Below are 69,116 nucleotides of genomic sequence, written 5' to 3' on the forward strand. Positions count from 1 at the left end.
CCAACAAAGAACATCGCTCGTGGAGGATAATCACCTTTATCAAGGCAGGAGTGCGGCAGCTATAGATGACCTACTCGCTTCAGCAGCTGACTGGCAACTGAGAGTGAATCTTAAAACAGTTATGGTTCCCTGAGCACATTACCCTGGCATCTCTACGCCCAGAGACATAATCATCTCCTCAGACAGCATCAAACAAGCGATCATGGTTTAACCTCCATGCAAATGGAAGAAGCACAAGAATGGAACTGTGCTAAGTACCAGGAGCTATCAGAGCAGTGCAGGAGCCAGATCTGGAGACTCTACTAGGAGCTTATCGAGTTGTGATATTGGGACTTTGGAGGCAGGTCACTCTACATGTTCCCATAATAACTGGAAATAGTGAGACAGAAAATACCCAATGACTCCAGGATACTTTATTGATGATGCAACCCAGAGCATCCACACATGATGTATTTAGCAACAAATAATTATATATCAAAGGCAGACCTTTTTATATAGTAAAATGTGACCTGTCACTGTTGCTGATGTGTGCATCAAAAGCAACCCTAAAACCCTAGGGCCCTCTTGAAATTTCCTACCCAATCCCATTTTTTGGATTTCCCTGTAACTAACTAAATGAATAAATAAATAAATAGATGAATCCAGAGACAGGAACCAGCCAAATTTTAAAAAATTCTGAAAACAGGTAAAACAACACAGGTACGTTTATGTGTGCATGCGTACATGCCTGTGGCATCCAGGTGATGACCAGAGGGACTGGCAGGTCAGCTGAGCACCAAGGAGCCTCTGTGGGATGCTGTGGATAAAGAAGATGTCAGTCAGGTAAAAAATAATCAATTAATCTTATCTCTTTTTGTCTGTGAGTTGTTGCTATCAGTATCAGAGCCAGAGGATATAGTTGGTAAACACATGTTTCTGCGAAGAAAAACTCATTCTTGCAGCTTTGACCACAGTTTTACCTGTAAAAATAAGCATGTACACCTGGATGTTGTTTTCTTTCATAATGCATTCGAAAGCCAAATGTTAGGGGATGTTAATGGGTTTTTTGATCAATGTAAAAAGGGCTTTATTTATCTCGTCCAAGCATTTCTTGTCACATGATTATTATCTGTTTACTAAACACTTGAAAGCTCACTAAAACCATGTGGCATAATGCACCATGAATTAAGTTTACATATAAATTCTTAAACAGGGAAGAAACATGACCATGATATCATACACATCACACATCTTTTTAACAGAAATCTAATAATTTCCAATAACTTTCAGTTGGTGGGCTTGTAAAGTTTTGGATTTGCATATTATTTAATCTGAAGATACAGGGTTCCATATTTCAACAGGATTAGATTGAAACAATGCTATGTGCATCTGTTGATTCTAACAATGAATAAGTAGTATAATTCAAAATCTAATGCACATTCAGAAGAGTTAAATGTTGTATTTTGTAATTGTATTCAATTTTATTGTGAGAGTGCTGTAAAGCTTCCTCTACTTTCAAACTTAACTACTTCAGCATACTTTCAGCTGGAGACACCATTCAAACTTTAAAATGTTCACAAGAAATTCAGCTATTACTGAATGATGCAGCTTTTGGTGTTTCTAACGTTTATGGTTTTTAGAATAATAAGATTTTTGTGCAAATTATTCTCCCTTTAAAAGTAATGGTAAATCCTTTCAAATCATTCAAAGAGCTCTTTCAAACTTAACTACTTCAGCATACTTTCAGCTAGAGACACGGTTCAAACTTTAAAATGTTCACAAGACATTCAACTATTACTGAATGATGCCGCTTTTTCAAATATTCAGCCAATTTTGAACTATCACAGTTTAAAAATTGAGTAAAATCCTTGATGATTTCTGAGTTTACAATGCATTCCAATGACATGGAATGTTCATGTGTTCAGTGGAGGCTCCAACTACTAGGGTGGAAGAATACAAATAGATTCTTCAGAAAAAAAGTTTTTAACCTGTCACTGTTTCCAAAAATATAAGTAAGTAGTTTAGAAGTAAGTTTAGTATTAAAACATATGTAAATTTGTCCTCTTTCAGTCAATGTGACTTTCATAGCCTTCGGGACTTCACTTTTAGAATAAGAAGTGTCTGAATCACAGCAGTACCTTCCAACTGCCAGTCCTTTTTGCATGTTTCTTCTCTTTTCTATACTTTTCTGCCTTCATCTAGCTCCAGGTCCTTTCAAAAATACATTTCAGGCCTTTTCAAACTTGAAAAATGACTTTCTACTAAATTTTCACATTTTTCTGCAGCGTTTCCCTTCTTTTTTAATTTATTCACTTTTTGTTTAGCATTTTTCTTCTCTTTTCTGTACTTTTCTGCTTTCATGCAGCTCCAGCTTATGTCAAAAATACATTTCAGCTCCAGGTCCTTTCAAAATTACCTTGCAGACCTTTTGAGAGTTGAGTCAATAATTTTCTATTAAATTTTCCCTATTTGCAGCTTTTTTAGCATGGTCAGCTATCCCCATTCAGCTCATCAGCATTCTCACTGCTGTTTCGCAGGAACAACTATTTCTATTTTCTAATATTTTTTTATCTCTTTGCAATATTAAAAATTTAGCTGCTTTGGTGCAAATTTTACTCAGATTTGATGCAAATGCAGTTAGAAGTTTTGGAGATTCTATGGCCATGCTATGCCTCAATCACAGGCAAATAGATGGTTTCCTGAAGTCTGAACTACTACAGCTACTCTTTCGAGCCCACAGCACAGACACGGACTATTGAAGCAACATTTTAGCCCAAGGACTATGTTAAGTCCAGTAAATTTTGATGACCCTATGATGTAGATTATTTTGATCTATGGTGTTAAATACAGTAGCCAGCTAACCTGTTAATCAGATATGTTGAATGTAAGATATCGTATCATGGTCCAAGCTACCTAAATAGTGATGCTGTTTCATCTACCGCCTGATAAATGGTTTTCTGTGACCATACAAATTTTTATTCAACATCAGGTGTAAAATGTTTTTTAGACCATTCCATTTCTTCGGCTATCTATCTATATATCTGTGCACTACATTGCATTAGTGTATGCCACGTACACCATTTAATGTGTGGAGGAATGGTTCCAAAATTACTGAACTAAAAGTCCCAATGGAAAGTTTCTGCAAATTTACCAGAAAATCTATTAGGAATTTTCTGACAATCCCTATCAATAGCTCAACAAGATACTTGGGTTAGCACATGAGGCAGGCATCCTCCCTCTGTTCACCTTCAATTTCACAAAACTCTCTGTCCTTCCTCAGTTCTCTCTCACTACTTTACCTTCCAAGCCTCCACGCAATTGTGCCAGCGCTGCCTCTCTCCAAGCTGTGCCTTGTGAGGGATGAGGGATCTGGAGAAGGCAGTTGGGGGCATGGAGGACTCTGAGCTATTCTTACCTGGTGCCAGCATGGTGAAGAGTGCCAAGTGGGCACACAGAATGGGATCCCCAAACCCTCCATTGTCCCAGGAGGATTTCAGGCTTAGGTAAGCACCACCTAACTATCACACCATGCCCAAAGTATGCAACCCCAAGATTAGGTATTCCACTCCAAGCTATTAGATGCTTTGTATCGAGTTATGATTCAGAAATATACTTTATACATTAGTAAAATATGACATTTAAGTATAAACTTGTAATTTAGTGTTTATTGTTGAACCTCTGTTTTACTTGGATGTCAGAAAAATTCTCTCAAAATTAGGCTCAGAGTCACTGGATACAATTAACACAAAACATTTATTTCTTGCAAGAAAGAGACAAGTCTGCACAACCTGTCAGGAAGCTGGCTCAGAGTTGTCTGACTAACAAAATGGTACTATTGCTATTTATATTGTTTATGTTTGCTGGCCACACAATGATATGGGAAAGGAACATTCAATGTTATGGGAAAAGGCATTACGAGCCATTTAATGTTATGGGAAGACGAGTTCAGACAGTCAAAACAATTTTGCTTGCTACATAGTATTATGAGAACCAAAAGACAGGAGGAGGCCTCCCCCCATCACAGAAACTCTTATTCTTGCAGCTTTTCTCATAGTATAACTATATAATTTTTCTAACATTGGATGTTATATTAAAAATCCAAAATGAATGCCAGCTGACAGTCACATGAACAATATGTAATATCCCTAAAATTCATGGCAAGGAAATTCAAGTTTTAGACATCTCGTACTGTACTTTCAGTTAAACACTGCTCATTTAATTGCTGAGATGCTAACCTCTTAAAAGGAGCATGAAGTGTAAAAAAAGAAAGGTTTTACACAAACCCAAAAGTATACAAATACATCTAGAAAAGTATTGAACATCAATAAAATCTGCAAAACCTGACTGATCCAAATATCTCAAAAATTTGAACAGTTCTGAAAGGCACTTTTTGGACAAAATAAAAACGCAGATCAAACTGTGTCAGAATGATGCAAAGAAAAGAGCATGGGGCAAGGACAGGAATGGCTCATGTGATAGAAAGTAAATGCAACCAGATGATTTCAGAAATGTACAGATGTCTGCTCAGAATCAAAATGTGGCAGAGCTGATTAGATGCTGCTTTACAGTACTGCTATAGGGCTGTCACCTATTTATTTATTTATCCTTTTTTAAGTTTGACCATTCATTCCAATGTGGGAAAACTTTGAACATTAGTAAAAATACTGTCCGCAAGTGCTTGAGACCACATAGACTTACTGTAATGTTAGAAGTAGTTTGCCTTGTGATCCAGCAGAGGACACTCTAGTATCAGCTTAACCTAATACATGCCCTTGTAACCTCTCATTGAAACAAGCTGTGCTAAGAGAAAAATCTTGACACCAAATAATCTGTAGATATGGTGTTCGCAAATATTTTGGATTTTACACCTAAACATAAATGGTATAATAATGAATAAAGATCAGGCAGATTGTTGACATCAGACAGAGCAGCTGTCTTACTCTACATCAACAAAGCTTCAGATTAACGTGCTAGTTTGCAACCCAAGTGTCAAAATGGAAGCATTATATATCAGCGAGTCTTGAGATTTATATGTAAAGATATGCAACCCATCGGTAGTGGTATATGACAAGGGTTTTAGTAAGATAATGGAACTGAAGCCATTATGTTCCAGGTACAAAAGGTCAGTCAACACAATCAATATGGAGATTAACTCTGTGTGTTCCTTCCCATTCCACCTGCTTGCATTTCCCATACATCAGGTAAAACTTCTGCGTACTTTTCTAAATAGCAGCAATCTTTTTATTTTCAGGAAAATATCTATTGGGAGATGTTTTAAATGTTATATTTGTGCTACATCTCATTCACACCGGGTTACCATATCCTTTCCAGTTTGACCTAGATGTAAATCACAGATTTGCTATCAGCAAACTTAGCATCACAGTATGCAATTGATGAAGTCAGCCTGTTGTGATTTAGACTGGCTGTGGGCCAACATCAAATTTGAAAATATTCCATCTAATGATGAAAAAATTATGAAATGATCCTATCCTTATGCATTTTTGTGTGTATTTATCTTATATTTGTGCTGAGTTTAACAGTGAGAATGTGCTGCCGTCCAGGAGTGTCCTCTGCCTTAAGTTTCAATGTTTGGAACGCCATGTCTAGGCATCCTGAAGATGAATACACATGCATACACCATAAATCAATCAATCTATTCACAGAGAAGGGTGCACATAACCTTATTAATTCACAGTAGTAATCACTCATTATTAATGATCTCTGTTTGCAGATATGTCTAACTCAATCAACCCTCCAAGTGTTTATTTCCTTTTTTTTTCTCTCATGATGTCCTTCCAACCAAACCAGCAAAGGCTGATGGCCACCCTCGCTGAATCTGGTACTGTTAGAGAGATCTTCCTTTTAAAGGGAATTTTAGTAGATTTAAAAGCAGCCCTGTGCTGTGTGACATTAATAGTGTTTTCCATAACGTGGTATGGTACTTTTGTTTTGTCTTTGCCATTTTTTGTTTTCCATTTGAGATAATACCATTTGACCAATACTTTTGGTACTACCTCAGCAGATGTTCCAAGTAAGCCAAACCAATTCTATACAGTTACATGGAAAGACTGTAGGCTGTTGATTAGTAAGAAAGAATCCACACCTGTGGGCGTATATCTTTGCAGCAGCACACGCCAGCAAACTTCTTTGTCCTACATATACGAATGCATTTGCAAGTTTGGCATGCAATTTATAATATAAATCCCATATATACGTATAATTTGTGTACATGAATCACATAGTGTGTGCATGACTAATAAGTGCACAAGTACATTTATTAAAGGTGAGTATGGATTTACAGAGTTATTAACCTTTATTTATACAGGTAAAATCCGATTGAGACCCAGGGTCTCATTTGCAAGAGAGACCTGTTACAGATCAATCTTTTTTCTCTGCTGACTGAAGTTGATTTCTGTAGCATTCAAGTGTATGGTCACTTCCAAAACTTTCAAGTCCCTCTGAATTGAAAGCCTGTTGTAGACTCATTCAGCACAATAAATTCTCTCTACTCTTCCCTTGTTTTGATTAAAAGTGCCTGCTAAATCAATGTAATGTCATAAACTCATACACAGAAAAATTGTCTCGTCTCTGTGTCGCCACGGCTTTATGTGCACAGAAATGATAAACGATTGATCGTGCCTATATTGGGACACTGTCTCCAGTGGAAAACAAAGCATGGAAGAGCTGTGCTGAGTTTAACAGTATTGTACAGTGCCTTTTAATGGAAAAAAGCCTTAAGCTCATGGCAAGAGTTAGCTTTTGAAGCCTTATCTAGGTGAACTTTACATTAACTAAGGAATTCTTGAAAATATTACAATCTCAGTTACCCTGCAAGAAAGTGCATTTACTTTCCCTCATTTGATGGTGAGGTGCACTAATTTCCACTATGACCATTTGGTCATTTAAGAAACACACCTCCATCTGACGAATCTTTAGGATGCTAAATCTAAAGCTGCAACAGGTTTTATGACAGTAAAAGTGCCCAACCCTCATTTCTATTATCAAACTTTTATTGAAATAAAAATTATGCTATAATCACAATATGAACAGAATTAAGGAAGGCAAGAATATTTTTGTTGAGACTATAATTAACCATGCGTGGAATTTCCTGAAAGACATTTTGACAAGACCCATGACAAATGAGTGGAATAAACTTAAGTTGACATTACTCCGCCACTGTGTTTACAGAAATAAAGTAGCACTACATCAGCGAGGCTTAGGCGGTTGTAGTGGTGGGCTTCAAGCTCTCAGAAAACTATGTATCTCAAGATGACATTAGCCCAACTTAAAATGTTCAAGCCTGAGTCATCCTGTAAATCACACTCGCTCCTTCAAAAGCCATTGAGACCAAGGACACCACACTGATAAAGGTGCCTACTGGCTCACACATTTACAATCAAAGACCTGGAGAAGGGCAACAACTCTTAAATGTCATATGTAAACTTGTGTATATACATGCATAGTCATGCAAATTCAACACATGCACACTCATACTTATGCTAAATGCTAGCATTGCTTAAGTAGCTTGGGTAGATATCTGCACTACAAGCCAACAACATGCTCAAATAATTTAGTGGCAGTTTAGAACTAAGGTTACTTTTACAGCCTTAATTGGACATTTTTTAAATTTAATTTATTTTAATTTAATATACATTTTTGCATTTCTCTGAATGTCACAATGTTCAGTTATAGTCTCTTATTAGAAATAGCAGCTGGGATTAAAAATTATTATTCAGTAAACAGTACTCTTCTGCAGTTCCAAGACTGATTGTAATATTATAGCTTTTTATAGTTGTTCACAACAATATATATTGGTAGTTTTGATTGCTATTATATGCATAAAGATCATTCACTATACTATAAAGAAAAAAAACAAAACAACAATGCATCAACAAATGTTTTCACGCATAAATTAAAGCTAAATATATATATATATATATATATATAAGTCGAGAGCAGCCTTGCCTGCAGTAATTAACTACGGTGCCGTTTTCCCAAGATCACGAGTTGATTATTCCTTTAATTAGATAACAGAGTAATTTTCTTGAAAAAAATAAATAAATAAAACTCAACCTTTGTTTTTTTTAAGATCACAGACATGTTTACTAGACAAACTTTGCTTTCTCAACAACACGGGGTGATTAAGGCAAGATTGAAAATCAAGCATGGCCTCTCTTGGTTAACCTAAAAAAAATGATTTTAATTACAGAAAATTACTGTATTTTTATGTCTCAGTTATTTTCTGTTATTTTACAGTAGTTTTCAGGCACCTCAGCTGTATGCAATACATTATTGTATGTACATTATTGCCATTATTATAATTATTTGGTGACCGTAGTATTAACTGCAAAATCTTCTCTGCACAGTTTTAAACATGAGGTGCCAGTAACTCAGGGAGTGGTGGTCTGCTGATTGGAAGGTCGATAGTTTAATTCCCAGTTTCCCCGGACTACATATTGACGTGTTCTGAGTAGCCTATAATATATATAAAGACAAAGAATTGATGTATTAGTTGTCAGGTCTCGTAAACACTCTTTGTTTTTTTGTACCTTGTCTTGTCACTTCCTGTTTTATTTTGAAGTATTAACAATTCCTCTCGTTTCAGATAACTTGCCCTTCCTTCCGTGTCATGTGTCTACCTTGATCACCCTAAATGTTTTCACCTGCTTCCCTTGGATCCTCATGTGTATTTAGGCTGCGTCTTCCCTTGTCTCGTTGTTAAATTGTTGTTTAAATTCTTGTTAAATTTGTCTTTCTAAGCGTTCTCACTCTAGCCTCCACAGCGACCACAGTCTTGAGTAACCCGAAGATCTTGTTTATCTTTCAGAGTGATTTTCTGTTGTACTTTTTCCATACTCATAGATTTAATCCAAGTGATTTTTTGTTTATATTTTACATGCTCGTAGTATGTACGTTAGTGGAGTGTTTTTTTGTATCCTTAAAGTTTATAGCAACTCCATTAGGAGGAGTCTCTTTCTGTTTTTGTTTTATTACATTTCTATAGTGCCTCCAACGGTTCGTAGAGTGGTAAGTTTAAATTGTAAAATTTATATAGCTTTTGTTTTTGTCCTCCTAGTGTGGAGAGAATTTTCATTTGATAAGTTTTATAGTCACACTCTCCTCTCCATAGATATTGAGGAGAGTGTGTTAGGAATTTATAGCCCATTGCTTTGCTATGCAAAAGAGGATATCCGTGATTATTGTATAGATAAAACACTATTATCGAAACGACCCTGTATCTGCTTCCTGTGCTTTCACGGTCTGTGACATTAGTGTTTTGAACCACATTAAAAAAGTGCTATATAAAAAGTCCATTTACCATTTTAAACTTTAAAAATAAATTGTTTGAAGTGTGAATTCCTGCATGTTTTCTGCTTTTGGACGCTTCACATTTCTTCACTTTACACCTGAGCAAGAAGCACCATGGTTCATAAATGGCTTTCAAAGTTCTGATGACATTCTAAGTAACATTAAAAACATCTCCCCTTAGCTGATAGACATGAAAACAATTTGTTGATGATGCTTTAGCATTCAAGGAGAATAGTAACAAGCAAGCCAACTTTCAGTTGCACGAATAATGTAGATGAAATCACTCATTTGAGTATGTGAAGCATAAATTACTCACAATCAATAAACTTTTTAGGTCTGGTTTAGGTTCTCAATGAGGACCATCTGTAGTGAAAAAGCATCAGATGCGTTTGCCAAACTGCACATGTTTGGTCATGCATGTGATGCTTTTTCTCTTATTCTGTATCTATGTGTTAAAAAAGTAATTCAGGAATGGTGAGATCAACACATAAGTTTTGCTTGCATTTTGTAAAATCAAAATCACATACAAAATGACTGAATGCCAAAGGTGAAATGGAGGACAATGTTGCACACAACCAAAACAGTTTGCACTGATGTTACTTATGTTAAATATAGAGAACTAAAGTGAAAAGCCATATAATCACAAGACTGGTTTACTTTTTTTACAGTGATTGTAACTAAAGAATTCCCTGTACTATGTGTGATTGCATTTATATCATAGGTTAGTGATATAATTAATTAGCTGACCTAATAATGCAACAAAAACATGGATGAGGTAAAAGATCTATGTAACTGTGCAGCCCTGGGCCCAACAGAGCTCTACTGTTAATAGAGTTGTTATAGCTGGCCTCTAAAGATTAATAACACTGTGTGACAGAGTGATAACATGCTGACAGAAAGACACAACGCCTTTTAAGTGAACATGAAGTCCCAGCTGTGTCTGTAACAAGCTTCTGAGTTTCTATGGCCATGTTTTGGGGCAACCTAGAGATGGTGGATGACCTACTTGACCTAATTTTACATTATTTAAAGTATTTTTGGCACGGGTTTGCCATTCCAAGCCTATTAAGATATCCACATTCTGAAATGAAAAATAGAGACACACAAAGAGCGGGCGAGAAACTTAATTACCTAGCCCAATCACCAGACAGAATTACAGCTGAAACCCCTGTTGGCTATTAGTATGGCCCATACCAATTAAAGGGGAACTCCGGTATTTTTAAACCTAGACCTTATTTCTGGCATGAAATAAGTTCATCAACAGCTTGGCGAAAGTCGGCATCCTTCGTAAGCTATTTAGAAAACTCGCGATCGGCGGATATCCATAAAACGGAGTGAACAGGGCAGCCTCTAAATAAGGCATTATCTGTCTTTATTTCACCAATACTTTAGGAAGAATGAATGAACGAACGTGTACTTTTGCTCTGTTAGCTCATAGGTCATTAAGAACCATCTGTTAATGTGGAACTGTTGTTGTTGTAGGCTCTCTAATCAATTTAGACTGCAGGAAAAAGAGAGAAAAAAAGGGGACTGTTCCACATCACCATTTGAATGAATGAATGCATGAATGAATGAATGAATCAATTAATTTATTTATTTATTTATCTCAGACAATTACCACAAAAGTGATTGGTAAACAGTATTTACAAAACGAACAATCCCAAACAACATATACATGTTCACCAGTTGTTCTGACTCCTGTCAGTGTCTTAATAATGTTTAGTGCCTCTAGTGGCATGGCAGAGTTTTGCGCCTGGAAAGGTCTGACTTCAGAAGTGATGCATAACACATGCAGATTGTGCTTCACCACAGAGTGGTTGTTGTTTAAGCCTTGGAGTAGATTCATCAGTAAGTATAGTTGCTGTTAGCTCATTTAAGTTGTTCAAAGAGCATTAAAGTTAAAACCTTTTATTTTAGTTTGTGAAATAGTGGTTGGTGAAACAATGCTAATGCTAAAAGGTTTGTAGCTAGGTTTGTAGCTAGTAGCATAGGCAGATTCAATTCAGGCCTCATTCATATTACATGTTATGTTTATGTGTGAAACATTATTGCCATTTACTGTGTTTACGCTGTTACTTACCTGTAAGAGCATACTGTAAAGATGTGTGTATGCCTCATGTAATATTGTGTTGTACTTACCTGGTTTATGAGTTGAAAGAAAGAAGAAAGTGTGACCAGAGTTGTTGCATATATTTTATTTAATTGTAACATTTTGTGTATTTTCATTGTGTTGGAGTTTTACAAAAATAAAATAAGGTTTCAGTAAATCGCTCTCAACGTGGAATCACGCCTACTGGGTCTTTCTTGTTAGCTATCTGTGTACAAATACAGCTCACGTATTATCCAGGGCAGAATACCAATATTAGCTCATCATCGCATTATATATTCATATATAAATTTGAAAATAAATATGAACTAATAATATAAACAAAATTTCCAATTGAAAAAACTTGTAAGTATATATACCTTCAGATATGACATTAATTAATGCAAATTGTCTGAAAAGGGGTATGAAGAAGCAAAACTTATTTATTCGTACCGCTTCTCCCTCTAATTGCCCTTATAGTAACGTCCTGATTGATTTCTATGCTTTTTATCCAAAATTCACAAAAAAAATTAAAACATACATACACATACATACGCACACATATATATATACATGTATATACACACATATGCATACATACAAACACACACACGTACCAAACTGTATTCAAACCAGGCCCTTGTGAGACAATCACACCTAAATACACATTCACACGATTGTACATCAGCACTCAGAGTACAGATTTAAAACATTAAAGGTTTCTGTTCATATACACACCACAGCAGGGTAATCTTACTGTTGGGAAAAGTAAATAAAGTAAGAAATTATGGTATTTTCAAATGTAAGTTCTATTTGTGTCAATTGTGTGAGCTATTGAAAGTTGTGAATTTTTTTGCCATTAAATGTGAGTGTGCAATGGGGCCAAAAAGGTTATTCAGAAAAAAGAAAAACCACAGAACTGATATTGAGATCACTGAATAAAAGATGCTCATCAGTCCATGAGAAAGCAATTCAACAGGCAAATTACTTTCAGTGTCCAGGGACCATGTAAGTGGGGAACGGAACCATGTTAACATGAGGTTCATTAAAAGAAAATGATTGTTCTACTATCATCTGATTTCCTCTGAAAGACAAAACAGTTTGTTTTAATTAGCTATTAATGAGGATTGATCCTGTAGTTTATGGTTCCACTGTAGCTAAATATCTTAGCTAAATATAATATCTAAGGATTAGTTCAAAACTAAAAGAGAAATCTCATGGACTTCACCCTGATAATAATTTTCAGTTTAACCAAGTAAAAATATGAGCCTATGTTTTGTAAACTAAATATTTTTCTTTTTTTTTTAGGAAGCCAGATTTGAATTGTGGCTTTTTCCCTGTTTAAGTTACATATTTAATTGTTCTTTTGGACTATACTCCTTTAAGGAGCACTCAGTGGACATTGCATAGAACTGCATGAATTTGATGAACTTAACCTGTCTCATTAATAAAGATAACCTGGGCGATCTGACTGAAAGCTTACATCCCAACAGCAATCTTTCAAATAAAGTAAATGGTCACTACTCCAGCATAGTGTGCAGGATTCTGTTAACAACAGCAACCAACAGCCATTTGTAATGGATATTAATCGAGGATTTTTGTGAGGTCATAGTCACAGAGCTACATTAAACATATTTAGATGCTTAAAGTTTAAACACTTGAAAACAATTAGTTCCCTCAGCTAACTTGGGCAAAGGCAATTCAAACTGGAAGAGACTTAAGGAGAAGAAAGTAATTTCCATGGAACATCAATAAAACAAAAACTTATTACAAAAAAGGCTGACTGATTTCACCATTCTGGATGACCAGTCCATTGGTGTGGATGAGACTATCATTTTTATTGATTTTTGGAGCCTTTGGAGCCACGGTATATATGCCCTATCCCCAGTCCCCCAGTAACCATCAGAGACTTCCTCAAATGTCTTGGCCCCAAAGTGCTTTTTTGTTAGGTGAACTTGCAAAAACAAAAGCTGATCAGCATAAAATTTTTCATCAGTTAAACTATCTGTTGTTTTTCCTCTGAAGTACAACATTGTAAACTTACTTTACACAATCAGACTTCAAATAAATGGACAACTTTGAATATCTTAGAATTTAAAATGAAAAAATAAGTATTTAGCAAATTACTAGTGGATAGTATCCTGATTGATATAATTAAAAAATGGACAAAAAAAAAAAGAAAGCACACACAACTCTATTGACATATAAAGCTGGCCAGTGTGATGGTCATAGCAGACTTCTCTAACAACGAAAAGCAAAGGAGCTAATACTCCTTTAAAACCTGTTTTCATAGAATATGTTAGTGCTGCTTATGGCCCACTTACTTGTCCCACCCAAGGATCTCCATCTCAGAGATGAGCTGATAGTAATACTATGGAGCGACATTCAGGACGGCTCTTTAGACCCACCTCCTGCAACAACAGAGAGGGCTTCTCGGTTTAATCCCACAATATCATGCAAATCAAACAAATTCACCACCATCAAACCTAATCTTTCTACTAGAGTCACACAACATAAATCCAGCTAAAATTAATTCGACCAACTAAACCAGCTCAAAAGCACTTTGAATTAATCTAACAAAATCGACATGTACATTTGTTCCTCATAATCAAGGCTATTCAGAGTACCCAGAAGCTCTCATTTACTGTGTTTTCATAAAGCAACAGTGTTATTGTGACAAAGCTGACGAGCATGTCCTTCTCCTTACCAAAACTGTCTTCAGCTCCTGAATGAAACTGACAAGATTAACCGACTGCTGCAGCCTCTGTGAGAAGTCAAAACAACAGAGAAAAGACTGAAATGAAGAAATAAAGAAGTAACAGTCTATTTTTTTTCCTTTAGCCAACATTCAAATCAAACAGTGTATGTGATTAATGGGGGCTGCCACCAGTTTTAATAATTAATGATAGCTTAAAGGCTGTGAAAATAATTAATTTTGCAGCCCAGGGTGAAATATCAATCTCATCCAAATAACCAAGAGGGGCCACATAACAAATAGGGACATTTTCCAGTCGATATTAATTAAACGGTGAAGTACATACAAGTACAAACATATAGACACACACACACTTGGTACAATGCAGTAACAGAAAGCAAAAATGACTATCTCAATCAAAGCTGGCAAACACAACACATCTGTAGATACTATAAAACTACATGCAAATTAATTATTCATTTTTATCTGCTTCAATATGTGCTCATATCCACCTAACAGGAGTTTTAACTGAACTAAACAGATTTTTTTTTTACCAGCACATTTGAGAGGCCCCTGGCTGCAGACCTCCACTGTCAGGTCCCTACCTCTACTGTCAGGCCCGGAAGTGGGGACATATTTTGGGGGGTGGAGACGACATTTTGAGAGGGTACCTGCCCTTTAAATTCAAGAGAGACCAGCGAGAGAGCATCATTGTGGCTCTATTGGGAGCAACACGAAGATAGGAGAAGTATGACGAATGTTGAGGAAAATGGGTGAGGAGATAGGAAGGATTGGATTTATCCAGTCCTAAGTTCTGGAGATGAAGTGGCTATAACTAATAAAGAAAAGGCTAAATTAATGGTTAAAACTTTTGTTGCGGTGCACAGTTCAAATAATTTAACTGAGGAGGGAAGAAATGGCAGGAAGAAAACTAGACTAAAACAGGGAGGTGTTAAAAAGAAAGGAAAGTAGAGAAAACGAGTTAGACGTACCATTTACAATTAGAGAAATTAAACGAGCAATAGAGAATAGAAGAAGGAGTGCGCCAGGTAAAGATGGGATATGTTACACTGTGATCAAACATTTAAGTGAGGGGGGATTAACAAAGATATTATCATCATTCAATAAAGTCTGGAAAGAGGGGAAAGTATCACGAAGTTGGAAGGAGGCAATAATAGTACCAATTAGGAAGCCGGGGAAAGATCATAGTAAGACAATAAATTACAGGCCTATAGCACTAACATCGCATATAGGTAAGATAATGGAAAGAATGGTAAATGAAAGGCTGATGTATTATATAGAAATAAGGGGATTGGTAACTAGATATCAGAGTGGGTTTAGAAGAGGTCGGAGCACTATTGATCCAGTAGTATGCATTGAAGATGATATAAGAAAAGCACAAGTAAATAAAAAAACGGTGGCAGCAGTGTTTTTTGATGTGGAAAAGGCATATGACATGTTGTGGAGAGAGGGATTGCTAATTAAAATGCATCGAATAGGAATTGAGGGAAACATGTTTAACTGGACTATGGATTTTTTAAGGAATAGAGTTATACAAGTTAAAATAGGGTCGGAGGAGTCAGAGAGCTCTATGGTAGAGAATGGTACGCCGCAGGGGAGTGTGATAAGTCCAACGTTATTTACAATAATGATAAACGATATATTCGACAGTATACCAGCAGGAATGGGAAGATCTTTGTTTGCAGATGATGGGGCATTATGGAAGAGGGGAGGCAACATAGATCACATAGTTAAGAAACTACAAGAAGGGATAGATCAAGTGGAGAAATGGGGAGAAGTGGGGTTTTAAATTTTCAGTGGAGAAAAGTAAAGTAATGTTCTTCTCAAAAAAGAAAATTAGTGAAAATAAAAAGTTAAATTTGTATAAAAAGAACTTAGAGAGAGTAAACAGTTTTTAATTCTTAGGAATGATTATGGATTCTAGATTAACATGGAGGGAACATGTGAAGGGAATTGTGGAGAGAAGTAAGAGAGTATTGAATATTATGAGGTGTCTGGCTGGATTAGAGTGGGGTGCTGATTTTACATCTTTAAAATATATATACATAGCATTAATAAGGTCTAGAATAGATTACGGCAGTGTGGGATATGGATTGGCAGCAAAAACAGTACTCTCACAATTAGATATAATCCAAGCCAGAGCACTAAATATAAAATATAAAAACAGCACCAATATGTTCACTACAGGTTGAAGCAGGAGAAATGCCATTATGACTCAGAAGAAAACAGCTAAAAACCAACTACTGGGTAAATTTAAAAGGACACAAAGATGAACATCCAGCAAAGAGAGTTCTGTAGATGTGCTGGGAAAAGGGGAAAGAGAAAAAAATTAGTTTTGGGTGGGTCAGTGAGGGTTTAGCAGAACAACTAAAAATACAACATATGGAATTCAGCCAAACAGTTCTTTGGACAACAATACCAAAATGGATGTTACAAGAAACAAATGTAGACTTAAACATGTGGAACATCAAGGAAATAAATAAAACAGCAGATCTAGTGCAGGAATTTTATAACTATGTGGAGGAAAAATATGGAGAATATGTGTATATATATATACAGATGGGTCCAAAGAACAGGCAACAGGAGCAACAGCAGCAGCAATGGTGGTTCCCATTTATAATAGGACAATTTCAAGAAGAACATCAGATCATTTAAGTATATATGCAGTGGAATTATGTGCAATATTGATAGCAATAGAATGGATGAGGGGTGAGGGATAGGAGGATAGTTATATGTAGCGATTCATTTTCATCATTCTTAAGTATTAAAAACGGAACAGCAAAAACAAATGAGGAAATTTTATATGAAATACAGTTAAAAACATCCAGGTTAATACAACAGGGGAGGGAAATAGTGTTCATGTGGGTACCAGCGCATGTAGGAATAAAAGGAAATGAAAAAGCAGACAAAGCTTTTAAGGAGGCAGTAAAGAAAGAAGTAGTGGAAATGAAAGTAAAATGATCAAAAACAGAAGGGAAACGTTTCGTATGGAAAGAAATAAACAATCAGTGGAATCAATATTGGAAGAATCAGGAAAAAGGAAGACATTTATATAAATTACAAAGTCCAGCAGGAGAGGCAGGGTGTTATGGACAGAACAGAAGAAAACAAGATAAGAATAGGTCATTGTAAACTGAACAATACACTTAAGATAATGGGGAAACATCAAACTGGGCTGTGTAGCTGTGGGGAGAGGGAGACAGTGGAACATGTAATGATAGCATGTCCCAGATATGGAAGGGAGACGGAAATAATGAAGATAGGGCTGCAGAGGGCAGGAATAACAGAATGTAATTTGAAAAATATAGTAAAATCTGCTAAAACTAAAGAAGGGAGGAGAATAACTATAGGATTCCTGGTAAATACTGGAATAATTAAAAAAATACAGAAAAGAAGAAATAGAAAAAGAAATCTAGTCCAGTAGATGGTGGCATATGCAACACCAAGGATGCCAGCTGCCATTAAAAACCGAAGAAGCAGAAGAAGCAGAAGAAGAAGAAGAAAAAAAGAAAAAAAAGAAAGCATCATGTGCGAAAAGAAAAAGAAGAGTGAGCTTATTCTCTGAGAAGCGGTGAGTTTCTGATTTTTATTATCCACAGAAAGTAAATGCATGGTTTCTTGTGTTCTTCATCAATATAGGTTACAAAGGCACAGTAGTAGTAGTTATAGAAGGCATTAATGACGCAAATTAACGAATGTTACATGTCGGTTTGTGTTGTCGTTTTGAAGCAAAGTTAGATGACTTCAAATGTTAAATGGTAAAATGTTCCCTCAAATACACTAAGCGCTTCTCGACTTATGTATTTTTTCAAAAAGAACAGTCTATGTGCTGAATCTACACAGCTTGTTTCAATAAGAGCCTAAAACAAGTGCTCCACTCTATGAACTTCAGTGGATCTCCAGTGAATACAAACGGCTCTGGAGCTGGAAGTCTTGTCATCGTCAGGGATTCTTTAGGGGCACTAGTTGAAGCACGAAAATATCTTGTATCAGCCATATCTTACTGTCACTAGTTCGGGAACTAGAACCCGTTTCTTGTAGCAGGAAAAGGAGGTGCAGCTGAACTCTGAAGAACTTGGGGGCGCAAGACACTGTACAGCTGCACTGAGGGCTGATTTTGACAAACTGACTTTTATTTCATTCTGTCTTATTTCAGCATTCACCTTCGAGTCCTCTTCAGCGTACACGTTATATTCTGCCTCTACTGCCTCAAGATCTCTTTGACTTTCCAACATTCTTAACTTTTCCTGTTGAGCCTCAATCTCTTTTCTTTGGGCAGAGATTTCAATTTCACTGTTACTTCCAGCCCTTGTTGAGACTAAACGTGCATCTGCCTTTTTTGCAGTTACCTGACTGCTTTGACGACTTGCATTGTACTGACTCTTTTCAGCTCTTGATACTGTTGATCCGTATATTGACTTTGCATCCTCTCTTTGTAGTAACCTCTGATACTGAAGCTGTAAAAGAATCACTCCAAACTCATTTTCTACATCTGCATAAATTTTCAATAGCAGAATGATTTCCGCAGAGACTGAAGTACTGTCCATTTTCCTTCTAATGTCTTGAGATGGTGCTGTTAAAGCACATATAGACTCATAATGTTTCAAATCTGATTCACATTGTTGAATTGAATGAATCCTGTCATGGAACTCTGCTTTGGAGCCTTGTAGTTTGAGTTTTGACCTAGTCAGCTGAACTTCTGTCTTAAAGTGCAGGTAAGTTGACAAAAAACTTCTCTTTGTTTATCAACTCATCTTTCTTAAACTCCAACATCTTTTCAGTCAGATGTTTCTGTCTCTCAGAACGTCTAACTTCTGGTTCACCAGAAGGACCTGGTTTGGGTATTCTGATTTTGTGTATTTCAAGATCTGCACAAATCTCCCCTAAACGTGCTTCAAGTTGTTCTCTTTCTGAATCTTCAAGTCCACTGTCTAACTTGTCTTCTAATTGAGCTTTCTCAGCATTTATAAAGCCTCAACTATAACCTCTAAATCACAAACTTCAGTGGCCATTTTCAGAGTATTATTGGTAATATTCACTGTATTGTTGAAATATTTAGCGATGACACAATATCAGGTTGATAGAGCAAAAACATTTCAGAAAACACTTTTCATGTAACTGTTATTTACTCTCTTTTACCAAACTCTGATGATACAGTCTGACCCGATACACCTGATTTGCATTTTGGTGAGATGTTTCTGTATGCAACTTCCGGTTTTCAATGCAACTGATGAGGCTGCGGCTGTTTGGACACCCAGTTGCTGCAGGACTGTAGACATGGAGGCAAACAGATGTGGGTTGAGGTCCCTCAAAGCATGGTTGCGCTGGCGTTACGTTGCACCCGCGCTGACTGCCCTCCTTTCTCTCGACAACAGCGACAGACGATGTCTCTCTAGTTGACGACCCACACGTGGCACCGACAGGTGGCGTTTTTCACTTTAACTGCTCCCAAAGGTTTTCGTTTGGACCAGAGAAAGCCACGCTCCAACTGATGCTTTGGTTAGTGTTTATTTTTTGTCACAGCAATCAAAAAATCTTCTTGTCACTGGACATGACTAACAAAAAAAAAAAAGAAAAACAAATATACATTTTATCAGTAAAACAAACACGTATGAAACCAAAATATTCAATGAAATAAAATACAATTACCGTGAGCGCCTTCTGACCAAATATTCAGGAGTGGTTAGTCCATTTTCAGAGTATTTTCCATTCGGGATATTTCTGTGTACATGTGGTCTCATGCTAGAGTTTCTTCTCTCATTCCGAATGACTCCCCACTTAATGAGCATGTGAACGGTGCATGAGCATGCAATATTTAATGTGTACTTTATACTTGTATTTTTATCTTTTCTAGACTGACACATTTGGATGATGGCTGCACCAGTAAAACTGCGGATTATCCTTGGTTCCAACAATGCTGAAAAACTGACCATAGAATCAGGCATGCCAAAGTCTGTTGAGGATCTTTCAAATGAGATCAAACGTCAGTTTGACATAGAGGGGGACATTAGACTCCAGTACATGGACAATGACTTTGATTATGAGTTTGTTAACCTTAACCAAATTTGCGAGATTCAAGACAAGAGCACAGTGAAAATCGTCCGCTTGTCAGATGCTCTAGACCTCAGCCAAGGCAGTGTGAACCAGAGTGAGGAAGAAACATCCTTGTCGTCATCAACAATAATACTCTCCACTGATTCAGAAACTGCTCGATCTCATTGGCCCACAGAATTCCAAATCCCAAACTTTTCATATGACATGGAGATGCAACTTTGAAGTGCAAACCAGGCCTTCATATTAAATGGAGTTATTTTGTCCCCTGGTCATAAACTTAAATCAGACATCTTGGAAAGTCTGGCACAGGAAATCATTAAGTTCAAGGCATATCCATCGAACTTAGAAATTGAATCTGTTGCTGAAGCTTTAATCAAAGCACATCCATGTTTGAGAGAACAGGGATCCTCCAGTGGTTACTTTGGCTGGAAAATCAATCTTAAATAGAAGATGGTAAACTACAGGACAAAGCTTAGAAACTTGGGGTGTCCGGAACTGAGCATCAATTCCCTCAAGCACAAACCTGCAGATAGATGTCAGCCTGCCTACGATGTCAAAAAACCGAGGAAGGCAGAGGTAAATTTTTGTCCTCCCTATGCTGCCGGAGAAACCCAGGACAGCCTTGAAGGTGAAAGATTGGCATTGTTATCTGAGGTCAAGACGAGACATGATGATAAAGTTGACCAAGACCTTTGCATACAGGAGACAGGAGGTCATCAGAGACAAGCCAATGGTCGTGGAGTCCAAGATCAGATGGCCAGGATTGTTCACTGTAGCAGAGGTATGAAATGCTTCTTCAACAATTTTTATTTTTTTATTTGAATTTGTTTGGCAATTTTGCTATATTTGATAGTAAGTGTAGAGACAGGAAGGGCAGGGGAGAGGAGAGCGATGACATGCATCAAAGGGCCCAGCTATAGTTAATATTTTTTGTTGTTTTAATGGGTACCAATAATATGTTGTTTGTGGACATTATGTTTTCAAGTGGAAGCAAAATTTGTGAGGACTACTGGTCCTCTTTTCTCAAAGTTCCATGCACAGCTTGACCAACACACTGCCCAGCTCATCAAAGTGTTCAAGAAGAAAGGAGGCTCGGCAGGGACTAAAATCAACAACACTTTGGTCCCAATCACACGGGTACGTTTTGCTATCGGTAGAGAACATTATGGAATTAAAAGTTGATGTTGACTTGTCAGTATAGTGACATGTCAAAAACCATAACCCTGATATTTCTGTATTTTTTCTCTCTTTAGAATGAAACTGTTGAAAAGAGGAGGGAGTGTATCCTCAGGGCACTTTATCTATCTGAACGAAGACCCGAACATCCTCTTCAAAGAATACCTGGTTGGTAATTTTAGTTTCTACCTGTAATAAATCAAATCTTGAATAACTAATCTTGTTGAATCTGATCAACTTCACTTGGTTATGTCTTCACGACGTTTTGCCTCTTATCAAAGGGGTTTCATCTTATTTTTACACAAATAGCACTTTTTGAAGTATCATGTGTGAAGGTATTATTGGTGAAAAAGGTTTGAGTGTCTGTAACATTAAGGGAAACCTGAAAGGCAAAAGTTAATCTTTGGAATTCTACAAAATCTGTGATTTCATAGATTGGTTGTGTCCTTTCTTTCTCCCCTATGTAAAGGATACCGTATAGAGGAAGCTTGAGGTACTTACCCTTGGCATCTACTGCGTTGAAATCGAGGGAGGTGATGCCACCACTCCTCCAGCTGATGTTGGAATAGTGATTCAAGGTGTTGAAGTTCTACATGACTCTGCATGTGCACTCTTAATTGGTGTAATATATGCACTGAACCTCAGTTATCCTAAGGAACTGAAAGCCTTCTTTGAAGTACTTCAGAAGCTCTTCCTTCAACTGCATGCTAGCAGCCTCTCAATCAAGGTACAGATGCTCAAGAACAAACTGTATGAATTAACCAACCATTGATTTGGATGCCGAACGTGAATAAAAATTAACTACCATAAGTGAGTTAAAATTACATTACATACAACAATAAAGGTTGACAGCAGCACGTGTATTGTTATGGTTTGACTATTGTGCTGTTACAAAAAAACTGAGAAGTACAAGCCTGTTGTATTGTTATACAATAATATTGACGAATCAGGCATGTTTTGTTTGTTTATGCTGCATCAAGGTGGTTTATAATTGTTAATGTTGGGTAACAATGCTGCAACACAAGTTGACAATGTAATTACATTTCAGGGTATTCGGACCTTTTCTTATCCGCTTTTTGCAAACAATAGTCGGACACCAAGAGCTTCTTGCAGCCAAACACCTCCGCTCCCGCTTTTGATCATGTATGGTCGGGCGTTCGGACCTTTTCTTACCCGCTTTTTGCAAACAATAATCGGACATTCACACCTGCTTGCAGCCGAACACCCCCGCTCCCGCTTTAGATCATGTATAATCTGGAATTTGCACCTTTTCTTACCCACTTTTTGCAAACCATGGTCAGACATAAACACCTTTTTGCAGCCGACCACCACTGCTCTGCTTTTAATGATATATGGTCGGGCATTCGTACCTTTTCTTACCCGTTTTTCAGCAATTATGGACGGACATTCACACTTTCTTGCAGTAGAACAGCTCCACTCCCGCTTTTGATGATGTATGGTCCGGCATTCATACCTTTTTCTTACCCGCTTTTTACTAAATATGATTGGACATTCACACCTTCTTTCAGCCGAACACTTCCGCTCCACCTTTTAGTAATCTGTGGTCGGGCATTCACTGTTTTTTTTGGGGTTTTTTATACCGCATTTTATAAATAATGGTTGGACATTCACACCTTCTTACATCCGAAGACCTCTGCTCCCACTTTTGTTGATAAATAGTCGGGCATTCGCACCTTTTCTTACCCGCTTTTTGCAAACTATGGTCGGACATTCCTACCTTTTTGCAGCCAAACTCCTCCGCTCCATCTTTTGATCATGTATGGTCGGGCATTCGGACCTTTTCTTCCCTGTTTTTTGCAAACCATGGTTGGACAATGTTAGAAAAATTATATAGTTATCCTATGAGAAAAGCTGCAAGAATAAGAGTTTCTGTGATGGGGGGAGGCCTCTTCCTGTCTTTTGGTTCTCATAATACTATGTGGCAAGCAAAATTGTTTTGACTGTCTGAACTCGTCTTCCCATAACATTAAATGGCTAGTAATGCCTTTTCCCATAACATTGAATGTCCCTTTCCCATAACATTGTGGGGCCAGCAAACATAAACAATATAAATAGCAATAGTACCATTTTGTTAGTCAGACAACTCTGAGCCAGCTTCCTGACATGTTGTGCGGACTTGTCTCTTTCTTGCAAGAAATAAATGTTTTATGTTAATCGTATCCAGCGACTCTGAGCCTAATTTTGAGAGAATTTTTCTGACATATTGGTCCTTCGAGCCGGATCCTAAAAATCCTTTCCACCTCCCAGGATCGGGGCTGAAACTGTGCACGGGGGGAGTCCAGGACTCCTAACTGAAGTCCTCTCAGCAGAGTTTCTGATAGAGGCCGGCTGCCACTGGCTTGAGGAAAGGTGACAGGATCTATTTTTGAATCAGTGGCCAGACTCACTGGGTTTTGTAAGTGTGCGACTCACACTAACTCAGACGATCCTGTTGCTTGTGGCAATGCCAGAGCTGATGCTGCAGCTAAGCAAGCAGCTAAATCTTTTCGTGTTTTCGCTTCCCTCTCTTTGCAGGCGGCAGACTCCCTCACAGATCTCCATGCTTTGCAAACTTTTGCCTCTGCAGATGAAAAACGCATTTGGTCCTCTGTGGGTGCAACTCATACAGATGGTGTTTGGATGGGACCTGATGGTAAACCCTGTCTACCTAAACATTTTTTGCCTCATTTTGCAAAATTGAAACATTGGGTTGGACCATGTTTCAAAAGGGGGGATTCTGAATGCACTCACTGCTCAGTGGTTCACAAAAGGGTTCAGTTCATATGCGCAAAAATACTGTCAGTCATGTATGGTTTGTGCCACACATAATGTAGGAAAGGCATTACACACATCACAAGCTGCACACCCTCCACCAGAGAGAACATTTGATGATGGATTTTGTTGAACTCACACCAGCTGAAGGAAAGAAATATGCACTAGTAATAGTGGATATGTTTAGTAAATGGGTTGAAGTTTTCCCTGCAAAACATGCAAACAGTAATGCAGTGACTAAAGCACTGCTAAACAGAAATCATTCCTAGATGGGGCATTCCAGAGAAGATCAGCAGTGATAAACACTGCATTGACTGAGGTTGGTAAGTTCCTGGGAATAAGCTTGCACACACATTGTGCTTATCATCCACAGAGTGGAGGTGCTGTGGAAAGAGAAAGTGGTACATTAAAGTCCAAGTTAGCCAAATGTTGTGAAGAAACAGGTCTGCCATGGACAAAAGCATTACCTTGTGCTTACCTACATGAGAATGAGAATCAGAGCTCGAGTGAATCTCCGCCCATTTGAAATTTTATTTGGCAGACCTCCTAACCTGGGATTGGGACCTGTAACCTGACCCCTCCCTTCCACAACTGTTTGTGATGATGCTATGTTGTCTTACTGTCGAAACCTTTCCACTGTTCTATCTCAAGTTTCACAGACAGTAAAAGCAGCCCTTCCAGCCACAGAAAACATACCTCTGCACCCACTCCAACCAGATGACAGGTGGTGAAGGAACTTCGCAGGAAACATTGGACCAAACGTTGGCAAGGCTCATTCCAGGTGCTACAGGTCATTCACACAGCTGTTAAAGTTGCAGAGAGAGCAACCTGGATTCATGCCAGTCACTGTAAGAAGGTACCAGAACCAGTAGATGACTTCCACCCTGACATACATCAGCCTAACCAACACGCCCGGAAGGACAAAGATAAGAGTCAGCAGTAAAAGCTGTACTCCACCGGTGTGTTAAGTGCTAGTAACCTCTGACACCGAAGATTGAAACATCCTTACTGAGACCTGCGATGAAGATGATCATACACATGGTGTGAACCATGGCAGAAACTGTTTGTTGTTTGTATTTTCTTATTTGTAACCAGCATGTGCACATTGTATCTTGATTTCACAGGAAGCAATAATACAGGGCTGCTGTATTGTTCCCTGTGTGTGAGGCCTCATTGTATGTATCTCACCAAATGATTCAAATGACTCAAAAAACTTCTTTGCTTTCAGAATTTTTCCTCAAGTGACGCTGACTTAGAGAGGGATGAAGATAATCATGTTTAATTTTTCATATTTTGATTGTTTATCATTGGACCCTTTATCACTATGATGCCTGCATTCTAAACTCACGTGCAAAATGCAGGCTGATTTTTTTTTTATTATAATTTTTTTTTTTATAAAACAGATAAAGTTATTATTTTCCTTATTTCTTTTGGTATTATTATAATCAAAAAGGAGGAATGTGATGCTCCTTGTCCTGTCGTTTTTATTTATTCGATCCATTTCTCCCAGTTCCGGTAGCATCAATCCTCTTGAATCCTTATTTTATAAGTCAGTTCCATACTATGTATTCTGCCCATAACTTTCATCCATTCTTCCTGTAATGGTGGGTCTGTCTTGTACCATTTTCTTGTAATTGCCTTTTTACAGGCTACTAACATCATTTTCAATATGTATCTATCGTCTTTCAACACTACATTTCCAGTAATGACGCCAAGATATAATAATGTACAAGACTTGGGTACATTCCCACATGGGGCCTTTCTGTGTGGATTTTGCATTTTCTCTCCGTGTATGCTTGGGTTCTCTCCGGGTACTCCGGCTTCCTCCCACTGTCCAAAAACCTGCATGTTAGGTTAATTGGTGACTCTAAAATTGACCTTAGGAGTGAGTGTGAGCGTGCATGGTTGTTTGTCTCGTTTGTCTCTGTGTGGCCCTGTGATGGACTGGCGACCTGTCCAGGGTGTACCCGCCTCTCGCCCGATGACCGCTGGGATAGGCTCCAGACCCCTCTGCGAAACTGACCGACGGATTAAGTGGGTATAGAAAATGGATGGATTTAGATACACCATAACCCAAAATTCTGCCTATAACTAAATGAACATTTTCCCAAAATTTTGCAATCTTAGGACAGAGCCAGAACACGTGAATGGTTCACATTTACATCTCCACAGCTTCTCCAACATGGCTGCGGTAATGAAGTATGTTTATTCCTAATTTTGGTCTTTATAAAAAATCGAATAAAATTTTTCCAGCAATGTAGTCTCCAAACATATGATGATGTCGTTAACTGCTGTGTTTTCCAAATGTGTGACCAGTCATCATGAGATATGTCGTTGTATTCCCTCTCGCCTCCATTATATGCCCATAAATTGTAGAGATTATTCTGAATTTCTTTGCGTTGTAGGCTAGAGTTTTTGTCCAGATTAACACCGTGTTTTATTTCTTTACTGAAAAAGTTCCTTATCTGCAAATATCTGAAGTGGTCCTGGTTACTTAAATCAATTTGTTTAATCTCCTGGAAGCTCATGAAGTTCCCATTTTTAATTGCTGTACATATTGCTGTTAATCCATAAGGAATCCATTGTTTAAATCTTTGGACAAGAGAACCAGGGATTAAACCCTTGTTTTAAGCTATTCACCTAAGCAATCCGAGCTCTTTCTCTAGTTTATATTTTTGTTCCAGATTAAACCAAAATTTTAGTGTAAACTGAGTGACTGTATCCACCTGTTTAATTACACTCATTGCTTCTTCTCTGTCTGCAATAAGACTTTGAATTTCTCTTCCTTGTACCAGTTTTTTTTTCTTAATTCTTCCATTTGGCAACATAATCTTTTCTACATCTTTAACACCAAAAAATATTCGGGTACATAACTCTATACGTGGTTCCAGTTGTTGTTACAGAAGGGTTAGTGAAGTTCTTTCTCTTCCACTGGTGCAGAGTGCAACAAAATAATTCACTAATATGTAAATTAGTAAAACTAACCAACTTTATCACAGCTCCAAGTACTCATCATTACCTATACTGTAAACTGTATACTGGAAAATAATGGCTGGGTGGGGAAACGTTTTTTTTCTTCTAGGATCTCAATCATTGCAATTATGTCTCATGAAGGTTCATTAGTAACTTTTCAAATGCACATTTCTACCAGCAGGCTACACTTTTCAAAAGTTTTGAATTTGGGATTGGAAATTGGTATAAATGATTATTCAGTAATACAAAATGCTCTCTCAGCCAAGCACTGCCTTAAAATAACTTACTGCTGTTTTCACCAGACCTGTACACCTGCTGCTATGTATATAGTGAAGCACTGCAAGAGTTTTCATTAAGTATTTGATTGATGAGCTTTGATGTGCGTCAAAGAGGATTCTCCCTATACATTGGAAATTAAGCCAAAAACTGCTGTTTATCTAAAGGCTCTGGGTCTGACAGTATTACTAACAACTAGCTTTAATATTTTAATGACTTATTTTCCATATGTGCAGAATTGTATGTACTAATATATTGAGGAGTTATAGGAGTGAATGGAAGTGTTTGAATCAAACAGGATGTTGCCACGCTGACAAGACAGAGATGATATACAGAGCTATACACTTATCTGCAGTCTATCCTTAATTGAAAGAAGCCACTGTTTAATAGGCAGACTGTCTGCCAGAAGCTATTCTGTTAAAGTCTGGTTGATTCTACTGATTTACAAGAAAAGGATTTTAGGAGATTGGCTGAACAAAAGTATCTTTTGTTTATGCAGTCTTAAGAACTATGTGCAAAATAGGTTCTTATCTGAAGGCTCTTTGGGTTGTTGTTTGGGCTCTATATCTAATAGACTAAGCAGGCATAAGCATATATAGCTGCAAGCAGTGATGGCGGGGTCTAGCAGAATAGCAGGTAAGCCTGTGGCTGCTCAGGAAGGCATCATGAGTCCATACACCAAGTTTGGTTGTTTCAGATGAACTCGTCTTCATCCAGGGATTCCAACGGTACCTTATTTGTCCAATTTGAACCAACGGCTCCAAAGTTATGAGCAAAATGCAATTTTTGTACTTATAGCGCCCCCTCTGGGTGGAAGTTTACCAGACTTCTTGGGCCTCTGAAAGACTTGGTCCTGAGTTTGTGTTATAAGTTTGATGTCAAAAGATCAAATGGTTGCTGAGATATGGCCTCGAGTCCTGTTTGGCGCGTCATCGCTGAGTTTGATTGGCTGCTAAGGGCAAACGGAAGCGACTTTAAAAATACCAGGTGATAGCTCTTGTGAGGCTTGGTCTGAAGATTCTATATGTCAAGTCCCGTGGAAATCAGACAATTTGGGTGACCTGTAATGCTTTATAAAGGTTTTTTATATAATTCAAAATGGCGGACAATCCAAGATGGTGCGAATGACGTCATAGTGTGTGTTGACCTCGTATACATCCAGGGATTCCAACGGTACCTCATTTGTGAAATTTGGACAAACGGGTCCAAAGATAGGAGCAAAAATGTATTTTTGCTCAATATAGCGCCCCCTATGGGTGAAAGATCACCACAATTCTTGGGCCTGTTAGGGATGGAGTCCTGAGTCTGTGGTATAAGTTTGATGTCAAAAGACCAACCGGTTGCTGAGATATGGTCTCACGTCCTTTTTGGCGTTGTCGCCGTCAACTTTGATTGGTTGTATTGGGTGAACAAAGTCGAAATTGAAGAAGAAAATGAGCAACTTTTGTGCGGATTGGTCCAAAGATACTCTGTGCCAATTTTCATGAGAATTGATCAAAATTTGTGACCTGTGAAATTTTTTTAATGTTTTCCAGAAAATCCAAGATGGCGGAAAATCTAGTCAGACGGAAAATTTAGTCAGACGGAAAATGACGTCATATCATGCGTTGGACTCGTCATGATCCAAGGATTCCAACGATACCTTGTTTTTGAAATTTGGACCAACGAGTCAAAAGTTATTTAGCTGAATGTGCTTCAAACTTTGACGTGTTGGTGGTGCTAGAGATTTTAGAGTTTGGGCACGAAATTTGTTGAGTTTGCTAATGGGATGGTCCTAAAAATATGGGCCAAATTTCACAACTTTTTACCATAGCGTTCATGGGGCTGCCATAGACTTCAATTGCAGCGGAAAGTAGAAGAATAATAAGAAAACCAGCTAAAACAATAGGTGTCTGCAGCTACGCTGCTAGACCCCTAAAAAGGTCTCTGAGACAAATCAGTATGGACCTGTGGTTAAACTTAAAATAAGTAAGGAATAGTTAGTCTTGGCTGCTTGGAACCTTGGCCCGTGTCACTTAGTCATTTAGCAGAACTGATACAACAAAGTGTAATATGTAGCATGTCCAAATCAGGACAAAGTGTGACCAGAAATCTGTGAAGCATGACTAAAGCTTAGTTTATGCTTCTCTGTCACGTCGATGACGTAGATGAGATGCCGTCATTGAGCATTTGAAGTTCTGCATCGAGGAAACGCATTGCTCTGCAATTCACCATGCCGCTAGGGGTTTGTGGCTGTGTGGTGTAAGGGGTTATAGTCGAATCCTTGCTTTTTCGTCTGGTGTTCTTCTTGTTAACAACAGTAACCAATGGCAACCGAGGTGGAGCAGCTGTATTTGCAGTTGGAGTTCATCAATATTGAAGAACAAATGCTTATATTGCAAATGTTGAAGCACTGGTGACAGAGAAGACATTTGCAGAGGTGGTCTGTACGACCGGTCGAGGTTGGGAACGGTGAATTTACACCGTGGTTCACCCACTAAGGGACCTGCATAAACAAATGCCTCCACCTTAAACCAATTTATTTAACCGTAACAGTATTATCTTTTGGTCTGCAGCTATAAAAAAATTTGTCACTGTACAAATATTTATAGACCTAACTTCAAAGTCAGTGATACATCTGGGCTGTATGATGTCAGCAGAAGATAAGATACTTTATGGTCATTACTTACTGTATTTCTACATAGTGAAATTTTGATATTTAGAAGAGAGTTAAAACTGGCACATGTATAATTTCAACTTGAAAACTTGAGCAGCTATATTTTAAGTAGCTGGGCTCAAAGATTAAATAGCACCAATTTTTTTATCCTTATTCATCTGGATAGCAGCAGCTATGAGAGGCCTGCATCAGCTTATTGCAGAGGCGCATTAAGGTACAGTTTGCACCATTTTTCACCATTGCACCAGTGAGGCTGAATGCCTACAATAACTCATTTTTGCTCAATGTTACTTTCTCAGGCCAAGAGTATACTTTCTATAGATGAGTATTACATATTTGGAGGCCAATGCTTACCCCAGAACAAGCAATAACCTAACAATTAACATGGTATATACTATTTTTTTATATCCAGTCTCATGGCAAATCATGAAATATTCATAGAAAAAAATATTCAGTTAATTCATGTCAATAGGCACAACTCCATAAAGTAATAAAGTGTCATAGCATTTCATGAAAAGACCACATTTGACTGTTACATCGGGGGTCAAACGTTCACATCAGAGAGGTTGGAAGTTATCACTACACACCCAACTGCCAAGTGGGAGAATAAAGATTAAGTCTTGAACACAGGTGCCCTGAAGAAACTGCTCTTTAGAATGGAATTTAAATTTTTTACTTTTAATCCAATCACTTTTATCTTAAAATGTTGTTCTTTCATTATATTGCTGTTGGGTTTTTTTTTCTTTTTTTCTGCTGTTTCACTCACAAGATGGTTAAAGTTAGGAAAACATGGACCACAATTCAACTGACACATAACACGTTCTTTTCCCGGATTACTGGCCAATGTGTTATGGCATGATGGGAAGTCTATTTCGCAGTGGATCCCGCCAGACCCTGTTTGCCTCTCAGGTGATGCGCTACAATGACCTCTATGCCACCTCTTTTATCAACCTGCTCTACTACCCCTTCAGCTATTTGTTCACGGCAGCACGTGTACTGGTAAGGTAATTATTATATTATTTTTATGCAAAATATGCAGAAAAAACACAAAGAAATTGATATTACACAATGTTGTCTCTTTGTGCTATGTAGGCAAGGCAAGTTTATTTGTATAGCACAATTCAACAACAAGGTGATTCAAAGTGCTTCACAGAGACAGAAAGAAATAAAAAGCATGATTTAAAATTTAAACAAAAGAAGGAAATAAGAACAATAGATAAAATCAGAAAAAATTATATATATGAAAGATAAAATCAATAGTTAAAACATGATTCCGTTTTGAAACTCAAGCTTATTCAAATGCAGCTGAAAATAGGTGTGTCTTCAACCTGGACTTAAATACACTGAGTGTTTCAGCTGATCTGAGGCTTTCTGGGAGTTTGTTCCAGACATGTGGAGCATAGAAGCTGAATGCAGCTTCTCCATGTCTGGTTTTGACTCTGGGAACTGATAAAAAACCGGATCCAGATGACCTGAGGGGTCTGGAAGGTTCATAGTGGGTCAGGAGGTCACTGATGTATTTTGGTCCTTGACCATTCAGAGCTTTATAGACCAGCATCAGAACTTTAAAGTCTATCCTCTGATGGACAGGCAGCCAGTGTAAAGACTTCAGAGCTGGACTGATGTGCTCCACTTTTTTGGTCTTAGTGAGGTATGTATTTGTGTGCCCCTAATGATAAATTAAATGAAGTCTTTCTTAAATATAGAGGTAAGTGGCTGATTTCGGAAGTCATTTATATATATTTTTTTATTAAAATTTTTCTGAACATTATAAACACAAACTATACATACAACCCCAAATCAGAAAAAGTTTCTATAGAATGGAAAAAGCAAGTATGAACCCAAGACATGTCATGATTTTTCTCATCAGTTCAATTCTATTGTCATACATCCATTTTTACATTTCAGAACTGAAACACATTCCAAAAGGAACATTGGGAAGGGGTCAGTTTAGGGATAGTTGGTTAATGATAATAATAATGAGGTCATATCAAACAAGCCATATAAACGGAGGATTCTTATCATAATGCGATACAATTGAACGTTTGTCAACAAATGTGTGCGAAACTGATAATGATAGTCTGGGCTCAGAGACATGTGGGATTAATCATCTCACAGTATAAATATGTCTTGTTGTCAGACCAAATACTATTTAAGATCTTTTTGCTTTTTAAAGATGAAAAGGACAAACTGTTATCAGCAACAAAAGGACCATCCAAACTGTTATTAGCAACAAGTTCAAAAGCCAAGCTCTGTTATGTTGTGGTATTGTATCAGCACGCTTTTGAACTGGTCTTGCTGACTGTTATCAGCAAGTGTTTAGAACCACCTAATTCAATTCAATTCAATTTTATTTATATAGCGCCAGATTACAACAATTGTCATCTCAAGGCACTTAAGTAATATAGTCCAATTCAAGCCAACTGGAATTCAATTCATTGTAATCATAATCCAATTAATTCATATAGAGCCAATTCAAAAAATAATATCCTAGCTGAGGAAACCAACAGATTGCACCGAAACTTGTCTTCAGTCCAATCTCCCGTCCTGAGCGTGCCTGAGGCGACTGTGGAAAGGAACGACTCCCTTTTAACAGGAAGAAACCTCTGGCAGAACCAGACTCAGGAAGGGTGGCCATCCGCCTCGAGCAGCTGGGGTTTGAGAAGACAGAAAAGAGGGTAAAGAGTGGGGAAAAACACCATAACGCCATTCAAAGGATATCTGTTGGAACAGGGAAAGACAAGTTAATAACCACAATAATGTCACATGTACATAATATCATTTGAGAAATTAAACAGGTGGGAAAAAAGAGAGCAAAGTGAGGAAAGGTGTGACAGATGAGGTCCCCCAGCAGTCTAAGCCTATAGCAGCTTAACTATGGGATGTTTCAGGATTACCTGAGCCATCCCTAACTATAAGCTTTATCGAAAAGGAAAGTTTTAAGCCGAATCTTAAAAGTAAATGGACATGTACTTGTATAGCGCTTTTCTAGTCGAACTGACCACTCAAAGCGCTTCACTACATACATACTTCACTACCCACTCACACACATTCATACAGCACGTCTTAAGATTCTTAACTACATGCTTTTTCTAATCACTCACACACACATTCATACCCCCAATGATACACTGGGAGGCAACGTGGGGTTCAGTGTCTTGCCCAAGGACGTTTCGACATGTATCCTGGGGAAGCCAGAGTCGAACCACCGACCTTCTGATTGGTGGGCGACTGCTCTTCCTCCTGAGCTACAGCCGCCCCTACAGTGGAAAGGGTGTCTGCTTCCCGGACATTTACTGGCAGCTTATTCCACAAGAGAGGGGCCTGATAACTGATCTACTTTTAGAAACTCTGGGAACAACAAGTAAACCTGCAGTTTGGGAGCGAAGTGCTCTGTTAGGAAAATATTTTACAATGAGATCTTTACGATATGATGGAGCTCGGTCATTAAGAACTTTATATGTGAGGAGAAGAATCTTAAATTCTATTCTGAATTTAACAGGGAGCCAATGAAGAGAAGCTAAAACTGGAGAAACATGATCTCTGCTGTTAGAGAATCGGTCCAAGCACAGAACCCTGAGGAACTCCATGACTTGTGTGAGGAAGATTCTTCATTTACAAGAACAAACTGGAATCTATCAGATAAATATGACTTAAACCAGCCTAATGCAGTTCCTTTAATCCCAATAACTTGTTCAAGTCTCTGTAACAGAATGCTGTGATCGATCGAATCAAATGCAGCACTGAGATCCAACAGGACAAGCACAGAAACAAGTCCTCTATCAGAGGCTAAGAGAAGATCATTGGTAACTTTCACCAGTGCTGTTCCTGTGCTATGATGCACTCTGAATCCTGACTGAAACTCTTCAAACTGATTATTTCTATGTAAATTATCACAAAGTTGAACTGCAACTATTTTTTCTTTAGGGAACTTTAGACAAAAAAGGGAGATTGGATATAGGTCGATAATTAGCCAACACTTCTGAATCAAGAGTAGGTGTTTTAAGTAAAGGTTTAATTACAGCAACCTTAAAAGTCTGAGGTACATATCCTGTCAACAAAGACAGATTGATCAAATCCAATATGGAAGTGTCAATTAAGGGGAAAACGTCCTTGAACAGTCTGGTTGGGATTGGGTCTAACATACAAGTTGATGGTTTAGAAGAGAATATTGCTGTTGTTAGCTCAGAGAGATCAACTGGGCAGAAGCTGTCTAAATACAAATCAGGTTCGAAAGATACTTCTAAAGCTGCTCTACTTGATGATACATCAGTGATAATAATGGGAAGGATTCCATCAATCTTCTATCTGATAGAAACAATTTTATTGATGAAGAATCTCATGAAATCATCACTGCTGAGAGTTAAAGGAATACATGGCTCAACAGAGCTCGGACTCTTTGTCAGCCTGGCTACAGTGCTGAAAAGAAACCTGGGATTATTCTTATTATCTTCTATCAATGATGAATAATAAGTAGTTCTAGCTTTACGAAGTGCTTTCTTATACGTTATTAAACTATCTTTCCAGACTAATTGAGACTCTTCTAAATTAGAGGAACGCCACTGTCTCTCCAGCTTTCTTGCAGTCTGCTTTAAAGCAGCTGTGAATTATACCAAGGAGTCAACCTCTTCAGAGGGGCAACATTGTCCAGTGTTGTATGCATTGAAGCTATAGTGCTGTCAACAAGAGAGTCAAGTTCTACTGGAGTAAAATTTAGGTAGCCGTCCTCTGTCATATCTGCACATGGCAGTGAAGAAAAGGATGATGAAATCAACTCTTTAAATCTGGTTACAGCATTCTCTGATAGACACCTTCTATATGTAGAATTCTTCTCAGAAACCGTATAGTCAAGTAATGTAAATTCAAAAGTTATCAAAAAATGGTCAGACAAGACAGAGTTATGAGGGAACACTGTTAACTGTTCACTCTCAATGCCATAAGTCAGCACAAGGTCAAGGGTATGATTAAGGCAGTGAGTAGGTCTGTGAACACTTTGAGAAAATCCAATAAAGTCTAATATAGAATTAAAGTTAATATTTAGGCTGTCATTTTCAACATCTACATGAATATTAAAGTCACCCACGACAATGACTTTATCTGTACTCAGCACTAACTGGGATAAAAACTCTGAGAATTCAGACAGAAACTCAGAATAAGGGCCAGGTGGACGATACACAACAATAAACACAAGAGGTTTTTGTGATTTCCACTTTGGGAAAAACTGAGAATCAGAGATTCAAAAGAGCTAAAACTAATCTTGGGTCGAGGACTGATTAGTAACCCTGATCTGAAGATAGCTGCCACTCCTCCTCCTCTGCCTGTGGTTCGAGGAACGTGAACATTTAAATAGTAATTTAAATAATGCTCAAACATAGTGTTTGTAATGGACAGTCCATGGCTAGCACAGACTTGAAAACACCACTTGGGTTCAGGTCATGAAGAGGGAGAACAATGAAATCCCCAGGTGGCACTTCTAAGATACCACCCAGAGACTGATTGGGTAATCTGAACTGCTGTCTGGTGCAAATGCACAAACCATGGTCAGAGCCTTCCCTGCTGCAACTTGAAGCTGCAGTGAGGTGACTCTGTCACTCAACTGGGAGAACTTCAACATTGAGGTGCTCAGCCAGGGGTACCCAAACCCACCTGGCACCTCTCTATCTGGGCAGCTTTGGAGTACGAGAGAGTCCAGCCCCTTTCTTGGAGTTTGGGACCAGAGCCCACGCTGTGTGCATAGGTGAGCCTCACTATACAGTAGTTTGCTCACCAACTGGCTTTTTTCCTGGCAGCAAGGTGAAGTTCTATGTCCCCCATCAGTTTGCAACACTGGGAATCTGCAATGCCAAACCCCCGTTTTTGCCTGCAACCCAGCAAAACTGCACTTGATCTTGATCAATCAGTGCAGTGTACGGTATGGTGAATTGTAGCTGAAAGAAGTAGCAAGTTAGCAAGTCTCCACTAAACCCTTTTTTGCTCTTAAGCAGCCGGTCTTCCTGTCTCAACCTATACATAAACACCTCCCCTCTCCCTGTACAACATCTGGGGTGAATAACCTTAAAAAGTTATAAATGTTCTGCTGTGTTGAATGTAGTGATAATTCTTGATGTAAACTGCAAACAAAAAGAAACTTTTGATGGAGTTCTCATATAATTTTTTGTACTCTTAATGATGAACTTCTGTTGCTGTGAGCATGTATCGCGATCATTGTGTGACATAATTGCCTCCTCCTGATTAAAAAAAAAAGTTTCCCTTTTAGATGCCTCATGAGTCGACAGTGGAACACTTGCTTGTCAATATCATTGAGACAGAGTCGCCGCTTGCCACACGAAACTATCATGATGTTGACTGTTACGTGCCAGGCGGCCAGGTATTCTGTGGTTTTGTGTCTCCTCCCCCCTTCCCTGTGTGTTGTCTTTAGGTAATTGCTACCACTACCGCTGACCTATCACAACTGAGGAGCCACTTTAAAATGGAGGAATTCTTTGGCCTTTGCGGGCTTCTTGACTCTTGATTTTGCTGCACATGATCGCTACTAACCTTGTCTCTTTTTTGGTGCTCTTTCAGAGACATATTTCTTCAGGTAGGTGTGGGAGGTTTTGGGACTAGGTAAGTTGGGGTACCCTTTACATTTCTGTTGCACTCACGTAGCATGTAATTGTTATTATAGGGGCGGCTGTAGCTCAGGAGGAAGAGCAGTCGCCCACCACCAGAAGGTCGGTGGTTCATTGGGGGTATGAATGTGTGTGTGAGTGATTAGAAAAAGCATGTAGTTAAGAATCTTAAGACGTGCTGTATGAATGTGTGTGAGTGGGGTGAATGCGGCATGTAGTGAAGCGCTTTGAGTGGTCAGTTAGACTAGAAAAGCGCTATACAAGTCCGTTTACCATTCCATTCCACTAGGTTTATTGGTTGTGCCGCCACTGTACTGTTTTGGAGGGTATTTTGTTAGAGAAGCCAGTTAGGTATTTTGTTTAATTTCTTTCTTCAGATATAGCTCAGACAGGCCTTCTTTTGTTGTATTAATTTCATTTTATTTGGCACAATCACTGTCCGCCCCAAGCACCCCATTTCTTCCCTCAGGCTCCACAGGAGATCACCCACTGTCATGATGAGGATGATGAGGATGAGGAGGAAGAGTAAATCAAAGGAGATCAGGCTTTCTCACGTCAAGCATATTGTTGAAATGTTTAAAGTCTCTTTATGCCACTGTTCTGTAGCAGCTGATTATAGTCATCAGATCCATTGGCTGTCGAGCTGATCAATTTTAACCTTTAGATTAACTACAGGTGTACCACCATGGCAATTTATGCTAGAAGCCCTGTTCAGGAGGTAATAGTTAGTTTCTGAGGTAATAGATCGACACATTTAAAAGCATTGCCTCCTCTGGGGTGCCTTCTGGGTGCGCAGTGGCTCCCCAAATACAGTCGCTGCAGGCCCCGAGCCTGGTGGACATCAAGCCCTCCTGCCCTGTGGCAGGTCACAGGAAACAAGGCTGCCTATTGCAGGCAGTCTCTGGCTGCTTTCTCCGGGGGAGCTTCTCTCCCCTCGTCTATATCACATACCCCTCTCCCCTCTGACTCCTGTGCACAGCACACACTCGCGTAGGGTTTTGGGGGCGTTCTGTGGGGTGTAGTGGATGGGGCCACGTGGTTGGTCCCCTTGGCTGCACTCTGCAGTTCCCCGCCCCTGTTTTAATTACACCTTAGACATCACTACTTATCAGACACACACACACATTAGGTCTTGGGGGGTGGTAGCAATGAGTGACATCTGGTGGATGGGGCTCTTTGGGTATGTAGGCTGCCCAGAGGGCCGCGCTCCCAAGGTTGGCTGCCCCTCAATTTTAATCGCTCACTATTAGAAAATATTGAAGAGCCAGAGGGGTGAGGGGAGGGGTCTTCCCACACCCCTGTTGCCTGGTTGCTGCCCGGGCAGGAGGGGCCATTATATACAAGACAGTATATAATCCCCTTAGTTAATCTCTGTCCTTGTTAAATCCTTGCTACAATCTACAATATGAGCATTTATAGAAAACCATACCATTATGTTTCCCCATTGTTACCTTAAGGCAACAACCCAGTTTCTGGTATGGATTGGGGGACAGATTTGATGATTGATATATTAACAGGGATCCCACAGGCTTCCAAAAGTAGTGTATTTTTTTTCTTCCAAAAAATAAAATTCATGCCATAAAGGGTTAACCTAGCTAGTGACAATTTAATCGGTGTTCTGTCTGTTCAGACTTGCCAGATTAAAAAAAACTTAAGAACACTACATACATTTATATTTACATAGTACAATAACAGATGGTGAACAAAATGTGAAGAAACAGTGAAAGAAATCTGTATAATATAACAATCAATATAATATAACAAGAAACAGCTCAGAAACAGCTAAATAAGGATTTATTAATCCAAATTTTCTCACACAACACAAACAAATTGTCAGGAACGGTGGAGGAAGGTAGGACCCAGATGCAGTCTTCAAAATGTAACAAAGGTTATTTCTACAAGGCAAACACAGGAAGCGCAGCTGAGCAGGATTATCATAAATACTTACGGTAGCAAAACAAGACTGTGGATAAACAACAAGACTATGGATTTAACTTGACTGTGGTTAACAAGACGATGATTAAATAAACTATGAAACTGTGAGGCAAAACCAGACTTAGCATTTCGTGACTGTGGTATGAAGGGTAAGTGAGGATTCTTCAAAGACTGGGACTGAACATGGAAACTAAATGCTGTGGGGAAGTGATTGGTGAGGGATGTGCAGCTGTGGAACAGAAAACAGGTGACTAGAGTCACAGGGGAAAAACATGACAAGAATCTGAAACAAAGAACCTAAAAACAGGAATATTAAAACCTAAACCGTGACGCAAATTTTGCAGCAGTGCAGTGCTCACCCCTCTGGACACAAATCAGGAGCTTTAATTACTGTTTACAGCAATTACCAGATATTTCAGGTGATTACTCTTTACAACTGAGCTAATAAGAATGAACCACATCCAGCGTTAAGGATGAGTATGTAGTGTTCTGGAAGGATAAGAACATTGCGTTTCACGAGTAAATGGTAAATGGTAAATGGACTTGTACTTGTACAGCGCTTTTCTAGTCTAGCTGACCACTCAAAGCGCTTCACTACATGCCGCATTCACCCCACTCACACACATTCATACAGCACGTCTTAGGACATAACTACGTGCTTTCTAAGCATTCACACACATTCATACCCCCAATGATACACTGGGGGAGCAACGTGGGGTTCAGTGTCTTGCCCAAGGACGCTTCGACATGTATCCTGGGGAAGCCAGAGTCGAACCACCGACCTTCCGATTGGTGGGCGACTGCTCTTCCTCCTGAGCTACAGCCGAGTACAGAAGAGCAGCAAGTAAGAAGGATAATAACAACCTATTAATTTCTGAAATTAGGTGAGCTAACCAACACCAACAATAACACTTGAACAATGAGGTAAAGATCATGTACATACTTATTATTTTATTGTTACTCATGCTTGTATGTGCTGTTCTGATATCTGGAGTAAACATGTTGACTAGTGCAACGACAGGCTCCCAGCAGGGACCTGATATTGCTGTAAAAATTAGGCCCAGTCATCACGGTCATGTTTGATCTAAAACAATACTTTAAAAAAAAAAAAAAAGAGATTTGGTCTCTGCTTCATTTTTTGTAGCAGTAGTTTGTTTAGTACTCTAAAAACTGAACATGATTGAATTTTTAAAAAGTCATTCAAGATCATTTATTTGTAGAAAAACTATATTTCCTACCAGATAACTCATCTATCTAGCCAAGCTTCCACAAAGAACCAGGGTGCACCCTGGCAGGGTGTTATGGTACACCACATGACTAAAACGACATGAGACACAGACAGCAATGCATGCACATACCTGCAGTGAGTTTAGAATATTGAATCAAACATACATGCATTTCAGGACTGTGGTAAGGAACCTGTTCCACTGCACTGCAACAATCATAGTATCCTCTGAAACTCTGTAAACAACTGCTATCATGGGGGGAGAAAAGTGTACGACCCAAACACATTCATGGATTATCTGTCACAAGAGCTAGAGCTATTATGAAAACTTACTTGCTTACTACATTCAAAAACAGGCTTTACTATCACTTTTCATCTGCAACAAAGAGTTTTATTTCTATACATCTTAATTCAAGAGATAAATCTGGCTTTCACATTAAAAGGCCTGTGTAGTCAGCTCAGCCAGCTTTTAGTCTTAAGGTCCAGAGGCGAGTAGATTTTTGAGATGTAGCATTTAGCCATGGAATTTTATCCTTGCGGATGTCAGGGCTATCATCGAGATAAACCTTATTTTCACAAAGAAAGAAGCTGAGGATGGCCTGACAGTACACAGGATAACCTTTGTTCCTGAGGGGAGGCATGTTCTTTTTCCAAAGTAAAAATGAGGGCATGTGATTGCTGCTGATTGTTTGTTGTAAATATAAGGCAAAAACACTATTTGAATTCCAAGAAAACTGATGGAGAATTGGAACATTGGCAAAGGAGGAACATTGAATTTGAGCTCAGACATTTTCTAAAATTGTGAAATACAGCACTGGCTTTTGTTGAGCATGGTCTCTTTTGAACACCAATTTTCCGTTAGTTCTACAAACAAGAAGAGTTTTCTGTATCAGGAGTTTTAAAAGTCAGCCTTCGCTTAGTTAAAGTTAGAAAAAAACACTATTCCCACACCATGTCTCTCATTGTTTTGCTTTGCAAAATTACAGGATGCCTATAGAATCCTGATTTAACTTTTTATTCCCATATACCAGGGATGTCCACATCCGGTTCTCAAGGGCCACTGTCCTGCAGGTTTTAAATGTTTGCCTGCTTCAACACACCTGATTCAGATCAATACATCATTAGCAGTCTTGTGCAGAACTTAATAATCTTTAGAAAGAGATCGATTTAATCTGAATCAAGTGTGTTGAGGCAGGGAAACGTCTAAAACCTGCAGGACAACGGCCCTCGAAGACTGACTTTAGAGATTCCTGCCATACACTCTTAATATGTGAGCCAAGATAAGCACATATTCCAGTTTTACATTTCCAGACAACAATGAATACAAAAAAAATTGTCTTTAAGTATTTATTAGTGTCTGCTACTGGGAGAAACAGCCAAATTACCCCAGAACTTAATTCCCTTGTTAGCTAATGTAAAATGGTCTCAACTCCATTCAGAACCTCCCCTCAAACTGTTAGGTGACATCGTGGGAAGGCCCATCTCACAGTCTGAAACCATCCAACACATTAATTGGGAGAATTAGCAAGATAGGCATCTGAGACAGAGTCAATGAAGATTATGGAATTGTTTTTCTTTCTTCAAAGCCATTTCACTATCAACAGAGAAGCTTATAATATAACCCAATAGGACAACTCTTTAAGCTTCCAATGAATGGCCCTTCTCAAGATACTCTGCCTTCCTTTTCTAAACCAAGGAACCAATTTTACACAATTTCAATTTTACTCCATCATACACCATCTATCTATGGATTCTGCTGTCAGTGAATCCTCTATGTCTCGTGAACACATGTAGCAACATAACTCATGGTCTCAGGGATACTGTCAGGGTCAGTCAGCTGTCTGGCCTTCAGCCTTCAGGCTCATATGTTTTTTGCTTTGCTCATTATCATGATGCTGAGTCATTGAAAGAGTCATGGCCATTTCTGAAGTCTGAGAATTAATTTAAATGTCATCTTGATTTCTGTCTTTCTCTCTTCATAATATGCTGTACATAACTTTTGAATAAATACCTTTGAACTCAACTATACTTTTGAACTCAACTCGTTTGATTTTTAGATGGAACACTCCTTATACATTTTTGCTATCACAAAACATCCTCAAATAAAAGTTGACACAGATAAAAGTAACGTACATTGGAGATTCCTCATTTATTGCTGAACCTTAAGTGCACTTACCCAGGCCAACCTGAAAGGTTAATATGAAAGCTGAGTTCAGTATTACCAAATTTTTGAACGACGTATCATAATTTAGTCTGTATCATAACATTGTACTGCAAGTACTGCAAGTATTCACTGGAACAGTTATTCCCTAAAAATATCCCATATCACACTTATGCCAGCTTAAAATCGCATATACAGCATTTGTATATCGTGTGCTTTACTGCACTGCTCTATTGCAGCTGCATATGTGCATTCACACTACCGCATTACAACTAAAGCCTGCAAATATTTTTACACAACACCTTTAATAGTTCACAGAAATGTCTGTACTCAATGGTTAAAATAACTCAAACAGTGAAGATATGAGAATTTAGCTGAGGACTGCTTCCCTTTTGCTTATCTCATGCTTCAAAAATAGGCACCCCACCAAAACTCCAGAAAACATGCAGTTGCATCTGTTACCATGTGAGCCAAAATGTGAATCACAATACTCACATGAAAAGCACATGACATGCAGATATGAGATACTGGCTTTAAACTTTTAAGTATATAGTAAAAAAAAAAAAGAAAAAAAAGACACACTTTATACATGTTACCAAAAAAGGGCACCAAGGATTTAAGAAACATAACTTACTACTTTCAAGACCATTTTCACATCTCACCATTTAGTTATAACGTAAAGATCATTAAAAAATTTCACATGGAGTTATTTGTTCCTGTGACCTTAATTTATACCAGTCACTGAGTAAGTGGTGGAATCTCAGTGTAATGAGGTTTTCGTAAAGGTGTTTCATCTCACATTGGTGACCTATCCAGGGTGTACTCTTGTCCAGCGGCAGCTGGGATAGGATCCAACCCCCTGCGACCCTGAATTGCATTAAGTGGGTAAAGAAAAAGGATGTGTGGATGTTTGAGCTCACGACACCATTTCACCAGTCATTAAAAATCTGTAATTATTCAATGGAGGAAAAAAAAAAGCTAAATCGATTGACTAGAACTTGTTTAACATAGAAAAATAAGGCAATAGCTTGAAGTGGTGTTTGATCTGATTCAAAGAAATTTTATTTAAGTGTTTTAATACACTGATCAAAACATTTTTCATAACACAAAAAGTGTCTTGTACAAAGCTTTGTACAAAAATTCTTAAACACTGGCACTATGTTTGAATTAGAGTAGCACTTCAGTTAAAAAAATAACCTGAGGGCAGACCCTCCAAGGGTCTGCAGTAAGGTATCAAACAATAAAGCCTTAAATCCTTAAAGTATTAACATAGGAACCCCTTGTTGTTAGGCATCCGTAATCATAAACTGTGTCCTCCGTCACTTTACTGTCACTTCAGAAGATGTGTCAGTTGGTCCTGCAGGTTTCTAGAGTGCTCTACACTGGAGAATAAAAAAAACAGGAGTATAAATGGGAGAACAATTGCATGTCATAAGTTTGTGTTATGGCTTACTGCTGAAATAGCAAGGTCAGCTGTTTCCCCTCAAGCCTAAATAGTGTTTAGACTTACTTCTTCTGGATAGCCTCCTGCCTGTAAGAGAGAAAATGAGATACACTTACTATAATTCTGACTTCCATAGTTTGAACCAAAGTGAATGACTTTCATGGAAATCCACTCAGCAGATTCTTACTCACTGGTATTGTAAATGTGTGGTGATAATGGACATTTTTCTCAGACTCTGAAAGACATATTATAATGACATTGAATAGTGGATTATAAAAACAGGAACAGAAATCCTAATTAACTCTCTGAGTTGTAACAAACAGTGACCTAAAAATGATTAAATGTAATCTTAGTTAAATCTTGTCAGATTCCCGTAAAAAAAATAATTTCCTTTTATTACTTTCTCTTTTGTTTTTGTTTTTTTCGAGATGACCCTGTCCTTGTTAAATAACTGGAGGTACAGTCACTGACTTCTTCATTTAAACACTTACATCCTCAGAGTGCAGAATGGCATCCTCTTGAATGACCATATTCCTTGCTGCTTGACCAAGGAGCTGGAAGAGAAAATAGTAACAAGTGTTTTGGACTGCAGTTATTAATCATTAATCCGTAAATAATTTTGTGGAATATTATAGTAATGATAAAACATATAAACTATAGGTATCATCTGGTACCCGCTTTATCAAGTTCAGGGTAATGGGAACCTATCCCAGCTGTCACGAGGAAAGAGGCAGGGTACACCTTGAACAGGTCGCCAGTCCATCACAGGGCCACAAAACCATGCACACTCACTCCTAGGGTCAGTTTAGAATCATCAATCAACCAAACATGCATGTTTTTGCGCAGTGGTAGGAACCGGGAACCTGGAGAGATCCCACACTGGTATGGGGAGCACATGCAAAAAAGCTCCAATGGTGATTCAAACCAGGAATCTTCTTACTGTGAGGAAACAGAGCTAACCACTACACCCCTGCCCATACCCAATTAATGTTCAGACTCTCATTATAAATTTATTTCAGACAAGGTGCGCAACAAAAGTAATAAATTATAGAAATAAAATGACTATTAAAGATGATTCTGATAGAAAACAATGCTGTACCCAAGATTGTAGACAAAGCTGCAAATATGGATATTGTTTAACGAAGAAATAAATTCTAAAACATAGATGCTTCACACACCATAGTCTCAAGATTGGACACCCACGACTAGTCAGCAAATTTAGTATCCAGTCTTATTTGGACACATGGACACAGACACCCCCTCTGCAGTTCAGTTGTATCATGGAATGGTCAGATAAATGATGTCACAGTGAAGCAGATCATTTCATTATAAAATGTCATGGTGTCATTATTTTAGGCCTCACGGCACCAGCCAACTGTGGCTAGTGATTGCAGTCAGTTGATTTTCAGCTTTACTGGCCATGACAGTATTTTTCCTTTATTCATTTATTCTATTTTATTTTTCTCTTAACAGGTTGAGGAAAAAAATATGTGATAAGTTACAGGGACCTTATGACCTGTTAAGTTGTTAAAGAGAACTGTCTTCATTGTAAGTAAGGATGACCCTAAGCTCACAATTTGTAATATCTGTAATGGGCCTTATACACCAAACAAACATTTGGTGTAAGCGGGTATAGAAAATGGATGGATGGATGGAATTTTGTACAAGTACATTTAGTACATTTACTCAAGCACTTTATAGTCAGGTTATGGCTATAAAGGTCAGAGGATAAAGATTATGTCAATTCATCTTTAGCACTGGCTTTAATTATGTTGGTATTCAAAAGTATTATGGAAAGTAATTCATTTGCTCAAACACTTTATTAAAATCCAACTTTCATGATTTGTGATTATTTCCATTTTATGCTTTTACATTAAACTTATAATTGACAACATTTTAGAGAAAAATATTGTGCTTTAACATTCTATCAGTTCAAACTTAATGGGATGCACACGGAACAATCAACTCAATCATAATTGGAAAGTTGCAAAAAATCTTCTTCGTGTCCTCAATCAGTTAGCTTAGTCTTCTTAATTTATCCATTGTACACGATGCAAAAACTAAAAACTAAAAGCTTGAAAAAGTGTGATCAGCAAATTATCAATATTTTGAAAAAAAATCTTTGTGTTGTGAGAAAATGACAAACAATTCAGCAAAGTAAATTATTTACAATAAAACCCATAAATTTAAACTTCCGCAAGGTTTAAAAAATAAAAGAAAAAAGTTTCTTTACATAATGACACGGGTTTTCGCGGTCAGTTTTAAACTTTTCAAGAAATCCTCTGGTTTTAAAAATACTATTTCGAACACTTTTCACGTTTTTTTTATATTTGGCTTAAGGTATAAATGACGCAGTAAATAAATGTAGCTGTAAATTGATATTGATTCGGTATTTTCACAGGGGTAAATTACTCACCAAAGACCCACCTCCACTCACTGTGGTATCTGCATTTAAAGGGGTCTGATTACTTACTTCGCCTTTTCACTGCTAAGGTTTATTGCCCGAATAAAACAATGCATTAATACAGCTGGTTTTCTTAATCAATGTCAATTCACGAAAATATAACCACATGCCTAATTTTCAAAATCCCTTACGATGATGTCATTAAAATATATGTTGTCCTAAAAATAAATGCTTTAATTTTGGAAATTTTTCATCTATTCTGGTGATGTTTCCGGTTGCTACATGGGCTAGTACTATGAGCAAAACACTAGCTGCAGCTAGAAATAAAGTAAAATGACTCATATTGCTTTACCTCTTGACTGCGGGATCCCTTCAATACTTGGCGGGTGAGCGCGATTACATCGCCGCTGCAGGAACCTACTTTGTCGGATAACAAACCTTTAACAGACTGGCCAAACCGCGGAAGAGAATCAGCTGAAGCCATTTTTTTTTTTTTTTTTGTGGCGAGGAACAGTGTGTGGAAAGGGTCAAATTTCACCGAAATGCGTTCAGTACACGCCTTTAATTAACAAAGTTACCAAAACAGTATCAATGAAAATACTATTATTGGCTTCCAATTTCAATTTACAGTATGACCAGTACATTTTAAAGTGACAGAGTCGGTTGATGGTTCAGAGCTATCCTGAGTCTAGCTCGTGTTTTACATAATTTATCATTTTAATAAAAGTGTAAATTTACATACTCCATATGGTCTAATTGGATCTTATATTTGGAATATAACATACAAAGCTTTTCTTATTAAACAGACCTTGAAAAAAGACCGTTTATATTTCCTCTGTTGTTTCCTTCAATGATTTAGAGAGACAAGTGTGTCTTATCTTGTTTGATTTGGCACTGTCTTCAAGGCTTTGGCCTTGAATTTGATGCATAAAGACCTGGCCCTGGTTAAGCTTTGCACCTTTTCTCACAACTTGTCATTGAGATGCATGGCCACTGCCGAACCAGAGTGTGCTGGTAGTGCCCTCCTAACACAGCTATGGATTGTTTTTTGTGTCTCTTTCTGTTTACAGTCATAGGCCTGACTTTGCTTGCATGGCAGTTGAAACTTAAGTCTACAAAGGAGCCTCCCTGTCTCCCAGCACTACCTTTGATTGGCAGTCTGCTAAGTCTGCGAAGCCCACACCCTCCTCATGTGCTTTTCAAAGAACTACAGAAAAAATATGGACAGACATATTCTCTGATGATGGGTTCCCACAGAGTCATCATTGTCAACCAGCACATGCATGCCAAAGAAGTCCTGCTGAAGAAGGGAAAAACATTTGCAGGGAGACCCAGAACTGTGGGTATATGTCTTAATAGTTCTTTTTGCTTCTTCTTTGTTTCCACAGGAGTTATTTATGTTTTGTTAATTTTGTTTTCTATTCATTCTATTCTATTTCTATTTTCTTGTGTGAAAAAGGTAACAACAGATGTTCTAACCAGAGATGGGAAAGACATTGCATTTGGAGACTACAGTGCTACCTGGAGGTTACACAGGAAAATAGTACATGGAGCTTTGTACATGTTTGGAGAGGGTTCTGCCTCCATAGAGAGGATCAGTGAGTACATTTTGCACTCATTACATTATAATTACTTTCACAAGACTAATGAAATGTACATAGTTTTATGGTTGCAGCACTGACACTTGCCTCTAGATGAGGCTTTTGTCAAGCATATTATTACACAAATTATATGGTATCATTGATATTAATTTCAGTGGAAGTGAATGCATCAAGATATTGCATACATAATTTAGACTATTTTGCTGAATAAAATCATTTATTTAAAATAGAAAAAATATACATGAAAAAAAATGTAAAACTGGCAAGAGGATAGCACTTATGCTTACATATGGAGTATAAGTGAACCCCCCAAGATCCAATAATGTTCTGTGAGATTAATTAAATACATGTAGTCATAGCCCATAACGAAGCCCAAACCTTTTGCCCTGTTGAACATTTCATCTCACTCAGCTCTATGGTTTACAGGAATTAAGTGAGCACAAATTAAGTGAATCTTTAATTTTTAGACTAAGCTATAAACATATCACTAACTGGAGATGTGTCTTGCTCAGTCCATGCAGAAGCCCAATCTCTATGTTCCATCCTGTCAGAGGCAGCAGCTGTTGGACTGGCACTGGATCTATCACCCGAGCTGACTCGGGCAGTCACAAACGTAATCTGCTCACTCTGCTTCAACTCCTCCTATTGTCGAGGCGATCCAGAGTTTGAAACCATGTTGCGCTACAGCCAAGGCATCGTGGACACAGTGGCTAAAGACAGCCTTGTAGACATTTTTCCCTGGATACAGGTTAGATACTCAAAAAAGAAACAATACACTTTCAACATGAACAATAAACCCATAAACATTTGAGACGGGAGATGGGCAGTGGTATAAAGTGCAGGATATACATGCAGGATATATGTACCCATATATTTTACAGAATTTTACAGTAATTACCCAGTTGTTTTACAGTCTGTTGTTCTGCTGCACCAAAGAACAATAGAACATACCTCTAATGACCATTCATAAGAATAACTTTACGCAATGACTATTTACAATGACTAATGGCAGCTATGTGTTATTGGTCATCATGCTGCAAATCCCTTTGGATTTTGGTGTTTTTATTTTTAGATAACTTCTTCCAAATCACTTATGATCACATTCAGAACTGGGATGCAAGTCAGATTTCTTACCTTGGGAAGCAAAGACTTGGTCTGTCTAAATAGTAGTTTTCTTAACTGGATGAGTTAAAAAGGTTTAAAAGTAATTTTCTTATTGATTCTTACTCCCTGATGCCAAGCCGAAGGATATATCTGACAATGTCCAGCTATGGTACTACAAGCTCATGATTTGGAAGCACTTTCCAAGCTGTCTACAAGAAGGGATAAAGCATGTCCTAAGAAAGCTTAGCTTATTCAGTGTTTGCAGCATGAGAGTACAGTCTACTGTTGAGCAAAGGTATCAACACCAGTGACTCAGGGAAGCTTACTAAACAAATAAAGTAAGCTGGTTCTATGGTGGGGACTACCCTGGAGCCCCAAGAACTGATGCTTATACAAAAAGGAAAGCTGCACAAGTCATTAAACATAATGGAGCACACTTCACACCCTCAACATAACATAGTGATCAAACAACAAAGTGTGTTCAGTAAAAGGCTTCTTTGGCTCCGCTGCAACAAATTACAGGTCTTTTATGTCAGCAGCTATTGTTTATAGTTACACAATTACTTTCTTACAGTTACTTATTAGCTTGAATAAGGCAACTGGACTTAAAGTAAATCCAGTTTCCCTTATTCAAGCTCTTATGATTACCATGACCTGATTGACTGAGAATCTTCATCAATTTATGACTGATAGCTGTTATTGATTGTTATGCTGCAATTCCCTCTGTGGGATTAATAAAGTATTATCATTATTTTCATTATTATTATATGTAATTGTCTCTTTGTACATCAGATTATAATAAATCAGTGACATCTGTCTCTATGTCACAGATTTTTCCCAATGCAGACCTGCATCTTCTAAGGCAGTGTGTTGCAATCAGAGATAAACTTCTACAGAAAAAGTATGAGGAACACAAGGTACAGTCTCCAATAATCATAGTCAGTGCTGTCAGTAAAGGAAAAGTACATTTCAGAGTGGTATACTGATTTGTACTTCTGAGGAAAGTGTAGAATTAGCACACTTTCAATTTATTCATATTAACTGGTTATGCAAGCTTCCTCTTGTTTTAGCCAATGGGCAATTTGGGTGAACATTGAAATATTTAAATTTTGAGTTTCTTTTTCCTTATATTAATTCGTGTTTTATTCTTACTATGTCTTGGTTTGGTGCAAAGCTCCCTTTAATCCAAGATATTTTTCAGAATCAAATTCAGCTATGATATTGGAACTCTGTGCAACTCCACTTAAGAAGTAAATGCCAACATATCCCTTAATTTTATTATTCAAGAAGAAAAACCTTGAATGAGTATGTGATTTTTTTTCCATTCATATTTTGTGATGAGGGCAAAATATGGCCTCATCACAAAATATGATAAACACAATATTGGCCATTATCTAAGGAACCTAATCAGTCTGTGTTAGCATGCTAATGTCTATACTTCCCTCTTACAGTAATGTGGCTGTCTGAGTTTGTCATTGTTATGGCACAAAGATAAAGTGACGTTACACTCAAGTTCTGTTTGCTACAGCATAGCTCTATGCTAAATATGAATCTCATGAAACATAGTATACAGTTTATTACGATTGTATGTGTTCTGTACATTAACAAAGTCCTACCTCCCAGGCTGACTACAGTGACCATGTACAGAGAGACTTGATGGATGCCCTGCTAAGAGCCAAGCGCAGTGCTGAAAACAACAACACCACAGAGATTAGTGCTGAGTCTGTGGGTTTCAGTGATGACCACCTCCTCATGACAGTGGGAGACATCTTTGGAGCCGGTGTTGAAACCACCACCACTGTCCTCAAATGGGCTATCACCTACCTCATCCATCACCCAGAAGTAAGGCTGAGGCCACAGCGATTTATACAAGGGGTGGGTGAGGTTACCGTTGGGTGTAAAATATTTCTAATCGGAAAATTTTTTTCACCCTCACATATTATTTGTTAGGTAAATAGAAATATTAGTAGTGGTATTTATACCTGTTTGCTGATATATTATGTCTAGTCTAGAATATATTTGGTTGTGTCTTTGCATGGGTGTGTGAGTCTGACTTTTTTTTCTTTACAAACAGAATTTAGATGCTTTAAACTGTGGGTCCTGTATAGCCTACTATATCCAACTCTGACTCGACTGAAACATAGTGTTAAAGTACAGTTACTGTTAACTACGCGTGTACGTGTTTATCATGGCTGCCTTGAGTATCCTGCATTTGTTTAGAATATCAGTTGCGCACTTTCTCAGAAGTTAACATCTGTAAGCTTACTTTTTATGTTTTCGATGTTTTATATCATCAATTTCTTGCACCTTGTTTGGTTTAGGGGTTTCACATACCATCTACGATACTGCCACTGTCCCTTTTTCTGTTGTGACCTTAAGATCAACAAAATGCTAACCTCTTGTTTATCAGAATGCTTCTGCTTACATCCTGTAAATCCGGCAGCAGCTTCCGGTCTGAGTGATCAGGTGTGCTCCCTTGTGGAATCCTATCACAATTTATTATTGTTTTAATTAGTCATTGATGTTCAACATTTTCTTTTCTTTTTTTTTTAAACAAATTGTAGGTACAGAGACGTATCCAGGATGAGCTGGACAGTAAGGTCGGGATGGCCCGCTCCCCTCAGCTTAGAGATAGAGGTAGTCTGCCTTACCTGGAGGCCACCATTAGGGAGGTGTTACGGATCCGTCCTGTCGCTCCCCTACTCATACCCCATGTGGCCCTTAGTGACACCAGGTACACTAAACATGATATTCATTCAGAGCTTTTTATACTTGTGTTTTCTTCTTAAAGATAACTATCTTTGCCATAGACAAAAATTTTAAAGCTACAATGATTATATTTGACAAGATTTTTTCTAAGAACACTCTTCTCTGACCTCTGTAGTATTGGGAATTTCACAGTGAGAAAAGGAACACGAGTAATCATTAACCTGTGGTCCTTGCATCATGATGAAAAGGAATGGAACAACCCTGAGCTCTTTAATCCTGGTGAGAGGAAACTTTGGTCCAATGTAATATATTTCTTTCAACAAAATGTGAAGTTTTTAGTCAACTTCCATAAAACCAAAAACTATCAACATCAGATGTAATGTGTATCCCACGGCAGAAAGAAATCTTATATATTGCTTAGGATAATTCAGATTTCATGCAAAAATTAAATATGGATATGCAAAAATGACAATACGCATATCAATACCACTTCAGATTCATTGGTAATTTATCTATATTTATTTTTTTAACCCATTGTTCACATGACCACAATACATGAACAGTTTAGCTCTGCTATCCATCAGATGTTATCCATCAGATTCATCACTGTTATCATCAGATGAACCCTTCTGTTATTACTCTGCAGGCCGATTTTTAAACAGCAAAGGCGCAGGTCTGACCATGCCATCATCCAGCTACCTGCCATTCGGTGCCGGGATTAGGGTTTGTTTGGGTGAGGCCTTGGCCAAGATGGAGCTCTTCCTCTTCCTATCCTGGATCTTACAACGTTTCACCCTCTCCATCCCACCAAGTCACTCTCTTCCCAGTCTGGATGGCAAGTTTGGTGTGGTCCTCCAGCCAGTCAAATACAAGGTTAAAGCCACACCCAGACCAGGTTGGGAGAGATACCAGTGCAAGGCATGTTGAGAGTGGTGGCATGTTTTCCACAGCTGTGGCTCTATTATGATTTGACAGAGCGTGAAGCTTTTTTTTTTTTTTTTTTTTTTTTTTTTTTTTTTTTACAGCAGAACTTACGTCACGAGCCAGCAAATAAAAACAGCATTTACATGATAATAAAATAAATTTAATTTAAACTTGAATTTAAATAATTATTTTAATTTATTGGCTATGTTATACAATATCAACAAATTTGCAAATTTTCCAGTAAAAACTGGATGAAGAAGTTATCTATGCTGCCATTAAGTACTTCACTGAATAATGTAAGAATATTAAAACCAGTCACATGTAAATGTGAAAAGTGATTGGATCAGAATACCTTCACAATACCTTAATTTACTCCTTTATTTCTTGCTGTCCAATCGTTATCAGAACACCACATGTTAGCACCAGATCTGTACAGCTGCATAGTGACATAGCACCACCTTCAACAACAAGAAGGCAATTGTTACTTAATTTTGCACATGCTCACACTAAACATTCGTGATGTTTCTTTTCTTTCTTTATTCAATTTAATCAATTACATAGTTTTATTTTTGGCTGCTGATCTAACATTGCATAATTTGGGCTATTTATGTCTCTAAACTGTTTGAATTAAAGCACATTTCCCTCATAAAACATGATAAATCATCAATAAAGGCATGTGTACAGTCTTTCAAGCTCCTATTTACTGCTCAACATGCTCAAGAACTCAAGCTAAATTGTTTTGATAAAGAAAGTGAAGCCAAGCAACAGGATTATGGTATGCGGAAACAAAGACTGGGACAGAATGGGAGGGATGCTTTTGCTGAAAACAGGCCTGTAAATGCTTCCATGCGTGGAATCAAAGATAATTCACATTTCCATTCAAACATACTGGAGATGCAAGCAAATTACAGTAACAGAAACCATCTCATTGAAAGAGAAAATCAAGTGTTGACTTACTAGGTTCTTATCTGATTCTTATTAGGTCTTATAATTGAATATGAAACCTTTGCTACAAATGAAAATGGACCAGATTCAATGGATAATTCCCTAAATTCAACAATTAACCTTCTAATACTGGCTCAATACCTAATAAAGAACCATCTGATCCATATAATCCCTATATAGACCAGTGAGTAGTGCTGACCAACATTCAGTTGTTTCATTTATATAGCGCCAAATTACAACAAATGTCATCTCAAGGCACTTGAATAATATAGTCTAATTCAACCCAATTGGAGTTCAATTCATTGTAATCAGAATCCAATTAAATCCAATTAATCAATTTCAAAATAATCCAATTCATTCATATAGAGCCAATTCAAAACCAATTTCCTAGCTAAGGAAACCAACAGATTGCACCGAAGAGTTTCGGTGCAGAGGAAAAAAACTCACAAAGTGCTTCAGATAGCACCGTCAAGGTATCTAGTTAAAATCATGAAACAGGTACACACATAAATAAAATAAAAAGACAAAGACAGACAGACAGAAACAGTCAAAATAACACTACGACTCCTTAAAAGCCAGCCTGAACAGGTATGTTTTAAGATGTTTTTTTTTAAAATGTCCACGGTAGCTAAGTCTCTCAGGTCCTGAGGAAGACTGCCTGCACAGCCTGGGTGCGACAGACTGGAAGGCTCTGTCTCCTCTGGTTATGCACCTCGTTCGACGCACAACCAGAAGACCCAGGTTGGGAGACCTGAGAGACCTGCTAGGGACATGAGAGCGAAGAAGTTCAGACACGTAATCTGGTGCCTGACCACAGAGCGCTCTAAAAGTCAAAATCAAGACTTTAAAATGAATCCTAAAATTAACCGGAAGCCAGTGCAGCGAAGCCAGGACAGGTGTTATATGGCAACTCCGCCTAGATTTAGTCAGCAGCCTGGCCGCAGCGTTCTGCACTAACTGCAAATGATTAATCGCTGCCTTGCTGAGATATGTGAATATGGAGTTGCAGTAGTCCAGCCGAGATGACACAAACGCATGAATTATCAATTCTAGCTCGGCCTGCGACACCATGGTTCTCAGTTTGGCAATGTTTCTGAGTTGGAAGAAACAAATACGAGACACAGAATGAATGTGTTTGTCAAAGGTCATATGCTGGTCAAAGATATTGCCCAAATTTCTCAGGGAGGAACATACATTGGTGCATATAGACCCAACGTAGTCTTTCACAGCAGAAATACAACTGTCTGGTCCAATAATGAGAACCTCAGTTTTTCTGGTATTTAACTGAAGGAAATTGTTGGACAGCCAGACCTTAATAGCTGACAAACAATCATGCAGCACATTCAGACCATCGATTCTGTTGGGGTTAAAAGAAAACTGTAGCTGAATGTCATCAGCGTACATGTGATAAGAGATCCCCTGGAACCGACTTATGATTTCACCAAGTGGTAACATGTACAAAACAAATAAAATAGGACCTAAAACCAAGCCCTGGGGCACTCCACATGATAGGGGAGCGGACGAAGAGATAAACGAGCCAACAGCTACTGAAATGGTTCTGCCAGAGAGGTACGAGGCAAACCAGTCAAGGGCCCTGCCTGACATACCAACATGGTCCCTAAGCCTGTCAGTAAGGATGCCATGATCCACAGTGTCAAATGCTGCACTGAGGTCGAGAACAGTACATTTACCGGTGTCAGACGCCATCATGATGTCGTTAGATACTCTAAGAAGAGCTGTTTCAGTTGAATGCCTCTGACGATAACCGGACTGGAATTTGCCAAAGCTGATTAGCTGATTAGCCACAGCTTTCTCCTGGATCTTTGACACAAAAGGCAATTTAGAAATGGGTCTAAAGTTTTGTGGAGAAGACAGATCCAAGTTGGGCTTTTTAAGAATTGGTTGAACAATGGCCTGTTTACAATAAGAGGGGAAACAACCAGAGACCAGTGAGCAGTTAACAATATTGAGCAGAGCAGGACCAATGGATTCTAAGACTTTTTTCAGTAATGATGTGGGTAATACATCTAATGGGCTGGAGGTCTTCATACCATTCACTAGCTCAGTTAACTGTAACGGGGAGATGATGATCAAGTATTGGCTGCCGCTTACATGGGGTGGGGAGACGGGCAGTAGCAGGGCTGATGCTTGCCCTGATGCTGGCGACTTTGTCAACAAAAAAATGACAGCAAACATTGTTTCCATGCTAATATAATCTAAAAGAAAATTTCTAAACTGGTTAATACACAGATTGTTCTTCGCTTTCCAGTTCATGAGAATAGTTTTCTTTGTGATACATAACACTGAGGACCATGTGTGCTAAGCTAAATTCCACGTTGATGTTGTGTTGTCTTTGGGATCTGCAACGTTGAAGCTGGAGTGGTTGTCTTCCATTGCAGATGTTACAGAGACAGTCTTAACACCTGACAGCATGTTATGGTCTGGTGGCCCACTAACTATGACTGTAAGTTGTCTGTACATATCCGAGCTTGGATATTTAATTCCACACCAATACGTGCCTGCATCAGTGGGTTTGACATCAGAGATGGTGATTTGAGCTCCGTTTGAATTTGGGACTTTTGTTATTGTGAAGCGGGGATCTCTGTTTGGAGCAATGGTTTTGTCAGTGGTGGCAACGATCAAGTGCCAATCGTGTGGGCCGCAGGGGTCTCTGCATAGGTATTTGTCATACTTGGCATAATATGCCTGAACCCTAATTTCAGGATAAACGAGGCAGGTGAATGTTGCACTTTGTCCATCTGTCAAAGTGACAGTCCTGGCAGGTTTGTAGGTGTAAGCCTCCATCAGCTGCGCCAAACATGACAGCATCAGAATCAGGTGATGCATGGTGGAGTTTGGTGGAACACGTTTAGTTGGTGTTTGTTGAATTTACAGAGTTGAGTCCTCGTGTTGTCCTCCTCGGCGTCTGTGCGTCCTTGCACCGTCTGTCCTCCTCGGCCTCTATTCGTCCTTGTGTCGTCCGTCCTCGTCCGTCCTCCTCGGCCTCTATTCGTCCTTGTGTCGTCCGTCCTCGTCCGTCCTCCTCGGCCTCTGTTCGTCCTCGTGTCGTCCGTCTTTGTCCGTCCTCGTGTCATCGTCCTCCTCCGTCCTCCTCGGCCTCCGTTCGCCCTCACCCCATCCGTCCTCGTGTTGATCAGGTTGGCAGCTTGGCTCCTCCGTTGCCTCGGGGATCTTCCTGCAGTGGCTGGCGTGAACCCATGTTGCCCTCTCGGCTATCTTCACAGCGGTATGTGTCCTCAGAAGCACCTGGAATGGACCTCGCCACCGTTTGGAATGCCAGTGCTTCCTTCGTAGGTCCTTTATCACCACCCAGTCGCCAGGCTGGAAGTCATGGAGTGATGTGGAAGCTGGTGGTGGGAGGGCTGATTTCACCTGCTGCGAGATCTGAGAGAGAGAAGAGGATAAGTTTTTGCAATATTGTAACATATTGTCCTCACAAAGGCCAGTGGAGGGGAGTGGTCTGGTTACAGGTTTTACTCCCAGAGATGGAGGTCTGCCAAAAAAGAATTTCAAAGGGACTCATGTTTACTATAGATCGTTTCCTCATTCTCATATGCATTAGAACAATAGGCAAGGCTTTTGTCCATGGCAGTCCTGTTTCCTCACAACACTTGGCCAATTTTGATTTTAGAGTGCCATTTTCTCGTTCAACAGCACCTCCGCTGGCGGGGTGATATGCACAATGTTGTCTGAGGTCAATAACGAGAAATTCACTGATTTGGGTTATGGCAGAATTGACAAAGTGAGAGCCATTATCGCTTCTCAGTTTAGTTGGTATTCCCCATCTGGGAATAATCTCTTTTAGCAGAGCCTTTGCTCCTAATTGGCAGAACCTAATTGGCTACTCTAGTGTTTTGCTGGAAATACTTCAATCTATTTTGACCACGTCAACTATTACTAAGCAGCATTTCTTTGCTGGTGACAATTCTATGAAATCCATCATTAAGTGTTCGAATGGTCTGTCTGGTGATGGGTGAGCGGCGTGTGTGATTGTTTTGGTTTTACCTGCGTTATGCGTTGCACAAACCATGTCTACAAAGGTTTCAAGCATAAACTTCTCTATGAGAAAGAACCACACTTGTGGTTGAGCAATAAGCTCCTTTTCATGAGCTCTGCACAATTTCGGATTTTGCAATTGAATTAACTCCTTCACTCAAAACAAGTCAAAACTTTTTTGTGCTTCATATTTATCTATCTTTACATACATTTCAACAACAAAAAACGTTACACTTTGCAGTATAAGCAAGAGCAACACCAAAGTTCAGGAATATGAGAATAAGCTTCTTTTCATGAGTTCTGCCCGTTTTCGGATTTTTGAATATAATAAATTATTTCACTCAAAACAAGTTAAAACCTCTTTGTCCTTCATACTTATCCATGTCTACAAAAGTTTCAAGCATAAACTCCATATTACCCTCTGAGAAAGAACCACACTTGTGGTTGAGCAATAAGCTCCTTTTTTAAGAGTTCTGCACAATTTTGGATTTTGCTATGGGTTAGGCTTGAGAGTTTTTACTCAGTGGTCTCCCTCCTACGCAACCAGCTGGTTACCATGGAGTTTGGTGTAGAAACCAAGGGGGTGCACGCTCAACTCGTGATCTAGCTGAGAGCTGCTGCGTGTAGTGCCATGGTCTTGGAGTAACTCAGGAGACCCTGGGAAACTCTGTGCAATTTGAGTTGTGTAGCAATGTGGGTGCAATAGACTCAGGGTCCTTATGGTGTGTGTTATGTGCTGTTAGGATGGGGGGGGGGGGGGGGGGGGGGTAGAGAGAGAGGATGTGTTATGTTTTTGGATTGTGGTGTGCTGTGGGTGCGATAGGAAATTGAATTTCCCTTGAGGTGAGTGGTGCAAGTGTTTGAGTGTGTACTGTATGAAGTAGGCTCGAGGCCCTTGGTTTGTGTATGTGGAGCGGGGAGAGAGAGAGAGAGGATGGGGAGGACTTATGGTTAGGGCTAGGGTCCTGTGACCTTAGGGTAAGGATAAATGACAGGGAAAGGCCTGAGACAAAGGAAACAGGTGGTCAGGTAAGGCTGAAAGCCGTTAGTTTTAGCCAAAATTGTTGGACTTATGAAAATTAATTTTCCTGTGGCTTAGCTTGAGTAACCAGTAGAATTGTTTTTTGGGGATCCATTTGATTTCCTCCATTATCCCTTCTGGTTTTTCCTTTTCTTCTCTGTCCAGGTTCTCCTCGCGAGAATGCACATGTGGAATATATGCGAATAGAACTGTTGTCCATATAGCTACGTCGTTTGGCTCCATTGTTGTTTCTTTGTTCTAACTATCTTTAGTATTCGATCTGGCCCCGTCTGGTTTTGCTTTCTATTTTGTTTCCTGTGGTTTGAGTGTTTTTAACGCTGTTAGTGTGGGGATGCCTGTTGTATTTCCACACTATCAGGTAGCTAGGCTGTTTTCTTTTTGTACAATTTCAGGACTAATTCATCAGTGGTGTACCACAAGATCAGCGAACGTTTCAGCTGTTTATCACCATACGTTCTCCCTTGTGGGGGCCCCCTGGTTGATCAATTCCAGGGTTTAGTCCAGTGTCCAATTTTTTGGTGATTAGGTGATAAAGTTTTTATCTTTTACCTTGCCCTGGTTTCGGTTTTTATTTTATTGGGTTTTTTGTTTTATGGTGACCAAAGGGTTGCCTTCGTTAAAGTTTGTGTCCGATGTATGTACGATTAAATATATGCATACATAGACATATATAACCCCAAATTGAGGACAAAGAGACTTAAAAGCATGGATAATAATTCCTTTTCATTTAAAATGACTCACGTGAATCTCAGGAAATGAAAACCGACCCGACTCCGTTGCGGGCTGGACACACAACAGGTCCTGTGAGGCAATTATGAGCATTCCGTTTAATTAACTTATCAACAGGTTTTGCTGAAGTAGTCCTGAGAAGTAACTTTGCTAAACAGTTTATCTTTTCCAAAGTTGGCCGCAATTAAGACCGAAGTCCGACGCACAACGGAAGATGGGCATTTAAACTGCGCTCTTTAACTGCAGGTCAGCTGGGAGCGGAGAAGCCGCGACGCCATTATGCAAACAGCAGTGTACTTAATGAGCCCCACTTGTTAAAGGACGGCTCTCAAATAGTTCCATTAAGAAGTCTAAAACCGGGTGAAAACATACCATAAAAAGTCCAGCCACAACTGAGAAGTTCCTTCGTCCACAGAAATAGCCTCCACGAAGTCGTCCCGAAGAAAGAAAATCCAGGAGAAGTGGAAAAGTCCGCACATCGGCGTTAACAAGCGCAAATAATGATGCAGACTGACTGACACCAGGTAATAGAGCAGGGCTGCGCAGCCCCTCCTCTCTGCATCACTCTCGACTGGAACTTGAGCAATTCCAACTGTGGCCAGGAGATGGAGCCAGAGGCACTCTGTCGGCTGTGTTACACAGCACAGGCCATCAGAAAGTTGATTACAAAAAGTAGGAATTGAACCTCTTGTCCGTTTCATGTCATTTCTCCTCCAACCTCATGCCCTAAAGAATCCACACAGCAGTGTTCAATCCGTAGAAATCTGAAATAGCGCATGGAACATGAGCAATTCCAACTGTGGCCAGGAGATGGAGCCAGACTAAAAAGTGGCACTCTGTCAGCTGTGTGTTACACAGCACAGGCCATCAGAAAGGTGATTGCAAAAAGTAGGAATTGAACCTCTTATCCGTTTCATGTAATTTCTCCTCCAACCTCATGCACTAGAGAATCCACACAGCAGTGTTCAATCTGTAGAAACCAGAAATAGCAGGAGCAATACCAACTGTGGCCAGGAGATGGAGCCAGACTAAAAAGTGGCACTCTGTCAGCTGTGTGTTACACAGCACAGGCCATCAGAAAGGTGATTGCAAAAAGTAGGAATTGAACCTCTTATCCGTTTCATGTAATTTCTCCTCCAACCTCATGCACTAGAGAATCCACACAGCAGTGTTCAATCTGTAGAAACCAGAAATAGCAGGAGCAATACCAACTGTGGCCAGGAGATGGAGCCAGACTAAAAAGTGGCACTCTGTCAGCTGTGTGTTACACAGCACAGGCCATCAGAAAGTTGATTACAAAAAGTAGGAATTGAACCTCTTGTCCGTTTCATGTCATTTCTCCTCCAACCTCATGCCCTAAAGAATCCACACAGCTGTGTTCAATCCATAGAAACATGTAATAATCCACAGGACAGACGCAAATGTAAATGGAGAATTGGAGATGCTGGTATGGCACTATACCTGGAGTGTTTGAGAGCCCGTTCTTCCGAGGCTCTGGCAAGGTTAGGTGAGAGACTCTATCACGATGACCCCCCCTGACTCATCCAACGACAAGCCAGTTGAAATGGGGAGCCAAAGGTAAGGCACTGGCCGTCGCACGTCATCCGCAGCCCTCGTCGCCTTATAATGACCAGTACCATGACATCTCCAATAAGGTGAAAGAACATATGCATTAATGCCCATGTACACAGTCATACATGCACATCAATCCACATGTGAACCAGGAACCGGAGGAGACAGAGTCAGGGAGAGGGTGTCGGACCGGACTGTATCCCACTCCCCCGCCTTACCAGGCTGTACACTCTGCCACCTCCACTCCCTCCAAGACAGGAGGGAAGTGAAAAGGAGGAGAGGAGATAGAGTGAATGTGTGAAATCTAAAAGTGATATTATGTGGACCTGTAACAGAGGTGAGTGAAATGAGAACTGTGATTTTGGGGGTACACATCGTCAGTAGTGGACCTTGGGATCACAGGAAGGCTTATGAAAATTAATTTTCCCGTGGCGTGTCCCGGGGAAGGACTTATGGTTAGGGCTAGCGTCCTGTGACCTTAGGGTAAGGATAAATGACCGGGAAAGGCCTGAGACAAAGGAATCAGGTGGTCAGATAGCCGGAGACTGTTAGTTTTAGCCAAAATTGTTAGGCTTATGAAAATTTATTTTCCCGTGGCGTGGCCAGGGGAAGGACTTATGGTTAGGACTAGCGTCCTGTGGCCTTTAAGGTACAGGTAAATGGGAGGGGAGGGCATAAAGATGGTGGGTAGGTGGTAAACTATAAAATAGAATATATAAAAAAATAATCAATATAATATTTGCTGGTCAGATTTCCGCCAGGGTAGCTGTCAATCCGGTTTTCACTGTTCGGATTGTTGGTAACCTCTTAAGATTTGAGTCTCCACAAATTATGTGTGGTTTGGTTGGGTGCAGGTCCCAGTTCTGTATTTTGTTTCCATTGTTCTCATAGGTGTTGAGACTGATTCTGACTTCTGTTGGTGGTGTTCTGGTTTCAGTTCCGGATCCGTGTTGTAACCCATATAGCTACGTCGTTTGGCTCCATTGTTGTTTCTTTGTTCTAACTATCTTTGGAATTCGATCTGGCCCTGTCTGGTTTTGCTTTCTATTTTGTTTCCTGTGGTTTGAGTGTTTTTAACGCTGTTAGTGTGGGGATGCCTGTTGTATTTCCACACTATCAGGAAGCTAGGCTATTTTCTTTTTGTACAATTTCAGGATTAATTCATCAGTGGTGTACCACAAGATCAGCGAACGTTTCAGCTGTTTATCACCATACGTTCTCCCTTGTGGGGGCCCCCTGGTTGATCAATTCCAGGGTTTAGTCCAGTGTCCAATGTTTTGGTGATTGGGTGATAAAGTTTTCTTTTAACTTGCCCTGGTTTCGGTTTTTATTTTATTGGGTTTCTGATTTATGGTGAACAAAGGGTTGCCTTTGTTGAAGTTTGTGTCCGCAATGGTGCGTCTCCGGGATTCAAAATGGCGGCTTTGTTACAAAATGGCCGTTTTGTTATCACTGGACAAAGGGTTGTCTTTGTCCCGTCCTCCTTGGTTTGTTACTTGTAGTTTGAAGAGGTGGATTGGTCTCTTGTTGGTTGGTTCAAAGCAGGCGGGATAGTCCCGGGGTTCTACTGAGTTTTCCTTCTAGGATCGAGGGTTGCTTGTTGTTAAAACTTGGGTGAGTGAGGTTCTAAAGCTGCTCGAGGCTCATTTAAAGTCTGTTTACTCGGTTTGAGGTCTGGTGTCTAGGTCCCGTTGCATCCACGGATTGACTTCTAAGTAAGTCAACGGATGTAAACCTGTGAAGGTGGCAATTTGAAGGAATCCAATTGGAAGTTTGATTTGGCCTCTGGTTACTGGAGTAACCACGTGTGTGGTGCAAAGTGTTCTGTTGTGCTTTGAGGCTAGTCCTCATAGAAGACTGGGCAACATTTAAGACTCTGATGCCCTGAGTCACCGGCCCCACAGTGCTGTCCTATAGTCGGAACATGGGCGGCTGCTTACTTACCAGGGTTACTGGAATGAACAATACTGTTTGTTGTCACCGTAAGGTTACCCCAGTATGTCCAGTAGCCCTTTCCTGGAGGTTAGTCCGCCGTGTGTTAGGAGTCCGGGGTTATCCGGGGCTGCAAGAGTTTTATATAGTGAGGGTTAGTTGGTTTTGTCAGCATCAATTTTTTAGAGAGCATATAGTACAATCTTTATTGAGTAGCGTCCTGATGTTTCTGGAGCTTGTACGAGTTGGTTGGTCTTGCAGGTGTGCTCCTCCTTGGCTGTCCCAAACCCCAAGGGGGGTAGCTCTGAAAAGAGCCTTTTTTTCTTTGCGAAGCCTGCAGATCCGGGGTTTCCTGGTGGTAGGTTGCTTCTGGTGTTCTTGTGTCGTCTTGTAGAGTTGGTTAAGTCTTTCAGGGGTTCTGTTCTTGATTGGAGGCGGTGTGCTGTTCCAAGCGTCTGGTCATTCAGGAGGTGAGTCCAGGATGATGTGGGTGTTCCGTTTTTCCGGGGGTGGTGCTGTTTCTCCCTGTTGGTTTGCTGGACGGTGTCGGTTTTTTGCATGTTACCCACAATCCCTTGCGGTGTTCCGTTTTTTCGGGGGGTGGGGCTGTCTCTCACTGTTAGTTTGCTGGACGGTGCTGTTTTTTTGCATGTTACCCACAGTCCCTTGCGGTTGTTCGGGTGGGTGTGGTCATGTTGCTGATTGGTCCGTTTGAGTTTGTCCGGTCTGTTCCGTTTGTTTGGGTGTTATTGTTTCCCTGTATTTCCTATTAGTTTCTGAGTTTTTCCTTTTCTTGGGTGTCTGCTGGTCCTTCCATCTTTATGGTGGGTGTGTCTGTTGATCATTCCTGAGGACTAGTACTTATTTACTTTTGGGGTTCGAAATCTACTGTTCCTAGTCAAGTTCACTTGTTGGTTGTACCTCTTTCTTGTGTCACAGCGGTGTTTTTCTTGTAGAGTTCCTGCAAATTCTGTAGCTTACCTTCATCCATTTGCCGAGTTGTGAGCAGAATTGGAGTCTAGTGGGTGGGGTTTCGTGGTGGGCGTGGTTGTTTCTTGCTGCTGTTTGTGTGGTACCGTCACTGATGTGTTTTGGCCCCGAAGTTAGGTATTCCTTTGAGTTTTGGCGTTTTTTGGGTCTCCCCTGTGTTTTAGGAGGTCCATGTTAAAAGCCAATGTTCTTATTTTTGGAGATGGAGAGAGAGGGGGGAGATGGAGATGGAGAGAGAGGGCAGCTGGAGAAGAGAGGGCAGATGGAGCGAGAGTTTGTGTGTAGGTATCGTTGGATGCATTTCATAAGTGTGCATTTGCAGTATTCTGGTTTAAGCCAAAATACCTGAGCAGGCCCAGTTCGACCGAGGATCAGGCAAAGGTTAGGCTCAAGAGTTTTTACTCAGTGGTCTCCCTCCTACGCAACCAGCTGGTTACCATGGAGTTTGGTGTAGAAACCAAGGGGGTGCACGCTCAACTCGTGATCTCGCTGGGAGCTGCTGCGTGTAGTGACATGGTCTTGGAGTAACTCAGGAGACCCTGGGAAACTCCGTGCAATTTGAGTTGTGTAGCAATGTGGGTGTGATAGACTCAGGGTCCTTATGGTGTGTGTTATGTGCTGCTAGGATGGGGGGGGGAGAAAGAGAGGTTGGGTTATGTTTTTGGATTGTGGTGTGCTGCGGGTGCGATAGGAAATTGAATTTCCCTTGAGGTGAGTGGTGCAAGTGTTTGAGTGTGTACTGTATGCAGTAGGCTCGAGGCCTTTGGTTTGTGTATGTGGAAGAGAGAGAGAGAGAGAGAGAGAGAGAGAGAGAGAGAGGGGGTTATGTTTTTGGATTGTGGTGTGCTGCGGGTGCGATAGGAAGTTGAATTTCCCTTGAGGTGAGTGGTGCAAGTGTTTGAGTGTGTACTGTATGCAGTAGGCTCGAGGCCTTTGGTTTGTGTATGTGTGGGGGGGGGGGGTTGGGAAAGAGAGACAGAGAGAGAGAGGGTTATGTTTTTGGATTGTGGTGTGCTGCGGGTGCGATAGGAAATTGAATTTCCCTTGAGGTGAGTGGTGCAAGTGTTTGAGTGTGTACTGTATGCAGTAGGCTCGAGGCCTTTGGTTTGTGTATGTGGAGGGGGGGGCGAGGGAGAGAGAGAGAGAGAGAGAGAGAGAGGATGGGGAGGACTTAGGGTTAGGGCTAGCGTCCTGTGACCTTTAGGGTAAGGATAAATGACTGGGAAAGGCCTGAGATAAAGGAATCAGGTGGTCAGATAGCCGGAGACCGTTCGTTTTAGCCAAAATTGTTAAGTTTATGAAAATTACTTTTCCGTGGCGTGGCCAGGGGAAGGACTTAGGGTTAGGGCTAGCGTCCTGTGACCTTAGGGTAAGGATAAATGACCGGGAAAGGCCTGAGACCAAGGAATCAGGTGGTCAGATAGCCGGAGACTGTTAGTTTTAGCCAAAATTGTTAGGCTTATGAAAATTAATTTTCCCGTGGCGTGGCCAGGGGAAGGACTTATGGTTAGGGCTAGCGTCCTGTGACCTTTAGGGTAAGGATAAATGACCGGGAAAGGCCTGAGACAAAGGGATCCGGTGGTCTGGTGAGGCCGGAAACCGTTAGTTTTAGCCAGAATTGTTAGGCTTATGAAAATTACTTTTCCGTGGCGTGGCCAGGGGAAGGACTTAGGGTTAGGGCTAGCGTCCTGTGACCTTTAGGGTAAGGATAAATGACCGGGAAAGGCCTGAGACAAAGGGATCCGGTGGTCTGGTGAGGCCGGAAACCGTTAGTTTTAGCCAGAATTGTTAGGCTTATGAAAATTACTTTTCCGTGGCGTGGCCAGGGGAAGGACTTAGGGTTAGGGTAGGGGTTAGGGTTAGGGTTAGGGTTAGGGTAGGGTAAGGGGTTAGGGTTAGGGTTAGGGTTAGGCTCAAGAGTTTTTACTCAGTGGTCTCCCTCCTACGCAACCAGCTGGTTACCATGGAGTTTGGTGTAGAAACCAAGGGGGTGCACGCTCAACTCGTGATCTCGCTGGGAGCTGCTGCGTGTAGTGCCATGGTCTTGGAGTAACTCAGGAGACCCTGGGAAACTCCGTGCAATTTGAGTTGTGTAGCAATGTGGGTGCGATAGACTCAGGGTCCTTATGGTGTGTGTTATGTGCTGCTAGGATGGGGGGGGGGGGGGGAGTAGAGAGAGAGAGAGAGGATGGGTTATGTTTTTGGATTGTGGTGTGCTGCGGGTGCGATAGGAAATTGAATTTCCCTTGAGGTGAGTGGTGCAAGTGTTTGGGTGTGTACTGTATGCAGTAGACTCGAGGCCTTTGGTTTGTGTATGTGGAAGGGGGGGGGGGGGGGGTGAGAGAGAGAGAGAGAGAGGGTTATGTTTTTGGATTGTGGTGTGCTGCGGGTGCGATAGGAAATTGAATTTCCCTTGAGGTGAGTGGTGCAAGTGTTTGAGTGTGTACTGTATGCAGTAGGCTCGAGGCCTTTGGTTTGTGTATGTGGAAGGGGGGGGGGGGGGGGTGAGAGAGAGAGAGAGAGAGGGTTATGTTTTTGGATTGTGGTGTGCTGCGGGTGCGATAGGAAATTGAATTTCCCTTGAGGTGAGTGGTGCAAGTGTTTGAGTGTGTACTGTATGCAGTAGGCTCGAGGCCTTTGGTTTGTGTATGTGGGGGAGGCGAGGAGAGAGAGAGAGAGAGAGAGAGAGAGAGAGAGAGAGAGAGAGAGAGAGAGAGAGAGAGAGAGAGAGAGAGAGAGAGAGAGAGAGAGAGAGAGGATGGGGAGGACTTAGGGTTAGGGCTAGCGTCCTGTGACCTTAGGGTAAGGATAAATGACCGGGAAAGGCCTGAGACAAAGGAATCAGGTGGTCAGATAGCCGGAGACCGTTAGTTTTAGCCAAAATTGTTAGGCTTATGAAAATTAATTTTCCCGTGGCGTGGCCAGGGGAAGGACTTATGGTTAGGGCTAGCGTCCTGTGACCTTAGGGTAAAGATAAATGACCGGGAAAGGCCTGAGACAAAGGAATCAGGTGGTCAGACAGCCGGAGAGCGTTCGTTTTAGCCCAAACTGTTAGGCTTATGAAAATTAATTTTCCCGTGGCGTGGCCAGGGGAAGGACTTATGGTTAGGGCTAGCGTCCTGTGACCTTAGGGTAAGGATAAATGACCGGGAAAGGCCTGAGACAAAAGAATCAGGTGGTCAGATAGCCGGAGGCTGTTAGTTTTAGCCAAAATTGTTAGGCTTATGAAAATTAGTTTTCCCGTGGCGTGGCACGGGGCAGGACTTATGGTTAGGGCTAGCGTCCTGTGACCATAGGGTAAGGATAAATGACCGGGAAAGGCCTGAGACAAAGGAATCAGGTGGTCAGATAGCCGGAGACTGTTAGTTTTAGCCAAAATTGTTAGGCTTATGAAAATTAATTTTCCCGTGGCGTGGCCAGGGGAAGGACTTATGGTTAGGGCTAGCGTCCTGTGACCTTTAAGGTACAGGTAAATGGGAGGGGAGGGTATAAAGATGGTGGGTAGGTGGTAAACTATAAATTAGAAAAAATAATAAAAATAATATTTGCTGGTCAGATTTCCGCCAGGGTAGCTGTCAATCCGGATTTCACTGTTCTGGATTGTTGGTAACCTCTTCAGATTTGAGTCTCCACAAATTATGTGTGGTTTGGTTGGGTGCAGGTCCCAGTTCTGCATTTTGTTTCCATTGTGCTCATAGGTGTTGAGACTGATTCCGACTTCTGTTGGTGGTGTTCTGGTTTCAGTTCCGGATCCGTGTTGTAACCCATATAGCTACGTCGTTTGGCTCAATTGTTGTTTCTTTGTTCTAACTATCTTTGGAATTCGATCTGGCCCTGTCTGGTTTTGCTTTCTATTTTGTTTCCTATGGTTTGAGTGTTTTTAACGCTGTTAGTGTGGGGATGCCTGTTGTATTTCCACACTATCAGGAAGCTAGGCTATTTTCTTTTTGTACAATTTCAGGACTAATTCATCAGTGGTGTACCACAAGATCAGCGAACGTTTCAGCTGTTTATCACCATACGTTCTCCCTTGTGGGGGCCCCCTGGTTGATCAATTCCAGGGTTTAGTCCAGTGTCCAATTTTTTGGTGATTAGGTGATAAAAAAAGTTTTTATCTTTAAGCTTGCCCTGGTTTCGGTTTTTATTTTATTGGGTTTTTGTTTTATGGTGAACAAGGGGTTGCCCTCGTTAAAGTTTGTGTCCGAACTGGTGCGTCTATGGGATCCAAAATGGCGGCCTTGTTGCAAAATGGCCGTTATCAAAGGATAAGGGGTTGTCTTTGTCCACTTTGTCCCTGATCGAGGCTTATTACAAGCCGGTTTGAGGTCTGGTGTCTAGGTCCCGTTGCATCCACGGATTGACTTCTAAGTAAGTCAACGGATGTAAACCTGTGAAGGTGGCAATTTGAAGTAATCCAATTGGAAGTTTGATTTGGCCTCTGGTTACTGGAGTAACCACGTGTGTGGTGCAAAGTGTTCTGTTGTGCTTTGAGGCTAGTCCTCATAGAAGACTGGGCAACATTTAAGACTCTGATGCCCTGAGTCACCGGCCCCACAGTGCTGTCCTATAGTCGGAACATGGGCGGCTGCTTACTTACCAGGGTTACTGGAATGAACAATACTGTTTGTTGTCACCGTAAGGTTACCCCAGTATGTCCAGTACCCCTTTCCTGGGGGTTAGTCCGCCGTGTGTTGGGAGTCCGGGGTTATCCGAGGCTGCAAGAGTTTTATACAGTGAGGGTTAGTTGGTTTTGTCAGCATCTATTTTTTAGAGAGCATATAGTACAATCTTTATTGAGTAGCGTTCTGATGTTTCTGGAGCTTGTCCGAGTTGGTTGGTCTTGCAGGTGTGCTCCTCCTTGGCTGTCCCAAACCCCAAGGGGGGTAGCTCTGAAAAGTGCCTTTTTTGCTTTGCGAAGCCTGCAGATCCGGGGTTTCCTGGTGGTTGGTTGTTTCTGGCATTCTTGTGTCGTCTTGCAGAGTTGGTTCCGTCTTTCAGGGGTTCTGGTCTTGATTGGAGGCGGTGTGCTGTTCCAAGCGTCTGGTCATTCAGGAGGTGAGTCCAGGATGATGTGGGTGTTCCGTTTGTTTCGGGGGGTGGTGCTGTTTCTCACTGTTGGTTTGCTGGATGGTGCGGTTTTTTTTTGCATGTTACCCACAATCCCTTGCGGTGTTCCGTTTTTTTCGGGGGGTGGTGCTGTTTCTCACCGTTGGTTTGTTGGACGGTGCCGTTTTTTTTGCATGTTACCCACAATCCCTTGCGGTTGTTCGGGTGGGTGTGGTCATGTTGCTGATTGGTCCGTTTGAGTTTGTCCGGTCTGTTCCGTTTGTTTGGGTGTTATTGTTTCCCTGTATTTCCTATTAGTTTCTGAGTTTTCCTTTTGTTGGGTGTCTGCTGGTCCTTCCCTCTTTATGGTGGGTGTGACTGTTGATCATTCCTGAGGACTAGTATTCCTTTGCTTTTGGGGTTCGAGATCTTCTGTTCCTAGTCAAGTTCACTTGTTGGTTGTATCTTTTTCTTGTGTCCCAGTCTCTTTTTGGGGAGATGGAGAGAGGGGGGAGATGGAGAGGAGCTGGAGAAGAGAGGGCAGATGGAGAGAGAGTGAGGGGAGATGGAGAGAGAGTTTTTGAGTTTGTGTGTAGGTATCGTTGGATGCATTTCATAAGTGTGCATTTGCAGTATTCTGGTTTAAGCCAAAATACCTGAGCAGGCCCAGTTCGACCGAGGATCAGGCAAAGGTTAGGCTCAAGAGTTTTTACTCAGTGGTCTCCCTC

At 39.9% G+C, this 69,116-nt stretch overlaps 2 protein-coding genes across 4 annotated transcripts; one reads left to right on the top strand and one right to left on the bottom strand.

The window, feature by feature from the left end:
* Positions 1-42,971: 42,971 nt before the first annotated feature.
* borcs7 (BLOC-1 related complex subunit 7) lies at positions 42,972-46,292 on the bottom strand. Its single transcript, XM_072391627.1, has 5 exons — positions 46,130-46,292; positions 43,865-43,927; positions 43,565-43,608; positions 43,440-43,460; positions 42,972-43,311 (listed from the first exon to the last, which is right to left on the bottom strand). Exons 1-5 carry the CDS (start codon positions 46,259-46,261, stop codon positions 43,260-43,262), a joined length of 312 nt encoding a protein of 103 aa, XP_072247728.1. The 5' UTR covers positions 46,262-46,292; the 3' UTR covers positions 42,972-43,259.
* A 235-nt stretch (positions 46,293-46,527) lies between these two features.
* LOC140313517 (steroid 17-alpha-hydroxylase/17,20 lyase-like) lies at positions 46,528-52,173 on the top strand. Of its 3 annotated transcripts, XM_072391624.1 has the most exons (9): positions 46,528-47,116; positions 47,237-47,375; positions 47,930-48,126; positions 48,451-48,531; positions 49,313-49,399; positions 50,106-50,324; positions 51,047-51,216; positions 51,367-51,470; positions 51,838-52,173. In XM_072391624.1, exons 1-9 carry the CDS (start codon positions 46,814-46,816, stop codon positions 52,116-52,118), a joined length of 1,581 nt encoding a protein of 526 aa, XP_072247725.1. In that variant the 5' UTR covers positions 46,528-46,813; the 3' UTR covers positions 52,119-52,173. The 3 variants fall into 3 exon arrangements, with proteins under 3 accessions (XP_072247725.1, XP_072247726.1, XP_072247727.1); XM_072391625.1 differs by lacking the exon at positions 48,451-48,531 and having other exon boundaries at positions 46,531-47,116; positions 47,891-48,126; positions 51,838-52,171; XM_072391626.1 differs by lacking the exons at positions 48,451-48,531; positions 49,313-49,399 and having other exon boundaries at positions 46,531-47,116; positions 47,891-48,126; positions 51,838-52,171.
* Positions 52,174-69,116: the final 16,943 nt, after the last annotated feature.

This window comes from Leuresthes tenuis, unplaced genomic scaffold (genome assembly GCF_036924035.1).
Source record: "Leuresthes tenuis unplaced genomic scaffold, fLeuTen1.0.hap1 SCAF_8, whole genome shotgun sequence".
NCBI lineage: Eukaryota > Metazoa > Chordata > Actinopteri > Atheriniformes > Atherinopsidae > Leuresthes > Leuresthes tenuis.

What these genes read in the sequence shown, in the direction of transcription:
- borcs7 (XM_072391627.1), bottom strand. Translation starts at nt 46,261, where the DNA reads ATGGCTTCAGCTGATTCTCTTCCGCGGTTTGGCCAGTCTGTTAAAGGT. An exon ending in AGGGATCCCGCAGTCAAGAG is followed by an intron (nt 43,928 to 46,129) that starts GTAAAGCAATAT and finishes TTTCTCTTCCAG; the next exon opens with CTCCTTGGTCAAGCAGCAAG. An exon ending in CAGGAGGCTATCCAGAAGAA is followed by an intron (nt 43,312 to 43,439) that starts GTAAGTCTAAAC and finishes TTTATTCTCCAG; the next exon opens with TGTAGAGCACTCTAGAAACC.
- LOC140313517 (XM_072391624.1), top strand. Translation starts at nt 46,814, where the DNA reads ATGGATTGTTTTTTGTGTCTCTTTCTGTTTACAGTCATAGGCCTGACT. An exon ending in TTGCAGGGAGACCCAGAACT is followed by an intron (nt 47,117 to 47,236) that starts GTGGGTATATGT and finishes TGTGTGAAAAAG; the next exon opens with GTAACAACAGATGTTCTAAC. An exon ending in GTGGCCCTTAGTGACACCAG is followed by an intron (nt 51,217 to 51,366) that starts GTACACTAAACA and finishes TGACCTCTGTAG; the next exon opens with TATTGGGAATTTCACAGTGA.